At 32.9% G+C, this 69,844-nt stretch overlaps 2 protein-coding genes and 1 pseudogene across 2 annotated transcripts; 2 read left to right on the top strand and 1 right to left on the bottom strand.

Annotated features, from left to right (window-relative positions):
* Positions 1-10,694: 10,694 nt before the first annotated feature.
* On the bottom strand, positions 10,695-16,410 carry LOC133186492 (uncharacterized). The gene is made up of 10 exons (XM_061321730.1): positions 16,356-16,410; positions 16,048-16,110; positions 14,986-15,153; positions 14,432-14,584; positions 14,238-14,339; positions 13,705-13,799; positions 12,818-13,012; positions 12,617-12,688; positions 12,063-12,162; positions 10,695-10,807 (listed from the first exon to the last, which is right to left on the bottom strand). The coding sequence occupies exons 1-10, from the start codon at positions 16,399-16,401 to the stop codon at positions 10,695-10,697; spliced, it is 1,107 nt and encodes a 368-aa protein (XP_061177714.1). The 5' UTR covers positions 16,402-16,410.
* Positions 16,411-16,803: 393 nt separating this feature from the next.
* Positions 16,804-53,447, top strand: LOC133186493 (uncharacterized). The gene is made up of 46 exons (XM_061321731.1): positions 16,804-16,844; positions 18,601-18,667; positions 18,794-18,879; positions 19,077-19,203; positions 19,494-19,655; positions 20,301-20,438; positions 20,515-20,625; positions 20,737-20,788; positions 27,114-27,290; positions 27,588-27,695; positions 28,849-28,972; positions 30,955-31,052; positions 32,405-32,492; positions 32,727-32,839; positions 33,795-33,938; positions 38,719-39,183; positions 39,617-40,108; positions 41,244-41,471; positions 41,638-41,700; positions 41,836-42,003; positions 42,184-42,336; positions 42,424-42,525; positions 42,633-42,727; positions 42,960-43,154; positions 44,084-44,155; positions 44,276-44,375; positions 45,739-45,834; positions 46,036-46,105; positions 46,521-46,626; positions 46,936-46,982; positions 47,106-47,226; positions 47,474-47,574; positions 48,630-48,732; positions 49,012-49,189; positions 49,277-49,346; positions 50,282-50,348; positions 50,439-50,524; positions 50,700-50,826; positions 51,236-51,277; positions 51,385-51,546; positions 51,777-51,899; positions 52,004-52,126; positions 52,623-52,748; positions 52,864-52,959; positions 53,060-53,197; positions 53,286-53,447. The coding sequence occupies exons 1-46, from the start codon at positions 16,804-16,806 to the stop codon at positions 53,445-53,447; spliced, it is 5,913 nt and encodes a 1,970-aa protein (XP_061177715.1).
* A 6,378-nt stretch (positions 53,448-59,825) lies between these two features.
* LOC133186495 (uncharacterized) lies at positions 59,826-64,606 on the top strand (annotated as a pseudogene).
* Positions 64,607-69,844: the final 5,238 nt, after the last annotated feature.

The following is a 69,844-nucleotide window of genomic DNA, read 5'->3' on the forward strand; positions in this document are numbered from 1 at the left end:
AAAAAAGAGCTAGGTTCATTTTAAATATAAAACGGTTCCGCCCATATACGAATTGACTGACAAAACCCTGTGCCCCATTTCAAACGTCAATATAAAATAGAGACATTGTCAACTAAAAGTGAGCAATTCTGATTTTTCAGAAATTCACAGGGCCAAAAATGCCCTAAGTGAACCTTGCTCTTTGTAAATAATCTGCCAAAATCAGTACAACTCTAATTAACCATGTTAATACATGCAAGCATCATCAGGCAGTGCAGATTTAGGTTTGTTCAAATCATAGCCTCCGTTAGTAGGACGAAGACAGAATAGGGGAACAAAGTTTTACATGAGAATATAAGCAAAAAGGAAAAATATATAAATGAAATATGAAGACAACGAACAGTAATCAAGCTCAAAAGTTCATTGAAACAGTACAAATTGGGAGCAGGGCAAACACGGACTCTAAAATCATCAGAGTTGGGATCAGGTGCCATGGAGGAGTGAGTATCCTCAATAGTAAATGATAAGTCAAAATAAAATGCAAATATCTTCAGAAAGTTTGTTAAAATCATGCCCTCAAGGTAGGGTGGGGCCACAATTAAGGATCAAAGTTTTAATTGACATATGGAGATAACGAACAGTAATCAAGCTCAAAAGTTCATTGAAACAATACAAATTTGGAGAAAGGCAAACACGGACTCTAAAATCATCAGAGTTGGGATCAGGTGCCATGGAGGTGTAAGCATCCCTAATAGTAAATGATAAATTAAAATAAAATGCAAATCTCTTCAGATAGTTTGTTCAAATCATGCCCCAAGGTGGGGTGGGGCCAAGATTGAGGATCAAAGTTTTACATGATATATGGAAATAACGAACAGTAATCAAGTTCAAAAGTCCATTGAAACGAAACAAATCTGGCCTCTAAAAACATCAGAGATGGCATCAGGTGCCATGGAAAAGTAATCATCCCCTGTCGATCGGTCAAGCCTGCCTTGTGCTCATTATCATGATCGAACAAAAGGAAAAATCCGTTGACAATTCAATGTGAAAATAATGGTCTAACAATTAGCATGAAAAACGTCATTCACCATTCGACTTAATGATAAATTTTATTTGTTGACAAGGTCATTGTACCGACCACAGAACTTGCAAAATGATGACTTTAAACGAAACTGTTGGTATTTTTGCTTCATCAACTTGTTTGTCAATAGCTTGCTTCGTTTTAGAAATTGTTAGTACGTAGAGCATGCTCTTTCGTTACAAATCAATTGGGAGACTGCGTATTGGAAAATCTCTAAAAATTTTCTCAAGAACTGCAACACCATGCTTAGTCTGTATGTTTAATTCTCATGTAGTGCAGATTCAAGTCTGCTCAAATTGTGATCCGAAGGACAGAGTAGGACCAAAACAGGGGAACAAATAGTTGTTTGAGAAAATATTAGAAATAAAAAGAAATAATCTTTTCAAGAATAGCAGGGCAACATTTAATCACACTTATATCCAATCATTATGGATTCAATGTTTTAAACTAATAAACTCTGTTGATGAGTTTGGGCTGAAATCGGGGATCAAATTTACTGTTATACATGTCTACAGGAAAGAAAATCTTTTTGAAGTCTTCTCCAGAACAGCATATCGTGTTAGTTCAGACTGGTATCGAAGCTTCCAAATGTTATCTCAATTCAAGTTTGATTATTTCGTGACCCTTTTGGCTTACGACAGGCCAAAATATCCGGCTAAAATTTTTCTTGACAATAAAGAGGAAAAAAAGTATTTTGAAGTACAGCAGGTCAAATGTGACCTAGATGAGCGTGGAAACCCTGGACCTGTTGTTTCTATAATTATGTCACTTTTGTGTAAATTTTAGAAATTTAACCTGTGTTTGGAAAATTTTACCACCAAGTGGATACAAGATTGTCATAGATTTTGATATATTATGTAACGACGATTTGAGGGCATTTCCAGGTAAGCATTGAAATAAAATAAATTTTTTACATCTCTCACAATTTTGAGGAATTATATAAGATACGTTCTACAACCGAGTCAATAATTTTGATTTATACATGTAGTATTATAATTCTTGATATCAGGCTTAAAATTTAGAGCATTGTTGTTTATGACATTTATATCTTTTAGCCTAAGACTGACTGTAGTTCTTTCGTTCTTAAGAATACCGGCATCTAAGTATCTTTATGCATGTGAATATAAAATTTACTTCAAATTGTGTCACCACATTTTGAATGGAATGTAATGAACACAACATGTTGGTGCTTTCAAAATAAGTTTGACACATCCTTGTTCTCTTCTTTTTTTCTTTTGTTCTCACCAGTTTAATACAAAATTTAATACAAGTTTAATACAAAATATGGTGTATAAATTTATACGTGTAATAGGTATACTTAAAAATGTTTTCCCCTTATCAATTTTAGGAGAAACCCCATTGGAAAATATTTCCTGCCAAGTGAATTCTGGAAATTATGTAGTAGAAACTTTGGAACTAAATGTGTTATTTACGACGAATTCCATCACTAAGCTTGGGAGCGAACAGGGATTTCAATTAAGACTTTTCGCAACCGAATTGAAAGGTAGATAATGACTTAAACATTCTGTAAGGCATAGTGAGATACCAATGTCCCACTACAAAGGTATACTGCTATATGTTTGATTTGTTTTTTCCTTAAAAAGGAGTGACAGTGTTCTTAATATGTATTTCATTCATAAACGTGTTTTACAAATGGAAAAAGTAATATATAATCAACAAATAGTCCAAACGTCTGTTAGAAACATACAGATATGCCCTTAAAGGTGAAAAAATTATAAATTTTCATATGGCATCTTAGGATGCTTGTTTCCTCTGTTGTCTAAATAAAACAATATTTGATTGCATCATTTTAGTCAATATTTTTCAATCTAAAACAGTCGCCCGCGCGGCGCAGTGGTTAAAGTCCTTGCTCTAGAGTCACAGAGTAAGGAGTTGATTCTAATGCACGGGTACGAAATCAAACTGCAGGACGTGGAGACTGGTCCTTCGGATAAGACCGTATAAACCGAGGTCCCGTACCGCAGTAGGTTTTGGCACGAAAAAGATCCCTCACAGCTCAAAGGCCGTAAGTGTCGAGTACAGGTCTAAATTTGCAGCCCTCTACCCACAAGTAGTGGAATATCAATATGGGTGAAAAATTCTCGAGCGGGACGTTAAACAAAGAAACAAACATTCTAAAGCACGATCAGTCTTAATATACATTTTATTTATTTTAATCTGTAACTTTCAAAATGTGATAATATAAAGGAATATTTTTGTACCTTTCTTGTATCTTTTTTTACTTTTGCAGTAGAAAGTGTCTGTGATCCAGAAGGAGTTCCATTAAAGGCTTCATCTCAAAAGCAAACCTTAACATCCCCAGACTTTCCGCTTCAGAAGTAAGCATTAAATTAATTTTAAATCTAAGCAATTCCTATGCATATGGTAATCTCTTAGGTTTTACATTTTCTTATCAATTATTCTGTCACTCTCTTAGGATTTTGTTTGCGATCAACGTTGTATTTAATTGTGTATATGGCTAGGTTTGTTATAAAAATTTTTATATATTGCAGTTGTAATCCGATTTGCTGGAGTGTTCTTGTTTACTATTATGTAATATAATTTTCCATGCAGAGCATCATCGTGTGTATGGACTATAGTTGCCCCAATAAAGACATCTAATATATATGTACAGTTAAGATACCTCAACATCAGCAATGGTGGAGAACTTCAAATCTGGAACTTTGGTAACGTTTGCAGACATTATTAATATATATACAGAATGCTTCAGTCCAAATTATATAAAATCTTGGCTCTTCAGACAGTTATGAAAACTTTTCATAACTGTCTGAAGAGCCGACATGGCTGAAAGCGCTAACAGTAAAGATTTTATATAATTTGGACTGTAGCATTCTGTTTTTATTTATTTAAGTATTTTTACTGTACCAAGAATTTAACTTATCAACGTCTATATATATATATATATATATATATATATATATATATATATATATATATATATATATATATATATATATATATATATAAAGCACTAAAAACCAACAACACTGTATATCCTAAGTGTCGGATCTACTAAGTAGATACGAGGTCACGGATGGAAATTTATATAAAGCACTAAAAATGACCAACGACACGAACAATAATAATTGACAATTATTATTATTCGTGTCGTTGGTCATTTTTAGTGCTTTATATATATATATATATATATATATATATATATATATATATATATATATATATATATATATATATATATATATATATATATATTAAAAGCTCAGTAATTTTTTTCTTCATTTCTTCAAACGGGCACTGGGTTAAGAATGTATCTAAGTAAGGCTGCATCGTGTTGTGAATTTGCTGTCAAAGCAATAACTAACCTTCTAGTTTTGAAAAGCTACGGATGGAAGTTGGGGATGGATTGATTGATTGAATGTTGTTTTACGTCCCATTCGAGAATTTTTCACTCATATAGAGACGTCACCATATACCAGTGAAGGGCTTCAAATTTTAACCTTCACTCGGCACTCAGGGCCATTGAGCAGTGAGGGATCTTTATCGTGCCAACGCCTGCCGTGACACTGGACCTCGGTTTTTAAGGTCTCATCCGTAGGACCCGCAACTTTCACTTCAAAGTGCCGACCGCATGGCGAAGGAACAGTTGCTACCCATTTTTTATCGACTTGGGTCAGTCGCGGCCGAGATTCGAACTCACGACCTCCCGATCACGAAGCGAGCGCTCTACCGACTGAGCTACCGTGAACGGTAGGAAGCTGGCGAAAGTTATAATGGCGGGAAAATGTATTATCATTACTATGAGTAGTGACTTTGAATATTCTTGTATTGTTTTATCTAAACGATCTTTACACCTTTGGCCCTCGTTTTCTAAATATTTTTCAAACTTTTTGAAATGCAAATATTTATTCGCATTTACATTAATGGTCACATATAAACTCTACGTGTGACAAGTTGTTTCATATCCCTTTTCAATATCACGAATCTAAAGTGAAAATAATCTGTAATGAAGAAAGCCATCATTCAGTAATTTAATGTGAAATATTACAAATCTTGTTTCACAAATTTAGGTAGCACCATTGCCACCTTTTTTCTTTCTAAGTTTTATCACAAATTCTTTTCATCTTTGTTTGATAAATTAAAATTTATGGGGAAAAAGTAACAGGAATAAAAGCGAATTAACATATGGATATACACATGAATATCAAACCTTTTCACTTTTTTCAGATCGGATGTTTTCAGTGTTTACAAGTTCATCTGTATTAGACGATTCAAAGACTTTGGTGTACCCCGGAGAGAAGATTATTGTGAATTACACCAGTCTAGTCTCATACGCTGGACACCATGGCTTCTCACTGGTCTATTTTACGGGTATTATACTTAGGATCTCTAATGATTTTTATGCCAGCTGAGTTCATTCAGGTGATATACTAATATTTTTTTTCGTTGTGAGTGATCCCTAAACTTCCCACTTTTTTTCTTAGAACCAGATGTGCTATAAAACATTCCTAGGTTATGGGAAATTAGATTAATTCAAACATACATTCTAAGAGTATTGCAATACTATTCCCCAATCAGCACATGCAATTTGGTTCCCTATCAAAATTATAAAGGGCATAAATCTATCAACAATCATTGAAGCAAAACAAAATGCAAACTTTATAAGTCATTAAGGTAGACTCACATACCAAAAAACAGCACAATCTCTGGAAGAGTTTAGGGAAAAAGTGCGGAAAACGAGAGGGAAATCTGGTTTCCTATACTATTTGAAAAGGTGGTAATTCCGTCAAAAATCACCGAAACGGATGGAAATGCAAACTTATTCTGTAACTCATCAAGGTACGCTCACATGGCAAAAACCTGCTTAATATCTGTAAGTGTTAAGAAAAAAGTTTGGAAAACTGAGTTGGGCAGACTGACAGACAGTCAGAGGGACAGACAGACAGACAGACAGACAGACGGACAGACGAGAAGGAAACCAGTAGGTTTCGTCGGTAGGGGACAAATAAAGGATATGTTTTCAAGGGGAAATAGTTATGGAATAGTGCGTTTTTCGTTGATTTGTTTGTTGTTAACGAGGTTCGCTCCTGAGCTTTTGAGCAGATTTTTATCTTAACCTATATTTCAAAAATTCTCCATAATGTTTTAATTCTTACAATAAATTTGGATTATACAATGCCAATTTAACTATATTCAGTTAAAACTCCATGATTGAATTCCATACCAAAAGCATTAAGTGAGGAACTATATTTTGTGGCGGAAGGATTTTTAGAAGAAAATGATCATTTTTTCTCTTTCGAAGTATCTAAAGTATGTTAAGTTTGGATTCCTATTTTTACATGCAGCCTGCACACATAGTTATTTTTTTGCAGTGGACTGTTTTATACTGGTCCTAAATTATCTATCAAATAAACTGTCATGAATTCTATCATCATATTTGGTAAATATAGCAAATAAATTGTGAAAATAAAGAAAAAAAATAGCCCTAATTTAAGCTTAAAATTAGCACTATTTTAGTAATATCTAAAAATTAACATCACAGACTCCCACTTTTAATTTTCTTTTCTGAATATATACGATACTTTTTACCATTCTTCTTAAATTCAGTAAAATGTCATTACTTTCAAATGATTTTTTTGCTTGTTAAATTTTTAATGCCAGAAAAATGAAAATGTTTGAGTGCAAAAAGGTCAAATAATTGAACATGCGGAGTAATTTGAAAATTTCTTCGTTGTCACAAATTTTAATGTGTCTATTTAAGATAAAATAAGACTGTTTTTGTTCCCATAATTTATTTGAACAAAAAATATTGAAGGAAAAACTTAAAAATTGATTTATGTGTAAGATGTATTTTCAGTGCAAAAAGGTCAAACTAAATGCTCTGTAGCGCCAAAAGAAGCGCATTGACCCCCATTTTTTTGTTTTGAATTTTAATAAAGCTATGTGTATAAATTCTAAAAATATACTTGATAAAAAATTCTCATTACTTTTGATGACAGGATCCAACCTCCTTAACGTCCCTCTCGAGAATTTTTCACTCATATGGAGAGGCCACCACTTGCCAGTGTAGGACTACAAATTGAGACCTATATTCGGCACTCAGGGCCATTGAACAGTGAAGGATCTTTTTCCTGCCAACATCTACTGCGACACGGGACCTCGATTTATACTGTTTCATCCGAAAGATCTCCAGGTCCCGAAGTGGGATTCGAACCCGCGACGTGAGGATCAACTCCTTACTCCGCGACTCTAGTGCAAATGCTCTAACCACTGGGCCACGCGGATGACGTCATTTTCGGTACAACTACTAAGTGAATTATTTGAAAGGTTTTTCATATGTAGTGCCGATCCAAAATTATGTCCAGACCATTGGACCGGAATGGGGCCATATAAAGGATTCTACAGTTTTACATTGAATTATATAGGAAAATGTCTTTTAAAGTCTTGTCAGGCTACAAATTGTGGAATGTGTCTGTGGGTATCTTCTCAGTAGCTTCATTTGTTCACTTCATGATACGGGACATATAACAAATCGGTACAAAAATTAACGCAGAACTTTTAGGCAAAAAAATTCCTTAAAATCTTTTTTCAGAACAAGACTTACATTTCAAATTTATGTGCAAGAATCCTCATGTAGTTGAAATCAATATTTGTTTAAATCGAGACCCATGAATATATGTTGTGAAATCTTTCGGATCCTTTCAAGAGCAACAAAGCTACAAATTGTCCAAAACTTGTATGCATTTATTCATAGATGAATCAAATTTGATGAAAGTGTTGCTTTGAGACAGGGATGGACCTGGGTCAAATGAAAAAGGTGATGATAATGAACAGTGAATACAACGAGGAATACAAACTTTTTCTTTGAAATAGATGCGGTAAATCATGAAAAACTTTTCTTTATAAGAACTACAGGGCAACATATTATCTAACTGATATCAAAGTATTTTCATGTCGTAAAATCAAATTTGTCTCACCTTTGAACTCCGGATAGTATTGAGACTTTAAAGGGATCTAGAATTTTACATTGAAATGTATGGAAGTCGTGCCTTAAACTTCTGTTCAGTTCATAGTAGGGATGGTGTAATAAGAAGGGTTCAAATCCAGAACATAGAAATTTATAGAACTCTTCTAGTTAAACACTATGAGACTTTACAAAAGTAGTCAAATGTTAATACAAGCATTCTCATTTAGGTATTGATTCAAGATTCTTAAAGAGTCTCAAATTTATATACATGTATACGAGAAAATTAATGTATGGTCCAAGTTTTTACAAAGAAATATGAAGAGAACATTTGAAAATATATATACACGTAAACTTCGGTATCTCGACATCGGATATGTCGACAACCTGGGATATGTCGACGTCCGTCCGCGGTCCCGGCAGTATTTACTATATAAATGATTTGCAAAAACTCTGATATGTCGACCTCGGTAATCTCGACAACCCTGGTTATATCGACGTATATTCACAGTCCCAAGAGCAAAATTTACCTGGTATATGTCGACATCGGCAATTTTCTGCTCCACTGAACCTAACTGTTTGTCAGATATGGTCGCTCGTCACGCACGGACGGCTCCGGGTATCTCGACGTCGTCAAAAATTCACACCTTTCACACCCATGTTTTGACTGCACGCTGCTTAATTAATTCTATAGACTGTGTTTGTAGGTGAATCCAAAGCCCCCTCGGCGTCTTTGAGACGTAAATTGCTTAATGTTCAGCTTGGGTAATATCACTGATAAATCTACACGATTCTGCTTAAATTTACAGGTGTTTATTTATGTCAAAACCTAATATAAATTTTGAAATTGAAAAAGATAGCTAAATTATTAAGAATAATAAACATATTGAATAAATTCAAACTAAAGAATTAAACGATGTTCTAATATTTTGTAGTTAAAATGCATTGAACAGGAAATAATCCGATTAACGACACGATTAACCGAATCATCCGTAATTCATGCATCTGCACGTTTTCAATTTCGATGATGTCCGTGACAAACTCTACTAACTAGACAGTGATTCCTTATAGTTGCATTTAATTGTGAAATAAAATTGAAAATTTAGATTTTAAAAATATAAACTAATAGATTTAAATTACACGAGGCCTTAAATGTCAATTTCAATAGTCCCCGCCCACTGACGTCAAACACAGACAGCCGCACGAGAATTACATGCTTATTAGGCCTCCTTAGCTCCTGACCTTTCGCTCGGTGAAATTTACATTCCGGTAGAATGATCAAGAAATCAACTCAACTAACTTTCAAAGAGTTATCAGAGAGAAAACAAATAGAAATGGAAATATACGATGATTAAAAACGATTATCTCAACAAGAATATTTTGATGTACAAAAATTTTTTTCTTTGTATTCATGAAACATGAAGATAAGGAAGATAAGAAATCAAGTTCAAAGTCCATTAAAATAATACAAATTTGGAGCAGAGCAAAAATGGACCTCTAAAATCATCAGAGGTGGGATCGGTACCACGGAGAAGTAAACATCCCTTGTCGAACGGTCACGCCAGCCGTGTGCTCCTTGACATGATCGAGCAAACGGAAAAATCCGTAGACAATTCGGTGTGAAATAAAATATGGAGATAACGAACAGCATTCAAGCTCAAAGTCCATTAAAACAATACAATTCGGGAGCAGAGCAAACAGAGACCTCCAAAAAATTCAGAGGTGGGATCAGGTGCCATGGAGGAGTGAGTATCCCCTGCCGACCGATCACACACGCCGTTTTCTCCTTGTCATGATCGGGAAAAACGGAAAATCCGTAGACAAGGCAGTGTGTTAATAATGGCTTAACGATTTGTATGAAAAACGTCAGTCAACATTCGACTTAGTGATATATTGTATTTGCTGATAATGTCATTGTATCGACAATAGAATTTGCGAAATGTTGACTTTAAACAAGACTGTTAATATTCTTGTTTCATCAATGCAACTTATTTGTCAAAAGCTTGTCTTGTTTAAGAAATTGTTCGAAGTTAGAGCATGCTCTTGCATATCATGTGTAGAAATCTTAATACTTATCGATGCCTCATTCATTCTATCCCTTGAAAAATTATTCTACCTAAAAATAATGAACATTTATTTTACTCCAAATACGAATATTTTGAAATCTTTAACTCATGTTTTTTTCTATATAAAAGTGGGATCCCCTGTTATACAATCAGAAATCTGCCTCTCATAGGGATAATTGTAAAATATTACAAGATGTAGCAGGTTTGGGAAATATCTCGAGCTTTTTTTCCTTAACATTCCTAAGAACTTTGGATACCATATTTGGTCTAATCCATGCTTCATGTGCCATGATTTAAGCCAGATGAAACATGTGAAATATCCACCAAATTAAGATGCTATTATTTTTTTTAATATATATCTTTGAAATTTTATACCCTTGTGTTTAATCGAAGAGTAAACTGTTAGTGCAATTTGTACTCTGTTTCATTTAGGGGTAAAACTTTCACAAAATGGACAAGAATTTTCGAGATAAGTTTGCTAAAATTAAAGCGTAAGCTCTGGAGTTGAAGTAAAAAAAAATCAAACTAGACACTTTTTTATCGACAAACACCAAACCTCAACTTCCTATGGTGAGCTATCAAGCTCAAGCAATTATTACTATAATAAAATAATCGCATTAGATAATTAAATAGTATTACCTTGTTTTTGCCCCTCTTGCTTTGGAAGCACGATGAAGGATTCATTCTCCAGAAAGCGTAGCTCTGCTTCTTGTAATGATACCTCACTGATGTTGACTACTGTGTAACAAAGAATAACTCCTCGCATTGAATACAGCAGTTCTCAACGAGTAACAATGAAAATAGATGAATTCTGTAACAAAATTTCTTGTTCGTTTTATACATTATTCATACAAAAACAAACCTAATATTAAATTCATTTAATTAAATGTACACAAAGGCTCCTTGTCAAGTCAAAGTTTACACGTTAAAGGTAAGAAGAATATTTCACGTGTGTAGTATAAATTCTCTTTATTTTCCATTGTTCTGTAGAGAACAAGAAACCAACGCATGCAGGAAAAAGAGTATAAAAACATATTTTTACATTTCCAACTGTTTTATCTGTGATATCTCATTGAAAGTTAGACGATGTGTTGATTTCTCGATATTTACAATTGAATGTAAATTTCGCTTATAAAAAAGGTAAAGAAAACAAAAAGTGATCGATCTCAAAAAAATCTATCAACAATACAAATCTGTGAACAGAGCATAAAGCAAAAATTCCAGAGGTGGGATCAGGTGCCTAGGAAGAGTAAGCATCCCCTGTTGACCGGTCAAACTCGCCGTGAGCCCTATGTATTGATCAGGTAGACGGAACACTCCGAAGTCAAATTTAATATAAAAACAAAGGCCTAACAATTGGTATGAACAAAGTAGCCAAAACACGACCCAATGATAAATTATTTTTGTTAACAAAGTCATTATAACAGTCTTAGAAATTATGAAATGCTGACTTGAAATGAGGTTATTGAAATCCCTGTAAGATCAACTCATCTGTCAGTAGCCTGTCTCGGTTTAAAAACTGATCGTACTCATGAGCATGCTCTTGAGTATCGAATAAGTTGGGAGACGTAAACACCATATGCTGCTGGTGATAGCGGAATATTACTACATAAATAAGGAAAAGCTGAAGTCATCTCGTTTGTCATACAATTTAGTTGTTAGTTGGCCAAGTGAGAGGTCAAGTGCCCAATATGCATATCAATCGCAGCTGTCTGTGTGTCTGTTATCAGTTTATTTTTATTTATATTACAATTCTGTTTCACATATAAATGTAAATATAATAAATCACTGTCTAGTTTGTTGGGTATACCAGGGATATCAACGTCAGTTGGAAACGTGGGATAATTTTTGCTCAACGGACGATGTGCTTCGCCTGTTATGCAAATTACACAACGTTTCAAAATATCTTTGATGCCCTGGCATAACACAGCAAACTAAACAGAGATTCCTTAAATATATCGCTTTATAGAGAAATCAGAAATGCCTCACACACCGACATTTTCTCCTCTAAATTCTTCTGATTTCAGCTCCTTCATCAGCAGAGAGTTGGTCCAATCCATTGTCTCCAAAACCGATTCCGGTCCACTGTGTGTCTTAAAAGTATGATGGGCAGTAAGACATTATCATTATAATCATACAATTTGAAATTCCTCACCAGCTAGGTATCGATATATAGAATATGAAATCTTTAAAATATTTATTTAGAATACTTTACAAAATTTAATCTGTAAACAGCAAAGATAAGGTATTTACTTGTCTAACACTTTTTCATATCTTTTTTCAATATTCTCTTGAAACTGAGATGTTGGGGTTGAAAAGCAAACTTATCTGGTAAGGCATAATAAAAACCACTTATAAGAATGATACAATATCTATCTACGGGCATAGAAAAAGAGTCAGTTTAACTCAGTTGAAAGAATGACTGACATAGTTAGAACGTCATGTCCATGTCATTTCCTTGGACTTTCAATATGAAAAGTAAGATTCAATAAAATGGGCAAAATAAGTTCCTATCATTTTGTAGGATTTGAAGAAGCTTAGACATACCTCCTCGTCAACAAGCTTCCAAGATTCTCTATTGTCTGCAGAAGCAACATGGTCCACAATACTGTACACATTCTGTTATTTCAGGAAAAAAGAAATGATTAATTGTGACCGTTCTAGCTCCATTGAATGTTGACATAACATACGTAATTAAATTTTTATTGTCCTGTAGTTTTACATTAGGATTAAAACATGTTTTCTTACTTTTTGAGGAACAGAAGCGTTGCTTTGTGTCGCTACTCTGAGAACTGTGTTTATGATATTAATGGAGGACAGTAGATTTGCTGAGGAGATTTCGGTCTTGGAGGCAGTAAGGTTTTCTGTTTTCTTGAGGGAACTTTCAAAAGTTTGTTCAATATACATTTTATCTAATACTCCGTCATCTTCTAGAACCTGGAGCTGAAAAAAAAGGAAAATGGCCCATTTTTTTTTTCAATTTTACTCCATTTCAACCCGAGACGACAGTGTCAAGTGGCTAATATTGGTGGAAAGTTTACATAGAATGATATTTGGAACATTTGTTTATTGCATACTGGTAATCAGATACACAGTAAAGATAGATTTAAGGAGGCTGGGGGGGTCAACAAATTAACCACCAGATTTAACTTAATTTTTTAGATATGATATCTTAAGCTGTCAACTATCATTTGGCAAAGAAAAATTTCAAAAATTTTAGTTTTAAAATTTGATCATTTTCTATATCTTCATAGGGAGCTCTTCTTCTAAAGGAGATCAATATAGTCTAAAAATGGCCACAACCCCCCAGCCTCTTTAAAAGAGGTTTTTTTTTTCTCTTAAGATCTTCAACATTGATAAATATATTGAAGATCAGTTAAAATTTCTAAAAGATTTAACAAATTCTTAAAATTGGGATAAATTCTATTTTTCAGATAGTAGTATAATGTCATTAAAATTCAAAAAGTTCAGGCAAGGGGCATAATAAAAATGGTAGATGGTGATAGTGATGACATATACGTAAATAAATTTATACCTCAATCTCCGGATCTGAGACAATTGTGTTAAGGTCTTTTTTTTCTTATGGTTTGCACTTTAAAAATTACTAATAATTAAGAGAGAAATAAAAATAAAACCTCATTCAAGGTATTGGAAAACTCTGCATCTACACAGTAAGACACGCTTGTCTTCTTCCAGTTTCCGTTATAATCACAAAATCTGCTGGCATTTCCTACAAAATAACATTATCCGGAAGAATAGACGTAACATCGACACAAATCTTTGAAAGAATATATCTAACATTGAAAGAACTAAAGGTCAATTTTGTATTGTCATGATTTGTTACATTGTTTTTGCATGTTTAATTCAGTGTTTAAAGAATTGGCTAAGTATATTGTAGGGTTTCGATCTCTGGTAGTGTTTATATTTTTTGTCGTGTGATTATGCAGTAAAATACTATTTCTAGATAAATTATATATTTTCAATTTCTAATACCAACATATTAATGAAATATCATATCTTTTTTTTTTTATACTTAACATCTATCATAGTTCTTCTTGATGTATATATCACCTTCTTAAAATAAAACATGAAATGAAATTTTCCTTGTTGTCTTTTTTTCATTGGCTCTCTGTATACATAGATACCATGCCAGTATTCCTACACGTACCTTGTTGTCCCTCAGGACAATCAGAATGAGTGAGGGATCCGGGAATTACTGTTGGCCATAAAATTCCATAAATATCTTTTGATGAGGGACACACGGTTGCACCTGGAAGTAAATACAATTAAATTAACCAGCACCCAGTCCTTTAATGAGTGACTAAAGATTTTTTTTAATTCGTTTACAAATATCCTCTTTACCTTTGTTATAAATGTCCACTGTTGTGTTTATTACCCTCGATACCCGATATATTTCATGGTTACAGGAATAGGTGCCCTGGTCGTTGGGATCCACGGACAGAATCCGAAGGAGACTGGAGGACCGGCTCGTCGTCATGGTAAGTTTTGCTATTTCTATTTAAAAATTCGTAAAATTGAATGCGTAATGGAAGTGATTAACGAAAGGCTTACAAATAGTCAAATTCTACTAAATTTTCTCTAAAGAAATTGTAATTACACATAGAAACGTTGTTTGAAAGTACATTTGTTTTCCAGACTCATTTTTTAATAAACAAGATTGTTAAAAACAGCATTTGATTTATGGCCATGGAGTAGATAAATGTGATCAATAAATAATATAGATAAGTGCTGAGTGGGGGACTGGGGGGGGGGGGGAGGAGAGAGTGCAGCAAATCTTTTCATGGGGCACTAAATATTTATCCAATTTATTATGGAATATGCAAAGTTTATAATATACAAAGTGAGTTAATTATAAAATTTTACAATTACAAATTAACCAGTGCCCCGAGTTTTACCTTGTATTAATCTAACGCCGTTCTTGTACCAGGTCAATAGAGAAATGTCTATCGGCAGTCCCTCTAGATCTTGTAAATTTGTTATGTTACAAACTAGTTCCAGTGTACTTCCTCTTTGAACAGCCATTCTGTAATGTGGAGAGATTTCTAGATTTATTCCTGGTTTGACTGTAAAGAAAAAAAGGGTTATTATGGATCACTAAAAAAAAATGTTCAATCTGTTAAAGGTGCTTGGACACAGATTTGAAGTTAATATTTTCTCAAATTTTCTGTATAATTTCATGACTTATATGTTGCTATAGCATTTCATGCTAAAATATAATAAAAATCTTATTTCATCTCGAAGTTATTAAAACTTCGAATTTCTGGACGCGTTGGATTGACACATCCTTGCGCTATCACATATTTTAATTTTATTCTTAATACTTAAGAAAAGTGGCAATTTTGTTGTGTATTAATGAAAAATATTAAAACTATGACCCAGAAAATTCAGAGTAGAAATGTTCGAAAGCAAAATCACTTACTGTATTGTAAGTCCTTGCTCAGTGGTGTGTGCAGAGTTTAACAATTGAACACACCCGGTGAATCATAAACATTAACAAAAACAGAGCTCGTGCCCTGTTTACAAAAACAGTTTACGTTTCATGGGTGTGTTCAATTTGTTAAACTCTGCACACATCACTGAGCACGGACTGACAATACTGGTGAGTTGGTTTTTGCTTTCGAACATTTCTACTCTGAATTTTCTGGATTATAGATGTAATATTTTTCATTAATACATAACAAAATCGCTTATTTTCTTAAATATTAAGGATAAAGTTAACAATTGTGTAAGTGCAAAGATGTGTTAATCAAACGCTTCCCGGAATTCGTAGTTCTAATAATTTCCAGATAAAATAAGTTTTTATTTATATTTTCGTGTGAAATTCTATTGCAATATATAAGCCATGATGTTATACAGAAAATTTGAGAAAATATTAAGTTCAAATCTGTGTCTAAGCACCTTTAATGCTTCTTTGAAAAGGTAAGACACAAATGTTTTCTATAGCAGCTCATGCCTACCCTTTATATCAAAACTCGCCGTGGCTTCTGAATGTTGATTTGAGACTATCACGGTCCAATTTGCTGGAAAACAATAAAACGTCAAAAACATTTTTCCTAGCATGTATCACATTGAACAGTCTTTGTGGCCATTTTTTGAGAAATTCTTAAATCATAAAACAATTTTAGCTTATAGTATGTGTTCATTTTACAAAGCATAGATTTGCCTAAATCTATTATGTGTTTAAGATATATTTTTTTTATTCAGCAGAAAAAGATGTCAATAAAACATCTAGACATTTTATGACAATGAATAATTCAATTACTACCTTCATCCCGAAGTTTAAGTTCGACGATTGTGAGTGAACATTTCATCACTTCTAAAAGCGTTTGGCGGATTGACAAAGAAATGTGCAATATAGGGTTATGCAATAACTCTATTGAAGACAAGTACATTTTTGATTATTCTGTAGATAATTTAATTACGTGTAATTGATGGAAAGTCGTATTCACGAAATATTTGTTAAATTGAATATCATTTTAAATTTACTTACTAGGAAATAGGAACTTTATACTGTGTAAGAATTTTCATTGTTGTAGGTGAGAGTATTGGAAGGAGAAGCCGATTGTGTATACTGGGATTACACATTATTGTACGTCAGTATAACCTCTTCTATACGTCTATGATTTCTTAGACTGACACAGAGAGCACTTGTCAAACGTTAAATACTTTGTTGTCTTGATAATAAGTATTATTTATAGTAACAATGCCGGAGGATGGTCAACAGAAGGGTGTTCTATGAATTCCACAGAGAATGGTGTGACGGTCTGTCTGTGTAACCACACTACAAACTTCGCTGTTCTAATGAGACCTTATACACCGGTAAATGCATTCATCTTATTATTTTTTGTATTTGTTCCAATATTTATGAACAATAGCTATGCAAATGAGTGGTAAGATAGTGTAGTTATAACACCTCATAACACGAATAAATCTTCTCACTTAGGAACCGTCCTAGAAGCTCAAATTAACATATAACTCCGACATATATGTATTTCTTTTTTTCCCCTTAAATTGCCAACTTGTACAAAATATTCTTACATAATTTCAGGAAAAAGAAGATTCTGTCCTTGTCATAATATCCATTGTTGGTTGTGTTATATCCATGTTGTTTGGTGTACTGACGATAACTGTATACGCTATTCTCTGGAAGTAAGATAGCATATAAACTACATTTAATTAAGTCAGAAAATGAAAATAAACTTAATTCAAAGAATTAATCTTTAATGTTGTGTGTTTAAGGTCTTACCTGTCATACAGTTAATCTTTTTTTTTTGAAAGGTTAAAATAATAATTGAGTTATAAATGTAGACGTTTAATTTTTGCTTATTATATATGAGGGAGTTTGAAATTCAGTAATGCCAGCAGGAGGGAAAAGCTCTTTGAAAATTCAAGTTCGTTAAAGATTTCAAAGAGCACATTAATAACTTCAAATGTGAGTGTCAAACTTCCTGGAAATCTATGAATCGTTTTTCAAATGTATGATTATCGAACATTTACAGCAGAATAGTGTTTATTTTGTAAGCATGTATGTGAGTAAGGGTCTCAGGGGTGCCGCAGGTTAAAAAAAATATCGTTTTTTTTCAGGCAAATAAAAAGTGACCAGAATGTTCTTATAATATGTTTGTGTGTCTCTCTCTTCCTTGCATACCTGATACTGCTTGCAGGAGTTGATAATGCTCAAAATGAGGTACTTCCATTTATGGAATCATGAGAGATAAAAAACATGTTTATAATAATGTAGAAATAGATTTAGCGAAATGTTTGATTATAAGGATTTAACATTGAACCATCTAATAACCCAATATGCATGCTATTCCTATTAAACCAAACCGAAACCATATAATGGATATTGCACCCAAATTCTGTTTTTTCCGATATTACAATTTACACCCTTGTGTCCTTTTCCAGTTGGGGAATGCTTTGTTTTATTATTTTGTAGGCAGCATGTGTGGTAGTTACGCTTTTCCTACACTTTTTCCTTCTACTAACCTTCTTTTTGATGTTCGGAGTCGGAATGTTCTTTTTCATGAACGTCACTGTGTTATTTTATGCAATGGGCATCGCCAACAAATTTAACTCAAGATCTAGGCTAAAGTGGATTCTTGGTCTAGCCACGTGTAAGAAATAATTAGTTTTGTGATTTTCAACCATCTTTGACCAGCAGTTATGTTTTCACTTTTCTTATAAATATTCCAGGTATTCCATTGGTTATCGTTCTTATCACACTTGGAAGCTGTTGGGACACACAGTACCACGCAGAAGCATTGTAAATATTTTCTCACAAAATTGAAGCCAATGCATTTTCCCTGAATTTTCACAAAGATCTAACGTTAGACAAAACAACCCTCTACAATATTGTTATGTTACAACTTGAGATATTGAGATATGTCTTTTCTTAGTTATATACAACCTAAGCAAATTAAGATGTTCAGAAATTTAAACATGAAGACTAAATCTCTTACTTGAATTCTTTTGGAGAAGATCACATGCCATCTTTTTGATATTTACAGCTGTTGGTTGTCTGTGTCCTCGGGAGCTATCTATGCCTTCATTGTCCCTGTTATTCTTATATTCTTGGTATGTTTAAACGATCTATATTCCGTATTAATTTTATTTCTAAGTCTATTATGCACAAGTGATTTTGTAAAGAAGGACGTGCCTTATTTTCTGTACTGATTAGATATCTTTTCAACTCTATTCCAGCTAAATGTTTGTATAATTGTGTCATTGTTACGGGTTATGTTTTTGACAACAAAAATGAAGAAAGCTGAGATTAAGGAAAAGGCCAGGTACTTCATTATACCGGTAGTCATAATAATTTTCGGCGAGCTCATTAGCACTATAACATTTGAATTCCTGATTTTTTTTTATTCAAAGTTTCTGTAAGGTCAAATTTAATAAATCTCGTGAATTTCTTGGAAGAAACTGTCCCATCTGTATGAAAACAGAAACGGTTTTAAATGAGTCTCATTCTTTTATTTCAAAGAAAGGCCCTAAGGAGTGTATGTACTCTTGTTCCTGTTCTCGGAATCACGTGGATTTTTGGAATCTTTGCCATTAATGAGGATCTTGTAGCATTTCAGTATATATTTACCATTGCAAACTCAATACAGGTAACTATTACCGAATAAAGTAGGACTTAAAATAAGTCACACGTTCAACGTTTGTACATCAAATCCAGCTCATTCTTTGCCTTTTTCCATCATTACTGTTGAAACTTTTGCAGATATTACAATTTTAAAGCATGTTAAATACCAAGTAGCATATTTAATCATGACTACATTCTTGTCTTTTAAGGGTCTGTTAATATTCATATATAAATTGTAGCATGATCGACTGTTAAGAGAATCTGTGTACAATTTTTTGTTCAGTATTAAATATGGAGTAAAAAATGTTTTCGTAGATTAGAAAAGCGTTACAGGCAAAGTATCCATTCTTGAAACGAAAACGAGACAAGTCAGCTTACAAAGAGAAAGATCACAGAGTGGTATCCTCCACAGCCTCTGAGAATTCCACTTCAAACACACAGACAATGGCATTGGTTCCTGCTGGTTATACGGAATGTGTAAGTTATCACACTATACACAAAGAAAAAAAAAGATTTTAGAGGAGTTCCCTCAATTTTAGTGCAATATACCTGGAATTAAATTAAACCTTTAAATAAAATATTTTCCATTTTTTTAATGAATGAATTTGTTTGCTAAGTTTTACAGAATGCTTAGAAGATTTAAGATTTAACTTTGTAACCATTTTTAAAAATACACAGCCAAAAACAAAATAATTTAGATAACTTTTATATGACAAAGGTAAGTTTTAAATTTTGAAAAATTCATTAAAGTATTATATTATTTAAAAAAATATTATCATTAACTTACATTTTTTGCAAGCTTGTATCTGTGAATTATGATTGTGATCATGGGTTTCCTTAAAAGCTTTTATATTTGATAACTCCCTTAATATAGAAAAATCCTGACATAGTTGCGGAAAATGACATACAAATCGAAACAAAGGAAACGCATTCAAAGACATTCAATGAAAATAAAGTCTTCGAAAATCATTTCTACGTCAGCTCACTGGAAACAAGGGTAATGCAAAGTGAATTGTAGAGAGTATTCATGTACTTCAAACAGTGATATATATAACAAAGTGGATTGTAGAGAGTGCTCGTGTACTTCAAACAGTGATATGACTATATTGTTTTTTCATGCAGATTGAAGGAGGTAAAATTCTCACTCAGACAGAGACCAAAAAACACTCTCAAACTGAACAAAAAGTCAAAATGTTTGAATCGAAGTTCTCGTCGAGTAATGGTTTAACTGAAAAGAGCAGACAAGAGGAAATTAAATGGGTAAGAAACTTGCATAACAACCATGTAAATTTATCAGAACATGAAAGAATATGTTTAATGACTTGCTTTATTGTAGGGCGGTGGAGCAGTTTCTATACAATCTCAGGCCCACTCCGAGGGATACGAGGAAGTAAGACTTAGCAGGGAGGTTAGGGTGAGGCAGACTAAGATGACTCAGTTGACGGTAGTAAGTAACTGTGGTGTTTCTAAGGAGAAAAAAATAATCGTTAATAATGATCTTTCTTTATGTTGCACACATTTCAACATCAATATGTGTTTTATTTTTAATATATTACAGGGAAACAGCACGCTGCAGAATAAAATTCATTTTATAAAAAAGGATGACGGAGGTAGGAAACTGTTGACTTTATCTGTATAGTCTAGAATAATCAAGTTTTATTTAAAACAGAGCGACTTACTCCACAGAAATATTATTAATATTAAAAATAATAAAACCCTCTTAAAATATTTACAAAAAAATATAAGACAGGAAAAAGAAAAAAAAATTGTGGACAGCATTCTTTCCTTCCAAAGTCTGTGGCTAGTTTGTTTTTGATTTAATTAATATAGATTCTACAATTTTAGAAAAATATTTCATTTCAGAATATGATGCTTAGCAAGACAGTTGGTCTGGACCCTTAAGGAAAATTCAGAGTGATTTTTACGGTGCCAATAAATGGCGTGTTCTACTAAAACAGAACAACCGATTAAAAAGAAGAACCGGAGAAAGTTAACAACGTTCTATATGATTTTGAATAATACTCGTCACTACACAAATAAAATGTGCCTGAAGGTGTTTTCACTTCCTTTTAGCCTAAGAATGTATATTTAAGATGAGTAAGACCAGACTCCGATCACCTTAACAATGCTTATATACAAATATTGTACTTGTTTGTATCTCTGAAAAGGATTCTGGTCCTTACTAAAGTTTAACCATTTCTTTTTTGAATAAGCATTTTTATGATGTTTATTATGATGAAGTTGTAAGGATTGTATTGTAACTAAATATGTATAAATATATTTATAGAGTTGCTGGCAACAATAAAAACTGTTTCATTTTTTCAGAAAATTTTATTTGACACTATATAAAGTAAACCCTATTGAGGGATGGTAACTTTTGTTCATTGTTTTGATACTTATCCATTCCTTTCATACTTAAGTTTACACTGCATAGGATGTTTGTGTGCCATTTCAATGTTTTAAATAGGTATAGATAATTTGCATTCATCTAAAATGTCTTGGCTTTTACCTAGATAAGGAGGGTTCTGTCATATTGGAATCAAGTTTCCGAATCTATCTGGAAAAGGTGAAGATAAATAACAGTGATGGATTATAAAAATAAATCCACAACCAGTACAAATCTGTGAACAAGACAAAACACAGATCCCCGGAAATTCTAGAGGTGGCGTCAGGTGCCTAGAAGGAGTAAGCATCCCTATTCAATCACAACCGCCGTGAGCACAATGTATTGATCAGGTAGACGAAATATTCCGTAGTGAAATTAAGTTAAAAACAAAGCCCTAGAACAATTGCTACGAAATATGTCAGTCAAAGTACGACCCAAAGATAGGTCGACAGGGAATGCTTACTCCACGTAGACACCCGATTCCACCTCTGAAATATTCGGGAGTCCGGGTTTTATGCCCTGTTCACAGATTTGTATTGTGAGTAGATTTTTTATGAGATCGATCACTGTTAGTTATCTTCACCTTTTTCATTATATTTGCTAATAAGGTCAAGTCGCCGCGTAGTGCAGTGGTTAGAGCGTTTGTTCTAGAGTAGCGGGTTCAAACCCACTGCGCGACGTGGAAACTGGTCCTTTGGATAAGACCTATTAACCGAGGTCCGGTGTCGCAGTAGGTTCTGGCACGAAAAAGATGGCCCTGAGTGCCGAGTACAGGTCTAAATTTTCAGCCCCTCCACCAAGCAGGTGGTGGCATCTCCATATGAGTGAAATATTTTTGAGGGGGCGTTAAACAACAAACAAACTAACTAATAAGGTCATTTTAACGACCATAGAATTGCGAAATGCTGATTTTAAACGAGATTGTTGAAATCCCTATAACATCAACTCATCTGTCAGTAGCATGCTTCGGTTTGAAAATCGATCGTACTTAAAACCTGCTCTTGTATATATGCAATGAATGTTACATTAACCAGTAGTATTTTATTATATTATTTTTTTAATGTGTGTTGTTATTAAAAATAATTATTTTCTCTGTGTTCCATTTACTGCGTTCAGTTTATTTTTTGTACTATTTTACAAGTGTTAAGTTGATTTCTTTCTGAATGAGTATTTTTTACAATTAAGCAAAAACAAAGAAAACTGCATTATGATTAGAAAAGCACTAAATAAATATATTTATTCCTACATAAGAATTCAAGTTAAATTTAAATGATAAAAAATATTGTGTTGTAAGTTTTAAGTCACAAATAAGAATGCATTTAAAATTTTTCGTTAAGTTATGGTGAGTTATCAATGATTCCACTGTATGCTATATAACTCTGAAAGGCGTATATGTAGAAAGTCATCCATATGTATTACTAGTAGTTACCTCGTCAAGCTGATAAAATCAGAACAAAGTGTCTGCAAGATCTAACGCACTGTATAACACACAGTGTTGTAGCTTATGTTCGTCCAATTTGGTTTTGAAAATAAATTCCTCCAATTCGCAATAATGCTGTGAAATAAAGAAACTACATGTTTAGTATAAAAGAAGTTAACTGTGTAACTTTGTTTTACAGAACCAGCGCTGAGAATTGTAAGAAAACGATCTATGAATAATTCTAATTTCGGTTTTATTATTACTTACTTTTTTTAAATAAAGTTTAAAGGCGCCGGTTCAGACGTTTTCTTGGTAAGTCAAATATCAAAAATCGTGAAAAAGGCTTGGTATATACATTTATTATATACCCAACTGTTTGTCACTCAGTTTTACTGTTGAATTTACGCAGTCACGAGACGATGTGATCCGACGTTCCGGATCACCACACTGTGGTTTTCTGAATCCATATCACCCCTCTCTGAAACTGATGACGTAGTACACAGATTAATGACGTTTTTAATCTCGCGCATCAAAAAATTCCTTGACAAAATGGTTTGTTTAATGGATAAAAGTTATGAAATTGATCCAAGAAGTTTTTTTTTAATCATATTTTGTTAGTTGTTAAGGGGTATATAATAAATTTATCATTATAACAGTAACTTGATCCGAAGAGCCGTATCACGTCTCGTTGACAGGCGCGGATCATCAGATCAAACTCGACGCTTCGCGTCTCGTTTGATCTGATGATCCGCGCCTGTCAACTTGACGTGATACGGCTCTTCGGATCAAGTTACTGTTATAATAATATATATATATCATTATCGGTTTCTGAGGTTGAATGTCTCTTATGACGTCAAGAGGGGAAGTAACTCTATCAATGAACGTTAATTTTAGCGATTTTTAAAGAGGTAAGCAAAAAACAAAACAAAACACAAAGGTTTAAAATTTTACGAATTTTGTGGTTCCCTCTTTTTAACTATTATTTACAACATACAACATTAAGAAGTGTATCTATTTCCTTTGGGTTTGACTTAAGGAAATTGACCTTTTCAGTTTACAGAATGATTAACATAATACTCATGTAAATGGTATTTGTATGTCATCGGAGCGCAGATACCAAGATGTTGTATCTTTTGGGATTTAATACATTTTAAATATGTTGTGGTCGACATTATTTAATTGTATAAAGAAACTTTATACCGAGAAGTCGGTTTGAAGGTTTGAGTTTCTTCTTATTTAGCATAAGCATCCTCTATTATGAAATATGAGTCGCATTAGAGCTTCGACATTGTTGAAATTCTAGGGTATTATATATCTTAGATGCATTTATTTAGATACAAGAAGTGTTTCAAGTTAAATGCTTTCTGACACAGTTCATAATGTATTTCTTAGAGACACAAAATCAACACAGATGAAATAAACGTTGATATTTAAGCTATTCTGTCCATTCTTACTTGGATGAACTCAAATGATGGATCTTTTTGTAGCATTAGGTTTCGTTCTTGTTGTTCAAGGTAAGCACATTATGTTACCTAGATTTAATTAGTTGTGTACTTAAATGATCAAAAATGAATTTGTTTTGATTGATTAATTGCATGTTCTCGTTCGAGAATTTTTCACTCATATAGAGACGTCACGGTATGCCGGTGAAGGGCTTCAAATTTAGACCTATACTGGGCACTGCGGGCCATTGAGCAGTGAGGGTTCTATATCGTGCCAACGCCTACCGAGACACGGGACCTCGGTTTTTAAGGTCTCACCCGAAAGATCCGTGACATGCACATCTAATGCCGGGTGCTTGGCGAAGGAACAGTCACCACCTATGTTTACATCTTAATTTGACGCGGCGGCGAACGAGAATCGAACATGAGCCTCTCGATCCGTAATGAGTATGAAAGAATCGTTAGAAAGTTAACTTTTTCCATCCTAAAAAAAAACTGAGAAAGATGGAAAAATTCTTGTAAATAGTTAACTGGAAACATTCGAATGTTTTTGAATTTTTTGAACTACTATTTCTCAGCATCATTTTTTTACCATATATACAGAAAATTAGTCTCCCATTAGGAATATTTTTAGGCATACAATATTAATTTTTCACTGATGCATAAAATAAATGAATAAATGTTTCAAGAATTGCCATGTTGTTCCTTCATTAAAATAAATAAGAGCCTGTTCTGCGTATGATCAAATTGTTAAACCGAGACAGGCTGCTGACAAATAAATTGAACTTACAGGAATTTCAAAAGTCTTATTTCGCAAATTCTGTGGTCGTCATAATGACCTTGTTTGCAAATACAACCTATCTCTGGGCCGATGTTTCAGAACAATTTCACTGCCATTACTTTAAAACTAATTTTGATTAGGCATTACTCCACTTACCTGATCAATACAGAGGACTTATGGCTGGTGTGACCGGTCGACATGGGTACATTTTGTACTTATAGGCACCAGATCCCATCTCTTGTGTTCCAAATGGTCTGTGTATTTGTCCTGACCTCTATTTGTATTGTTTGTAAGATTTATGAGATTGATCTTTGTTTTTTTCTCATTTTTAACATTTTAGCTCATGGGCGATTACAATGCAAAATTGACTTTGTTATTCATTTATAATTTTTGGATATTTTTGAAATCATTATTAAGGGAAATATAGTTTTTAAAAAATGAACCTTCATGACTATCAAATAAATTAATTCAAGCATGAAAATACTAGAATCCGGACAAACTAATTAATTGAGGCATACATCAGAGAAAATGCCATCAAAAGTTTGCAAAAATTTTCAAACAATTTTACATTATAAGAGCTATTCTGTGTAACCATTTAAACTTTTTTGGCATGCATTCTCACCAAATTTGACGAAACTCTTTTTACAAATTGACACCAGAAACATTTATCAACAAACTTTGGTTGCTATGAGTCTTGGTTGCCATGGTAACAGGTGGGAAAATTTGAAAAATTGAGATTTTCAGCTACTTCCAAACTTTTTTAAGCCTCATTAAAGACTAAGAAAACCAAATATACCACTCTTACAAAAACTTTAACCTTATTGCCAATGATGAAATATATCTCTAAGAAAGAGGTAACCTTTAGAATACATTTTAAATGCTGAAAATTAATGCTGAAAAATGCTCAATATTCACTCTTGATAAGTTTACATGATGAAACTCAATCACCAAAACCAGACAAACAACAAAAATAGTTGACCTTACGTAATAAGGTAATGGCAATATTATTCTAAAAATAACTTTCATGGTTGCCATGGTAACACAGTGTAGCCACACTAAATTTGTTACTAAGTTTTGATTAATGTTGCTATCTTTAAAAAAATTAAGGCTTCCGAATATACATTGTTCGGACCTTAAAACAGCATAAGGAGACAAAGGTGTTTAGGAGGAGTAAGCATCCTCTGTTGACTCCCCTGGTCACACCCGCCGTGAACCTTTTGTATTGATCAGGTATAAGGAGTACTCCGTAGTACGATTTAGTATAAAAGCAATGACCTAACTATATCAAAAGGAATGAATCAAATTATTACTTTTCAATACTTTGTTTCCATAGTAACATATATAATAGGTGGTTTCCCAAATATATTTTTTATCCATTTAAAAAATCAAGTCTTCAACTTTTGGAAACAGTAATTGTCACTTTTCTGCAACCCTATATAATGGGATTCTGAACATTTTCAAAAATGCTACTTTACAATCTTTGTGCAATATTACCATGGATACCATGACACATAACAATTATTGTTTGCCTGATAAGAGTTTATGGTAGCAAATACTTTTATCCTAGCGAGTTTGGAGAAATTCTGTGACTATGCAAGGTTTCTAAATAAGAGTTCAGGTCATTACAGAGAATGACTCTTAAAAAGATGCGAGTACAGTGTTAACAGAACATAGTGAGTGTCACAAAGCCTTGTCTGAGAAAAAAAAAAAACTCATCTAAAAATATTCTACACGAAGTGCTTTTCGTCAAGGATGATTTCTATTCAATTTATATAAAATGAGAATAAGCTTAAACTTCAACTAAAATTAATTGATGAGTAGTAATTAATTAAGTTTGAATTTAGAGGAAAGGATTTCATCTAAATAAATCTTGATCACTTATTTTAAAAGTTCTCGATTTTTACAGTTGTAAATGCAAAATACTATTGTGAAAATACCTGGAAAGCCAACCAGAATAACGGATTCTGTTACAAGTTCGTTCCAGAAGTTCAAAAATGGAAGCAAGCAAGACAGAACTGTACAAATCAGAGTGGATTTCTGGTGTCCGTGACAGACGAAAATGAGCAAAACTTTATTGTGAAAGGTCAGAGTTTTTCTATATTAACTAATGAAATGAGTCTTAAAGTCTTTTTTAAATTTGAACCTTTTAAATGTCCTGTGTTTGTATCAGATATTTTGGAAAATAACTTTAATTGGTCTGTGTGGATTGGCGGCCATTCCTTGTATTTCGATGGATGGACATGGGATAATTATTGGAGGAATTTCAACTTTTCACGGTGGGAACCTGGTGAGTATTTATAAATGAATTACTCTCACCGACAGAATATTTACTATATGTAGAGTCTGATTATAAGCATGTTCATGTTTATTCCATAAATAGGTAAACCGTTCTCTACATCAAGGTGTATAGCGATGATCGGGGCGTCTGGATTTAATTGGTCAGACCAGTCCTGTGAAGACCCCAATCCCTTTATTTGTGAGAAGCCAGGTATGTAATTTTTATTGTAATGTATGACTCTTAATAACATCAAACACCAGATGCAATCTATTTCATCACATTATTAGTATCCTTCTGCAATTCTTTTATTAATTTTATGCAACTTATTGTTGTTTGTATGTTTGTTATTGAAATTTATGATAAGAAATTCAAAACTAATTCTTTAAATACATTTTTATCTGTGTTTCTCAGAATCGACCAAATGACTAAAATGGTATTTAGTAATATGATTATCTTCAGATACCAGATTAAAGTTACTGGATCCTTTCTGTCGGTGTCATCATATTCATAATCACCTCATTTTTTTTTAGCATGGTCATTATTCAAAAGAAGTATCGAATTAAGTTTCGCAAGAAAAAAAATTGGGTTTAACAATTTTTTGTACATATCATTGTTAGTATGAACGCAGATATCTTAGGCAATTTAAAAGGAACATCTAAGTTTACAATGTAACAGACTGTAGAGAAAATAAGTTAACCAAAACACAGTACAAATAAGAAACCCCAAACTGCCAAGTTCATTATACTAAGGAAGAAGGTACGGTTTTTGGCTTAATGCCCCAGACATAAATGTTTTTAAAGGTTTTGAATTTTGCTTAAATATAAGTCGAAAATATGAATTTGATAAATCATGAAAGAATTTGTCATAAAGGAGGACGTTTTTTGAAAAATGATGTCGTTAATTGTTACATCTCTAAGTTTAAAACAGAAAAAGCCTCAAAATGACTCATTTTAGGGGTTAAATAGTGTTCACAGCCGTCGCCCACTTCAATTTTCGGATATGTTGTGTAAAAATCTGAGAGAAATCACATTTCTAAGAAATCTTTGTGAGCGATGCATGTGGTCTATATTGTCTGAGAGAAAATTCCACTAAAATTAATATCTTCAGCAACTTTTTAAGAAAATACGGAAAAGTGTACAAGTTCACGACGTCACAATTGGCATTTAGGATGATATAATAAGAAAAACGATTTTTAGGATCTTATACATGGAGTTTGAACAATTCAGACAATCCATGTCAACAATGTCAACAATCCTTAAATTTACAAAAATAAAATTACAGGGCCAGATTTGTAAATAAACTGTACCTTCTTCTTTCAATAGAGCTAGATTTATGAATGACATACGTTTACTTTATTTTGTAGCAAAACTAATAAATTTTGAAGGCAAACCAAACATCGTCCAACTGGAACCAAACAAACTCACCTTGATCAGTTTTCCCCCATTTTACGACCTACTACAGCCATTCCTATTTCCCCCTTATGAAAAGTGAGTGAAATATCTTGTGATAAAATTCACACATACTGATGTACAAGAAGAAAGCTAGTTGTTTCAGCATTATATTGTATATTCAAGTACAAAACGAAATATCGCGAAGGTTTTGGGAATCCCATCAAGATTGATACCGGTATATGGAAATATAATTGAGTGAACTTATATTACATTTTAAATGAGCCAAAATGTCTTGCCTCAGGCCTCGCCTGAGCCAAAATATCAAGTGAGATTTTCTAATCAAAACTTTATCTGTCGTTGTCATAGTTTTCACATTTTTATTCTCTTCTTCATAACTTATACGCCAGTTTCAATCAAAATTAGAACAAAGTGTCCTTTGGGAACATCGAATTCCACTTACCTTTTCAAGTTGATCGAAATGATCAAAAATAGAAAAAAAAAAAAAACATACGGTGGATCATTTAAAACTATTCTTCCCAAGAACCATATTAGATAAATAAGATTAATCAGATATTAATGTGAAAGCATCCTGATTTATTTTAGTTAGAATATGGCCCACGGGAGAAGGATAGGGCGACAAAAGTGGATCAAAGTTTAACAATGGACTTTATAAGGAAAAAAGAGCTAGGTTCATTTTAAACATAAAATGGTTCCGCCCATATACGAATTGATTGACAAAACCCTGTGCCCCATTTCAAACGTAAATATAAAATAGAGATATTGTCAACTAAAAGTGAGCAATTCTGATTTTTCAGAAATTCACAGGGCCAAAAATTCCCTATGTGAACCTTGCTCTTTGTAAATAATCTGCAAAAAATCAGCACAACCCTAATTAACCATGTTAATACATGCAAGCATCATCATGCAGTGCAGATTTAGGTTTGTTCAAATCTTAGCCTCCTTTAGTAGGCAGAAGACAGAATAGGGGAACAAAGTTTTACATGAGAATATAAGCAAATAAGCAAAGAAGGAAAAATATATAAATGAAATATGAAGACAACGAACAGTAATCAAGCTCAAAAGTCCATTGAAACAGTACAAATTGGGAGCAGAGCAAATACGGACTCTAAAATCATCAGAGTTGGGATTAGGTGCCATGGAGGAGTAAGCATCCCAATAGTAAATGATAAGTGAAAATAAAATGCAAATATCTTCAGAAATTTAAATTCATGCCCTCAAGGTAGGGTGGGGCCACGATTGAGGATTAAAGTTTTAAATGATATATGGAGATAATGAACAGTGATCAAGCTCAAAAGTTCATTGAAACAATACAAATTTGGAGAAAAGCAAACACGGACTCTAAAATCATCAGAGTTGGGATCAGGTGCCATGGAGGTGTAAGCATCCCCAAAAGTAAATGATAAGTCAAAATAAAATGCAAATACCTTTAGATAGTTTGTTCAAATCATGCCCCCAAGGTTGGGTGGGGCCACGATTGAGGATCAAAGTTTTACATGATAAATGGAAATAACGAACAGCAATCGAGCTCAAAATTCCATTGAAACAAAACAAATCTGACCTCTAAAAACATCAGAGGTTGCATCAGGTCCCATGGAAAAGTAATCATCCCTTGTCGATCGGTCAAACCTGCCGTGTGCTCATTATCGTGATCGAACAAACGGAAACATCCGTAGACAATTCAAAGTGTAAATATTGGTCTAACAGTAAGTATGAAAAACGTCATTCATCATTCGACTTAATGATATATTTTACTTGTTGGCAAAGTCATTGTACCGACCACAGAACTTGCAAAATGATGACTTTAAACGTTTTCTCCAGAATGGAATGTCATGTTAGTTCAGACTGGTATCGAAGCATCCAAATGTTATCTCAATTCAAGTTTGTTTATTTCGTGACCCTTTTGGCTTACGATAGGGCAAAATATCCGGTTAAAATTTTTCTTGACAATAAAGAGAACAAAGTATTTTGAAGTACAGCAGGTCAAAGGTGACTTAGGTGAGCGTGGAAACCCTGGACCTATTGTTTCTATAATTATGTCACTTTTGTTTAAATTTTAGAAATTTAACCTGTGCTTGGAAAATTTTACCACCAAGTGGGTACAAGATTGTCATAGATTTTGATTTATTGTGTAACGATGATTTGAGGGCATTTCCAGGTAAGCATTGAAATAAAAAAAATTGAGTTTACATCTCTCACAATTTTCATGAATTATATGAGATACGTTAAACAACAGAGTCAATAATTTTGATTTATACATGTAGTATTATAATGCTTGATATCAGGCCTAAAATTTTGAGCATTGTTGTTTATGACATTTATATCTTTTAGCCTAAGACTGACTGTAGTTCTTTCGTTCTAAAGAATACCGGCACCTAAGTATCTTCATGCATGTGAATATAAAATTTACTTCAAATTGTGTTACCACCTTTTGAATGGAATGTAATTAACAACATGTTGGTGCTTTCAGAATAAGTTTGACACATCCTGATTCTCTTCTTTTTTTCTTTTGTTCTCACGAGTTTTGTTTATAGAGGAACAAAATATGGTGTATAAATGTATACGTGTAATAGGTATACTTAAAAATGTTTTCCCCTTATCAATTTCAGGAGAAACCCCATTGGAAAATATTTCCTGCCAAGTGAATTCTGGAAATTATGTAGTTGAATCTTTGGAACTAAATGTGTTATTTACGACGAATTCCATCACTAAGCTTGGGAGCGAACAGGGATTTCAATTAAGACTTTTCGCAACCGAATTGAAAGGTAGATAATGACTTAAACATTCTCTAATGCATAGTGAGATACCAGCGTCCCACTACAAAGGTATACTGCTATATGTTTAATTTGTGTTTTCCACAAAAAGGAGCGACAGTGTTCTAAATATGTATTTCATTCATAAAAGTGTTTTACAAATGGAAAACGTAATATATAATCAACAAAAGTCCAAACCTCTGTTAGAAATATACAAATATGCCCTTAAAGGTGCAAAATTGTAAATTTTCATATGGCATCTTAGGATGCTTGTTTCCTCTGTTGTCTAAATAAAACAATATTTGATTGAATCATTTTAGTCAATATTTTTCATTCTAAAGCAGTCGCCCGCGCGGCGCAGTGGTTAAAGTCTTTGCTCTAGAGTCACAGAGTAAGGAGTTGATTCTAATGTCACGGGTACGAATCAAACTGCAGGATGTGGAGACTGGTCCTTCGGATAAGACCGTATAAACCGAGGTCCCGTGTCGCAGTAGGTTTTGGCACGAAAAAGATCCCTCACAGCTCAAAGGCCGTAAGTGTCGAGTACAGGTCTAAATTTGCAGCCTTCTACCCACGAGTAGTGGCATCTCAGTATGGGTGAAAAATTCTTGAACGGACGTTAAACAAAGAAACAAACATTCTAAAGCACGATCAGTCTTAATATACATTTTATTTATTTTAATCTGTAACTTTCAAAATGTGATAATATAAAGGAATATTTTTGTACCTTTCTTGTATCTTTTTTTTACTTTTGCAGTAGAAAGTGTCTGTGATCCAGAAGGAGTTCCATTAATGGCTTCATCTCAAAAGCAAACCCTAACATCCCCAGACTTTCCGCTTCAGAAGTAAGCATTAAATTAATCTTAAATCTCTGTAATTCCTATGGTAATCTCTTAAGTTTTACATTCTCTTATCAATTATTCTGTCACTCTCTTAGGTTTTTGTTTGGGATCACCTTTTATTTAATTGTGTATATGGCTAGGTTTGTTATAAAATGTTTAATATATTGCAGCTGTAATCCGATTTGCTGGAGTGTTCTTGTTTGTGTTTACTATTATGTAATATAATTTTCCATGCAGAGCATCATCGTGTGTATGGACTATAGTAGCCACAGCAAAGGAATCTAATATATATGTACAGTTAAGATACCTCAACATCAGCAATGGTGGAGAACTTCAAATCTGGAACTTTGGTAACTTTTGCAGACATTATTAAAGTAAAATTATTTTTTATCACACACATATACACCCTCACACACACACTTAATATATATATATATATATATATATATATATATATATATATATATATATATATATATATATATATATATATATATATATATATATATATATATATATATATATATAAGTTTTCATAACTGTCTGAAGAGCCAGCATGGCTGAAAGCGCTAACAGTAAAGATTTTTTATAATTTTATATATTATTTATATTAGATTTTATATAATTTGGACTGTAGCATTCTGTTTTTATTTATTTAAGTATTTTTTACTGTACCAAGAATAGTATATATATATTAAAAGCCCAGTAATTTTTTTCTTCATTTATTCAAACGGGCACTGGGTTAAAATATATCTAAGTAAGGCTGCATCGTGTTGTGAATTTGCTGTCAAAGCAATAACTAACCTTCTAGTTTTGAAAAGCTACGGATGGAAGCTGGGGAAATTTATAATGGCGGGAAAATGTATTATCATTCCTATGAGTAGTGACTTTGAATATTCTTAAATTGTTTATCTAATATAAACGATCTTTACACCTTTGGCGCTCGTTTTCTAAATATTTTTCAAACTTTTTGAAATGCATGTATTTATTCGCATTTACATTAATGGTCACATATAAACTCTACGTGTGACGAGTTGTTACATATCCCAATATCATGAATCTAAAGTGAAAAGAATCTGTAATGAATAAAGCTATCATTCAATAATTTAATGTGAAATATTACAAATCTTGTTTCACAAATTTAGGTAGCACCATTGCCACCTTTTTTCTTTCTATAAGTTTTATCACAAATCCTTTTCCTCTTTGTTTGATAAATTAAAATTTATGGGGAAAAAAGTAACAGGAATAAAAGCGAATTAACATATGGATATACACATGAATATCAAACCTTTTCACTTTTTTCAGCTCGGATGCTTTCTGTGTTTACAAGTTCATCTGTATTAGACGATTCCAAGACTTTGGTGTACCCCGGAGAAAAGATTACTGTGAATTACACCAATCCAGCCTCACACGCTGGACACCATGGCTTTTCACTGGTCTATTTTACGGGTATTTTACTTAGGCTCTCTAATGATTTTTATGCCAGCTGAGACATTCAGATATTTTTTTTTCATTGTGAGTAATCCCTAAACTTTCCACTTTTTTTCTTAGAACCAGATGTGCTATAAAACATTCGTAGGTTATGGGAAGTTAGATTAATTCAAACATATATTCTAAGAGTATTGCAATACTAGTCCCCAACCAGCACATGTAATTTGGTTCCCCATAAAAATTATGAAGGGCATAAATCTATCAACAATCATTGAAGCAAAACAAATTGCAAACTTTATCTATAACTCATTAAGGTAGACGCACAAACAAACAAGCATTCTGAGAGTATTGCATTAGCAATACTAGTCCCCTACCGGCAAGTGTAATCTGGTTCACGTTAAGAATTGAAAATGCCATAAATCCGTCAAAAATCAATGAAGCGGGACGAAATGCAAACTTGATCTATAACTAATGAAGGTAAAGTCACTTACCAAAAATCAGCTAAATATCTGAAAGCGTTTAGAAGAAAATTGCGGGAAACCCCTAAAAATTGAAAAGGCCGTAATTCCGTCAAAAAATCAATGAAGCGGAACGAAATGTAAAGTTGATCTGTATCTCATCAAGATGCACTCGCATACCAAAAATCAGCTCAATATCTGCAAGCGTTTAGAAGAAAAGTGCGGAAAACCAAGTGGGACAGACTGACAGACAGACAGAGGGACAGACAGACAGACAGACAGACGGACAGACGGACGGACAGACTCAGAGGAAACCTATAGTCCCCTCCGGTTTCACCGGTAGGGGACTAAAAATCAGCTCAATCTCTGGAAGCGTTTAGGGAAAAAGTGCGGAAAACGAGAGGGAAATCTGGTTTCCCTATAGTATTTAAAAAAGGTGGCAATTCCGTCAAAAATCACCGAAACGGATGGAAATGCATACTTATTCTGTAACTCATCAAGGTACATTCACATGGCAAAAATCTGCTCAATAACTGTAAGTGTAAAGAAAACAAATCTGGAAAACTGAGTGGGACAGACTGACAGACAGTCAGAGGGACAGACAGACGGACAGGCGAGAAGGAAACCAGTAGGTTTCGTCAGTAGGGGACAAATAAAGGATATGTTTTCAGGGGGAAATGGTTATGGAATAGTGCGAATAGGGTAGGGTCATTAAAAGTCTTTTTCGTTGATTTGTTTGTTGTTAACGTCCCTCTCGAGAATTTTTCACTCATATGGAGACGCCACCACATGCCAGTGGAGGACTACAAATTGAGACCTATATTCGGCACTCAGGGCCATTGAACAGTGAAGGATCTTTTTCGTGCCAACACCTACTGCGACACGGGACCTCGATTTATACTGTTTCATCCGAAAGACCAGTCTCCAGGTCTCGAAGTGGGATTCGAACCCGCGACGTGAGGATCAAGTCCTTACTCCGCAACTCTAGTGCAAATGCTCTAACCACTGGGCCACGCGGATGACGTCTTTTTCGGTGAAACTACTAAGTGAATTATTTGAAAGGCTTTTCATAGGTAGTGCGGATCCAAAATTATGTCCAGACCGTTGGACCGGAATGGGACCATATAAAGGATGTCTACAGTTTTACATTGATATATATATATAGGAAATGTCTTTTAAAATCTTGTCAGGCTACAAATTGTGGAATGTGTCTGTGGGTATCCCCTTAAAAAGTAGCTTCGTTTGTTCACTTCATGATACGGGACATACAACAAATCGGTACAAAAACTAGAAACTCATTGCGAGCAATGAGAGGTCTTCCGTCCGATTCTGAAAATAAAAACGAAAATTCAAGCTGAAAAAGTGATAAAAGAAATTCAGACACTCTGGAGATTTAACCCTAATCGTCAGCGTGAAAACCCAATGTGCTAACCATTAACCATTCACTTTTTTACATCACTTCCTTTCACGACCGGAAGTAACGGCGATGCAAGATTTTCTCACGATTCAAATAAACTGATGACTGATCAGTCCTGAAGTTTTAGTCCTCAGTCGTTTACTGTTGTCGAACAATATTGTGGGACTAAATTCTAATTTTGAGAACAGGTAAACATACAACCGGAAGTGAATTTTATAAAAATCTCTGACTTTTCTCTAGACATTTGGTATCTGCAACATGCATAAAATCATTTCAGGTACTTTATCGATAAGCGATATTTATGAGAAAGTTAAATACAAGAATAACGTAGTTTATCTCCTAAAACCGGAAGTTGACGTTTTTGTTTCCGGTGGAATCTAACATATTTCAAAACAGCAAAAGAGATGCTATAAAGTCATGTAAGTTTTAATTTAAAAAGAAAAGCTAAAATTTTTGATTTCTTTGATCACTTCCTGTGAGAAGCGGAAGTGACGACTGACGCGTTTCACCCAAATGGTTTCACCTACCCCTCAACGTCCATTACTCTTAAAATTTTGGTGTTTTAATCTTTTACCTGTTTTTGAGATCTCTCTAAGACAACTTCTCATTTTGAGGACAGGAAAACACGCGACCGGAAGTGAATTTTTGAAAAACTATTTAAGGTTACTCTAGACATTTGCACTCTGAATAGCACATTTAAAATTCATTTTAATTTCTTTATCTAAACAGAATATTTACGGGAAATTAAAAAACTCAAATTATTTAGTTTTTCTCTTCTAACCGGAAGTTGTCGTATTTGTTTCCGGTGGGACGAACATCTTTCGAATCTGCGAAAAAGATGCAATAAAGTGATGCAATTTTCAATTAAAAAAAAGAAAAGTTGAAATTTTCGTTTTCTTTGATCACTTCCTGTGACGACCGGAAGTGACGACTGACGCTCTTAACCCAAATGGTTTTGCCTACATCTTAAGGTCTGTTGCTCATAAAAGTTTGGTGTCATAATCTCTTACCGTTTCCGAGATCTTGCTCACACAACTTCTCATTTTGAGGACAGGAAAACACGCGACCGGAAGTGAATTTTACAAAGATTTTCAACGTTACTCTAGACATTTTTAGTCTGAATAACATATTTAAAATTCATTTCAAATACTTTATCTACAAAAGATATTAATGGGAAAGAAAAATACTCAAATTATGTAGTTTTTCTCTTATAACCGGAAGTTGACGTTTTTGTTTCCGGTGGGACCAACATATTTCGAAACTACAAAAGAGATGCAATAATGTGATGTAAGTATTGATTTAAAAAAAGAAACTTGAAATTTTACGATTTCTTTGATCACTTCCGTAGACGACCGGAAGTGCCGACGACGAACAAAAAGTAGCGACCCGGCTAGTACCTATCACGAACTATAATCCCTGAAAGTTTCACATTGATATCTCTTGTCGTTCTTGAGATTATTCGCGGACAAAATGTCATTTTGAAATCAGAAAATGGTCTGTAACTTGGCACCGGAGGTGAATTTCCAAAAAATCTCTCAAATAGATCAAGTTCATGTTACAACACACTTTTCCTGAAAATTTCATGTAAATCCATCGAATAGTCTTCGAGAAATCGCGTGCACAAAATTAGAAAGTCAAAAAAATAATAATAATATTAAGAAACAGTAGAATCACTATAGGTCTTCCGTTGAAAACGGAAGACCTAATTAACACAGAACTTTTAGGCAAAAAAATTCCTAAAATTTTTTTTCAGAACAAGACTTACATTTTAAATTTATATGCAAGAATCCTCATGTAGTTGAAATCAATATTTGAATAAATCGAGACCCATGAATATATATTGTGAAATCTTCCGGATCCTTTCAAGAGCAACAAAGCTACAGATTGTCCAAAACTTGTATGCATTTATTCATAGATAAATCAAATTTGATAAAATTGTTGCTTTGAGACAGGTATGGACCTGGGTCAAATGAAAAAGGTGATGATAATGAACAGTGAACACAACGAGGAATAGAAACTCTTTCTTAAAAATAGATGGGGTAAATCATGAAAAACTTTTCTTTATAAGAACTACAAGGCAGCATATTATCTAACTTACATCAAAGTATTTTCATGTCGTAAAATCAAATTTGTTTCACCTTTGAACTCCGGATAGTATTGAGACTTTAAACGCATCTAGAGTTTTACATTGAAATGTATGGAAGTCGTGCCTTAAACTTCTGTTCAATTCATAACAGGGATGGTGTAATAAGAAGGGTTCAAATCCAGAACATAGAAATTTATAAAACTCTTCTAGTTAAACACTATGAGACTTTACAAAAGTAGTCAAATGTTAATACAAGCATTCTCATGACAAGAGTCTCAAATTTATATACATGTACATGAGAAAATTAATGTATGGTCCAAGTTTTTACAAAGAAATATGAAGGGAACATTTGTAAAAAAAAATATATTTATTTCAAGGATGCAGAATAGAGCTCATATTATCATATTATATATAATATATATAATGTATATATTATTTAGTGTATATAATCAGGCCAGTGAGAGGGTGTATGTGGGAGGGATTACTTCTTTACATCTTATTGTAAAAGTATTAAAACAAATATCCGGAAAACAAAGCATTTAATAATCGAATAATTATGAAAATGTTCTATACACTGAAACATAAAGTCATATTGTTTAGTTCTAAATCGGAATCATCGTTCATTGGTCCAAGAGGTAATAAACCAAGGTTCTCAAGTTTACGAAGGAGAAAGCAAGAAAAAAAACCCCCAAATGTTGCACAGACAAAAATATAGCATAGTGACACTCAGCTGACCGTTAAGGCCAATGAGCTTCTTGTTGAATTTATCAGACGATTCTTATTTTCCCCTTTCGTTTGCATACACACACTAAATATTAATTAACGTTATTGTTGTAGATAAAGAAAGCGTTGAGATTTGCAGTCAATCTTTAATTTCAAAGGACCTGTCTGAATATGGAATTATCAACCCCGAAGAAAAATTCTTGATTTTTTCAGTGAAAGCCTCAAATTATATTTCATTAGAATTGCATAATTTAGTTATGATTGAACTGCTGTCGACATCTGGACAAGGTTTTTTCATTACATTTTATTCAAATTACTTTTCCCCTCATTCTTGCATAAGAAAGACAAATGTATCAGAACCATGTTTGGAGAGATACGATGGTATAAATCTAAATAGCGGAAATTTTCAAAGTTTCTGGATTTCTTGGTTTGATGCACTTAAGGTGGGACGCGGAAGAATACAAGGAGAAGACGTCATAATGGATTATCGAATGTACAATCCTATGATTGTTAATTTCTCATCGATTCAAACTGATATTGACAGAAGTTGGAAATTTTTTGGCTATAATTCAAGGACTGGTAGGTTCTTTAATAATGTATTCAATGTAGACGTAATTGCATCTCAATAATTTTTATGATGTAAATTAGTATTCATGTATATTTCGTAAGCGTTTTCGAAAGCCTTATGAATATATAAATAAATCTCAAATATTTTGCTATTTACAATGTATAAATCATTCTTGCCTTTTAAGTACATGTATAATACTAACCATCGGTTTAATATATATATATATATATATATATATATATATATATATATATATATATATATATATATATATATATATATATATATATATATATATATATATATATATATATATATATATATAAAAGAGCACAATTTCCTTACGTTCTCGATGCTACTTCTTGTAAAAATTGTGATTTCTTGGATTTTGATTTTCAATCCAATACATTTGGGGAACTAATAAAACATTGTTTTTATATGAAGATTTCGTGGAGATATGCCTCACTCCAAGGAATTCCTTCGAGGCTTTTCATGGACTGTGGGATCACAATTTACCCGTTCGAGGGTACAACTACTTAACATTCTCTGTCAAGATCTGTGAACGTGCGATTATTTGGTTCAAAACAACGGATGGGGCATTTATGCAGATTGGGATAGACAACCCTATAACAGAGGGAATTTTATATATCTCCTGCATCAGGTTTGACATGAATTTAGGTAACATCTCCGACTGTATTTCTGATGTATATAACGGCAAACTTTTAAATTGTACCGAATTCAGTGAATTTTGGATTTCCTGGGGAAGAAATACAAGCCTGCAAATAGGACAGGGTAAAATCGTTGGAAATAATACCATCATCAGCGATTTCACTAATTTAACTCCGGTTGAAAATTCGTTCCTGATTGGAATTGATTTCCGTTTTGGAATCCCTACCTCATCTTTATGGCGATTTGATCGACCAAATCCATTGCCAGGTAAAGTTTTTTTTATTCTGCAATACACTTAAGAATATGTAATGAAAAGGTTAAGAAAACGAACAGTGATCGATCTAAAAATGACCCTCATAAACAATACAAGTCTATGGTCTATAAACAGGCATTAAGACAGAGGTGGGATTAGGTGCCTAGGAGGAGTAAGCATCCCCTGTCGACTGGTCACACCCGCCATAAGTCCTATGCATTGATCAGGTAGACACAATAATCCTTAATCAAGTTAAGTATAAAAACAAAGGCCTAACAATTTTTTTTTAAATATTTCAGTCGGAATACGACCAAATGATAGATTATATTTGCTAAAAGGTCATTATAACGACCATAGATTTTACGAAATGCTGACTTAAAACGCCCTTGTAACATCACCTTGTCCTTAAGTAGCATACTTTGTATTAAAAATTGATATGCAAGTGATAGTGGAATATAATTACATAAATGAAATATGGAGATAACGAGCAGTATTCAAGCTGGAAGTCCATTAGACAATTCAAATCGAGAGCAGAGCAAACACAGACCTCCAAAACCATCAGTGGTGCCATAAAGGAGTAAGCATCCCCTGCCGACCAGTCACATCCGCTGTGTGCTTCTTGTCATGATCTGGAAAAACGAAAAAATTCATAGACAATTCAGTGTGTAAATAATTGCCTAACAGTTCGTATGAAAAACGTCATTCAGCATTTTACTTAAGGACGGATTGTATTTGATGCCAAAGTCATTGTATCGGTCATATTTTCAACGAAATAGATATAAATTTGTTGCTAAATATATCTCTTAACACATATATTTTTAAATCTGAGACAATTTTCAGACAATTCGAAAACCTATCGAAAAGGCAGGAGGTAGTTATGCACTCAAGATGATGTTTAAATTTTATTTTTTTTAAAATGGAGGATCCTGTTATTTTTATTTCAACGTTTATGTGCAATAAAATATTTTATTCAGCATGAAATAAGGGAAATGCCTTTAAAATTTTGTTTGCATATTCCTTGCGACAACCAAACTGGCTTGATCTTGACCAGGGTCTGAGTGATCTTCGTTTTCTGTTTACATTTAGCTTTTCCTGGTGTAGCAATATTCCTTTATCCTTTGTAATCCTGTTTCTTATTCATATTAACAGAAATCATCAATATATCCAAAAGGGAAGTGATTCCTTCCACACATGAAGTTGAAGGCACTGCACTTACCATGTCAGTGGACATTAATGTCATCTTTGAATTTGAAGTGAAATGGTTCAGAAACGGAACTTACGTCACACAGTCCTCTGGTAGATACTTGATCCGCCAATCGTTTATAAATGTGATGAAGTGCTCACTTACAATCTTAGAGTTAAATCTTCAAGATGAAGGTAACGATGAAATGAAAGAATCTTTCTTTTGACTGAAATTTTGTATACATTTCATGCCAATATGTTAACAGTATGAATTCAACAGAAGAACGATAACTATTATGTACACGAGAAGTTGATTGAATATTCAACATTCTAGACAACTTTGATTTTGATTGCTTTGCAGCCAGCTGGACCGTCAGAGTCTCAAACAATAATTCGGAAGCTACCACCAACTTTGATATAAAGGGCAAGTATTATATGTAAGGAACTAAAATGTAAAATTTATTGCACTAACTTTCTACATATTCAAGAACATATGTACATAATACATGTTTTGAAATATTGTTTTTGTATCATTTTCTATATATTATTTTCTTCACAGTGAAGCCAGGAATTCACCTAGAGATTTTACCGCACTACCGAGTAGCAATTCAAACAGGAAGTTCTCTAGATCTTACTTGTAATATAACAAATCTGGAAGCTTTTGAGGGGTTTCCAATAAACGTTTCTCTGTTGAAGTGGTACAAAGACGGCATTAGACTAAGAGAAGGTAAAACGCAAGGCACTGATAGGTTCAATGTTATTTTAAATCATCATATCTAGAAAAAGTATTATCTAATTAGAATTTCATAAAAGAAAATCTTGCAAAATGGCAAAGTGCTTTTTACATTAAATAGCAATTTCAGTTTGCACAATTATAATGTAATAAGTGTTCCCAATATTTTAATAGGAAACTCTCTGATTACTGTCATGACACATCGTTCCTCTAGAATACTTCAGATCCATTCGGTTCAGAAAAGTGACCAAGGCACCTATACCTGTAACCATGACAGATATCGGGTTTCCGGAGTGATGAATGTAATGGTGGACGTTTATAACCAGGGTGAGAATATTTCGGGAAACCTTTTTTTGTTGATGAGATGGAGGTAGTCGATTTACCTATTTTATTTATAATACTACTTCATTTCAGGGCAAACTGTTTGTACTTCCTCAAAGGATATCTACGGAATTCTATGGCCAACATCATTTCCTGGAACGTTGATACATTCCGAGTGCCAAGATGGTCAACAAGGTACATGTTAGACTTTCTTTGCACAAAAAACTGTAATAATGAATAACATGGAGATAACTTTTGTACCTTTTATTGAAAATTAAGATAATGTATTTCTTCTTCAATAGGAAATGCTAGTAGATATTGTGATTATAATGGCACTTGGAAGAAAACAAGTGTATTGAACTGTGTGGATGTAGGACTTTTCAATGCCTTCAAAGAGGTTTGATTAATTTAACCATATGACAAATTGAGATTTAACAAAAAGAGCCCTGATTATGTTTTTCTGTTAATTTGTTAATCTTTGGTGTATATAAATACACACCCTCACCTCACCCCCATATATATATATATATATATATATATATATATATATATATATATATATATATATATATATATATATATATATATATATATATATATATATATATATATATATATATATATTTCAGCTTCAGATCCTTGAAAACGAAGGAATTGTTGATAAAAAGTATATTGAAGAAATATTTGAAAGTTCCTTAGGCACAACAGAAAATTTAACTGCTTCTAAGACTGGTATCTCTTCAGGAAATCTACTGGTCTCTATAAATATCCTTAATACCGTTCTCAATATAGCGTCAGGAAGCAACGCTTCTTTACCAGAGAAAGTAAGTAAACTAAATAATATGTATGTGAAACTATAATAAATTCATAAAACTGTATATATAATGATAATTTGGCATGTTATGAAAGTAAGGAGGGATTCTTGTCTTGTTTCTAACTAGATGGAATAATCAAAGTATATTTGCTTATATTCCTGATATATTTAGATGTAAGAGATTTAAAAGATAATACTTTTCTTTCCTCATCATAATTGTACAACTTTAAATAGAAATGGTAAACAGAGTTTGAAATCTAGCAGGGACTATATTTTTGGCGGAATGAAAATTTCTCCCTTTCGGCTTCTCAATATTACAAGAGAATGCTGAATTAAGCATTTAAACATTCAAAAGTTTAAAGAAATTTTCAAATGTAATTGAAATTAATTATAATGCATTGAAGTTTTAAAATATCAAATTAATATGATTTTCCAAACAAACTAAAATTTTGTTAGCTTTTAAAACTTTCCAATCTAAGTACAGATCTCGTAGTAAATTGTCAAAACTTTTTGTTTTTGTATCAATTTGTATCTTTATATGACTGTTTTACCATATGTGAAAATCAGAAAAGTTTGAATAAACGACGCATTTAAAAAATAACTAATATATATCTTAAACATTTAAGAAAAATAGAGGGAACATTTGGATAAGCCAATATCTTTTTTAGTTAAATTATTTATATCAATTTGGTAGTATCATCTGATAGACTCTATATTGTTACACCTTTTTATGCAAAAAGAAAAAAAAACATTTAATCTTGAAATATATCAAGGAAAAAGACAATGATCTTGACCTGACCTTGCTTCAAAAATAAAACAGTCAAGTTTAATTTTATTGATATCATCACTTAATGATAGTGTCTTCTACGACAATTTGATTAATTTTTAAATACAAAAAATATGAGAAGAATCCATCCTAATGAGTTATTATGATTCAAGGTTGTGTATAACATTCTGGACAATATTGCAGTGACGAACAATAAGGAATCATGGAAGCTTGTTGAAGAAGAGGTATGTCTCAGAATTTCATAGATTTGAGTTGTTAATGTTTTGAAAATAAAATTAATAGATAATAAGAAATGAATTATGCAATATAGTACCTCAACACATTTCTAATAAATGTTACTTCAGACACAGCGTGGACCAATTTCGGTTTTAGAAACAATGGATCGGATGAATTTACTACTTTTAAATGAGTCAAAATCTGTGGAATTCAGAGGAGAAAACATCAGTAGGTGATTTTATTTTTGATTTTAAAGTAAAATTACTTGTCTATATTTTGATTATATATCTATTCACTCTCACATTGCGTAAATCATTTTTTTATACTACAAATTGCACATGGAGATAACGAACAGAATCAAGCTCAGAACTCCATTGAAACAATAAAAAATCGGGAGCAGAGCAAGGGCGGACCTCTTAAAATATGAATGGGAAACAAAGTGTTAAGAAAGGTTTTTAAACCTTGGATATTGTTTAATAGTGGTCAGTTATTCATTGGTCGCTTAACTCTTAACATAGGGCATCGTAATTAAAACATTTAGTTTGCAATTGATATCATTAATCAGATATTTCTCACACACAAAATATCACATATATGAACATGATTTAGTAATGCTTTGCTAACCGAATAAAACGCCGTGGAATATTTTGAAAATGAAACCTCTGAAATTTTAAAAAGTTGTAATTAAAGAAACGAATTCAAGCTATATCTTGAAATTTTGTATGTGGTACATGACGATAAAATTTCACCGAATGCAGTTTGAAGACTAATCTTGCCACAAGATCCTTAATTAAAGCTGATGACGATTCTTCAAAGGAAGAGAGTTATCTTTGTTCGCCTTATTAGTCTCCTCAAAACCGTCATTCTCCAGTCCGTATGTAAGCCTCAGCTTTGTTCAGAGTTCAATGTATTTTGCTTCACGGACTCCACCTGAGAGGATGTCTCCTTCATTGTCATTGTGACATATTTGGGCGAGACAAAAATGACTTCGGTATGCCGCTGCCATGTCAGAAAAAAGTTACCAATATGTTCGATATCAATTGCTGAGGTCAATGTTACAAAGTGAAATAAACACAAATGCACGTTCAGTAAAATTAAACGTAATCAAAAGGGACAATGTAAGATATATCTGTACTACACGCAGCATCGACAAGTTAAAAGCAATCAGGTACGAATGGGAAGGGGTTATATACCCCAGTGCTGATTGGATATAGGACTAATAATATGGTGTATGTCTATTCAAGAGTTGTTTTCAGCTCTAATGGAATTTTGAATTCTAAAATACTTTGACCATTGTCATCTTGTTGATATTCAATGTGTCTCCTCATTCCCTGTTCCGAAATTTGTATTGTTTGTAGGTTTTTTAAATCACTGTTCGTTATCTTCAACTATTTCATTTTCATGCTATTCCTAAAATGCATATTTACTCATCCGAATGAAATGATTTCTGTACGAAAATGGAACATTTTATAAAATTTATAATCAGGATAAGGGTTTAAAACCAACTTCTGCAGAGAAAACTATTTTATAAGAAGGAAATATATCATAATGTCAGACAAATTTATTAGATTTATTACATCTTGTTTTACAGTTGTCAATATCAACAATGTTACATTGAAGGAATCAGGACTAAGATTTTTGGAAAATGGTTCATTTTTCGTTCTTCCAAAACAAGGACATTTTCAAGGTATTTGAGAAAGTATTTCTTTTTTATTTTTCCTAAAATTAAAATTTCCTATCAAATATACAAAAGCTATTATACCAACCACTACACTAAAACGACTCAAAGGTTTACATTTCTGAGGAAAATGTTTTCCTTCATTTTATTTAAAATTAATAAAGTTTGGACTTTTAATACATACACTGTACATGTAATGTATATTTTCAGGCACCGATTATGCTGCTGTTCTATACAAGACGATGTCTCAATTTTTACCATCTAGAACCAGCGCCTTTGGGTATGTTATTAACAGGCCTACAAGATGTGCTTTCGTCATGATATATAACATTAACAAAGAACTCTGTGTTTTGTGTTATTTGAGTTATTTTCTACACATGACACAAATCTGTGTATTTCATAAAACTTCCGCTTAAGATAAATAAGAAATGCCACTGCAATTAATTAGTGCTGGATAGTTTCCATAAAGAAAATAAAGCTTCATTACCAATTTTTGTCAATTAAATGTTACTACATACAATGTATGTATAAGAATGAAAATAAAAATCTACACATACTTGGATGCTTACATGAACTGGAATTTATTGTCAAAATCCACAGTTTGCAACGATGTTTCTTATAAAATTTAATTGATGCCAGTTACGTTATCAGTAATGGACCATTTTCATTCAATGATATATTTTGTTTGTAAATAGCCCAGAAAATGATCTGGTTATCAACTCGGTGATTTTGGCATTAACGCTGGAGAAGCCCTTCTTTCCTTTTTCACCTCCTCTAACGCTGACGTTTGAACACAAGAAAGTAAGTACCAGTAATGAATTTCACAATAACAAAAGCTGTCACATGTCTTTCTATTTAAACAGTTATTATAAATTACTCAATGGAAAAGATTGACTCTGAGCACAATTTATTGAAACATATGTGTACACATTTGTAAACAATGTCTTAGAATTTCTAATAGTTCCTTTAAAAATCAATGAGGTAAAGAAATACCTACTTGAAAAAAAAAATTCCTTGTATTTTATTACGCATCATTAATATCTATTTAATATCGTTGATCTCATTTTGGGACATAGTAGGTGTAATAACATTGCTCATTTCTATTTTTAGGAAAGATTAAGAGAAGCAAAATGTGTTTTCTGGGATTACACCTTATTGTACGTGAATCTGACTTTAGAAGAATTTATTTGTTTCAATAAACAAATTTGTAAGAAATTAGAATGCTTTCATTTTATTGTTTCTTTTGTAATTTGATTTACTTTTAAAAAAATACTTTATAGTAACAATGCCGGAGGATGGTCAACAGAAGGATGTTCTATGAATTCCACAGAGAATGGTGTGACGGTCTGTCTGTGTAACCACACTACAAACTTTGCTGTTCTAATGAGACCTTATACACCGGTAAATTCATCTGTATCTTCTTTGGTTCCTTTAGTAGTTTTACATTCCTCTTTTTTCACATGTATTACTTGTTTGATTTGTCTGCATACTTTGAACTTCCTGAACAGGAAGACTCAACTTAGTGCAGCATTTTTCATGCAAAATTTTTTGACAGCTAATTTGTATCATACCTTACTGATAAATTAATTTCATTACATTTTGATACTCCAGCATATCAAATCCCCTAATCTAATATTATTTTCAACAGGAAAAAGAAGACTCTGCCCTGGTGGTTATATCCATTGTCGGTTGTGTTATGTCTATGCTGTTTGGTCTACTTACTGTAGCTGTCTTCATTATTAGTTGGAAGTAAGAAAACATTCAGGATATGGACATAAGTACAAATAAAATGTACATAAATATCACCCTGTCTTTAAGGAAATCTATCTCAAACAAAAATTAAACATGAAAACCCATCATTATACGTCTGTCAATTATCCAGTTACCTAACTGAAACATTTGCCTTGAAAATCTTGAAAATAGTCTTTCCAAACATAATAGTGCTCAAATCACATGAATTTCAATTATTAAATAATGCTTCTGATAAAAAGTGCACTAATTCATAATCAATTGATTTTTCTTTGAAGTCGCCATGTACACAAATTTTAATCTTTAATCTTGTAATGTTCCAAGAAAATTGATTCGTTAAATATAATCTTCTTCTTTATAACTACTTTATTGGTATTGATATTAAGTGATGCTTTTATATATCAAATACCTTATACCCCAGCTTACGTTTGCACTCATTTTGTCTACGTGATTGCAAAGCAAACGTATACGGACAGATTGTGATACTACACATTGAATCAAAATATTTTTCGATGATGAATTAAAATTTAATAATGTTAAATGCAGAAATAAAGTTTTAATGAATAAGTTACGTGCTTTGAAACATTTTCACACCGCTGTTTAAGATATTTTAGTAAGAATTGCTCTGTTTAAGCAATATTTTTGATAAACCCTAGATATATGAGTCAAAAATAGGGTCAGCATGTATTTTATACCATTTTGCCATTTTTCAAGATTTACTTAGATTTACATCCATCATTTGAAAGGTTTATGATTGTCTACACATGTACATGTAGATCAGTGACACAACTTTTTAGTTTTTAACCTTCTCTGAATATTATCGCTAGTATCATTAAATCTTTTGGACAGTAAATATGATAATCGCAATTTCGGTTGTTATACCAAGTTTGTTGAACATGTACAACGTTGACAAAGAAATGGGCGTCTAGATTTATGATACTTAATAAAATGGGGGAAAGGGTTTGCAATAATCTGGACGTACTATTCATTTATAAAGTTTTCATTGTGTAGTTATTATTGAGCTAGTGAGTCATTAATATCTTTTTTAATTTTAGACACATCAAAAGTGAAAAGAATGTGTTGATAGTCTGTCTGTGTTTATCTCTCTTCCTTGCATACCTCATACTACTGGTTGGAGTTGATAAAGCACAAGATAAGGTAAAATGTCCTTCATGATTATAATAAATGTATTATCGACTTTTGCTTTGATATTAACCCAAATGAAATGTAGATTGATTGATTGTTTGTTGTTTAACGTCCCTCTCGAGATTTTTTCACTCAAATGAAATGTAGAAGTGAAAAAGATATCTCATTAACACACCCATGTTCATAATCCTTAGGCATCTATGTTTACAACTAATCCTAAAAGTCCCATAAATCAAACATATCCTTTCCATAAATTTAACGCTCATCATTTGTTAATGTTTAATATTACAGGCTACATGTGTTGCAGTTACCTTTTTCCTTCACCTTTTCCTTCTGCTTACCTTCTTTTTGATGTTAGGAGTAGGATTATACTTCTTTATGAACGTCACTGTGTTATTTTATGCCATGGCCATCACCAACAGATTTAACTCACGATCGAGGCTTAAATTGGTTCTTGGGACAACTACTTGTAAGTATTGATATGTTAAGGTGAAATATTTGATTACTTTTTTTTCTAAGAAATTGGGTCAATAAACAAGAAGTCCCAATTTTCCAGGTATTCCTTTGGTTATCGTACTTACTACTCTGGGAAGCTGTTGGGAGACACAGTACCACGCCGAGAAATTGTATGTATTTTTAATACGTTATGTGCCGACGCCTACATGAACAAGAAAGTTTAATGATATTTAAATTCTTAGTACAATATAAACAGAAATGGCCAGGCACATATGTAAAAAAAATATCAATTGCGCCCCGTTGTTAGCAGACCTATTTTTGTATTACTATGAAGCAGAATTAATTCAAAATCTTATACACGAGAAAAAGAAATCTCTTGTTATGGCCTCGACATTTAGATATATCGACGACGTTGGATAAATTAACAATAGTTATTTCAATTCACGATATATCCCAGTGAGTTTGAAAAGATACCACATATTCTGACAGATCTGTTTCATATTTGGATATTTTACTAGAAAAAGACGTTAATGGTAATCTAGCAACAAAGCTTTATGATAAACGTGATGACTTTAACTTTCCAATCGTACACTTCCCTTATTTATGCAGCAATATACCCTTATCACCTGCAAATGGGGTGTAATTCTCTTAGTTGATTCGATACGCAAGAGCATGCTCTACGTACGAACAATTTCTAAAACGAGGTAAGTTATTAACAGGTTGATGGAACAAGAATATCGACAGTCTCGTTTAAAGTCATCATTTCGTAAGTTCTATGGTCGATACAATGACCTTGTCAGCAAATACAATCTATCATTAAGTCAAATGCTGACTGACACTTTTCAAACTAATTACTAGGTCATTATTTACACACTGAATTGTCTACAGATTTTTCTGTTATATCCCGATCATGACAAGGAGCACACGGCGGGTGTGACCGGTCGGCAGGGGATGCTCACTCCTCCATGGCACCTGATCCCACCTCTGATGTTTTTGAAGGTCCGTGTTTGCTCTGCTCCCGATTTGTATTGTTTTAATGGACTTTGAGCTTGAATACTGTACGTTATCTCCATATTTCATCAGAAGCTTGTTTTGATATTTACAGCTGCTGGTTGTCAGTGTCCTCGGGAGCTATCTATGCCTTCATTGTTCCTGTTATTCTTATATTCCTGGTGTGTTTCAAATGGTATCAGAGATATTGTCTATATATTTGACATCTAACTGATGAAGTTGTTTTCCTATTTTTTCTACGTTATTTACAGCTTAACGTTTGTATAATTGGCTCATTGCTTCGAGTGATGTTTCTGACGACTAAAATGAGGAAAGCTGAATTTAAAGAAAAAGTCAGGTAGGGCCTACTCGGTTACGAATTTCTTAGAATAAGCAGAGTCAAATATATCAAGTCATTCTTTCATTTCTAAGTTTTAAGGAACATTAACCAACTTCACAGAACACTGTTTTGGAGTACATGTATATTTCTATATACAAAAGTATGTTCATTTTCTTATTTTCCTATTTTAAAGAAATGCCTTAAAGAGCGTATGTACTCTTGTTCCTGTTCTCGGAATCACGTGGATTTTCGGAATTTTTGCCATTAATGAAGATGTTGTAGTGTTTCAGTATATATTTACTATTGCAAACTCAATACAGGTAAACTCGATAATTAAAATAAAATCAGCCACATGTCTTTTTTATATTAACAGATTTACAAACACATACTTGTCTTACCATTGATATTTTCTTTGATGTGTTTTCACATAATACAAAATGGCGGCCTTCATTATACTATTGCAGAAAATAAACAAAACTGAATCTAGTGAACAAAATAAATCGTTCAAATTTAATAAAATTAATGTGGCAATTCTGTTTCAATATTGTATCAAAATTGTTATATGAAATTTATGTCATTAATTTTCTACGCCCTAATTATTATGTTTTTATTGATATTTATAAGTTTTGTCAGTCAAATTATGAACTCAGTTTCTATTGTATAATGTGTTAAAACTGCCTGCAGTAAGGCGAAAAAACGTTCTTCTTTAATAACTTTTTGTATTTCAAGGGATTGTTGATATTCGTCACGCAAGTCTTGCTGAATAAAAAGGTCTGTAAAATGTCTGTAAGCTGACCTCAAATGTGATATTGACAAACACTGCGTTTGCAAAAGATTACTTACTTTAAATATCATAAACAAATGAAAAATATTTCTAGATAAGGGATGCGTTACAAGAAAAATACCCATTTTTAAAGAGAGAAAGAGACAAATCCACTGACAAGGAGAAAGATCAAAGAATAGTATCAACAACAGGGTCAGAAAATACTATCTCAAACACGCAGAGAACAGGGCTTATTAATTCTAGTTATGTGGATTTTGTAAGTCATTAAAGTATCAACAGAGAGAGAGAGAGAGAGAGAGAGAGAGAGAGAGAGAGAGAGAGAGAGAGAGTAATCGAAGTGAAAAGCCCTGTCGAGGGTTTTAACTTATCTAATTTCACATTAACAGGTGGAAAATATCACATATTGAATATTTGAAGACCAAAATGAAATAATTTTGGAATGACCATAGCTAACTTTGTGAATCTGTTCATTTATTGTTATATCAGAAGGACCCCGAGGAGGAGTTGGGGAGTAATGTACAGCTCCATACAGAACAGACTGGATCATGGACAGCTATTCGACATACAGATGCGGAAACTCACCTCCAAGAAGCTTCATTGGAAACACAAGTAATGTTACAGTAACTAATCAAGATTAAGATCAAAATTTACTGATCAGTATTCATTTAGGTAATGAATGTTTACCTATTTTTTCATCAATAATGTAATTACAGACGGAGCCCGGAAAAATGTGGGGAAATAACACATATCTTAAAGCAGATGAGAAAACACAAATGACAGTTAATGGAAGTGGGGTTATCGACAATCAACTTTACTCGACCTCAGTGGAATCACAAGTAATGAAAAATATGTCGTAAAGATTTTAAAATTAGGATAATATAGTTGATAGTTACTATATATATATATATATATATATATATATATATATATATATATATATATATATATATATATATATATATATATATGCAAATAGAAATATAGATCTCCATATTCACCAGATTTTTGAAGTCAAATATATCAGACCATACAAGGCAATTTTGCTTTCATAAACAAGGAAGAAGTGTTGCAATGGCTGGAAGCACAAAAAACAGTTAAAACGTTTTGCAGGCATATTGAATGAATCGATGAAAAATGATGTATTAAACTCCTGAAACATTTCAAGTCCATTTGTGAAAAAAGTTCGTTCATAAAAATTTGTCGTTATTCTGCCAACATTTTTGATTTCATTGTTCGTTTGATGTTGACCAAAATTTTGTGGAAAACATTGAATTGTTTTAACCACCTCATTAGTGTATTATTATATAAAAAATATGAAACTGTTTTTATAAGGTCCTCAACGAACTGACAGAAAATGAAATACAACTTCAAACAGGAACAGAGAATTTAAACCTGAGGACGATAAATAAACATTCAGATGATGAAGACCATCTTAACATGACCACAACGGAAACGCGAGTAATGCAAAATAAGTTGTCAAAACCAATAAAATGTTTGGCGATTATTTATTGATATATATCAATAAAAAGTATTTTGTATACTGGAATAGAATTAGATAGTAACGTATTTTCAGGAAAATGATGTACAAATCAATACAGAAGATAATTTGAGGACAGTTAAAGAATGTACAGTTACCGAGAATCCTTTCTTGACCTCAGTGAAAACTCAGGTAATATGAAATTTAAGTTGTAGAATGTTTTAGGTTTATGCCTTTTTTTAAATGAAAGTAGAGAATCTAAGTTTCACTGTTTCTTTTTTCGGTCATGAAGGCTAGGGAAAATAGGATTCTGAGTCGGACAGACATAACAAACCAATCTCAACCTGAACAAAGAACTATAAAGTTCGGATCGACATTCTCCTCGACAGATAGTCTAACTAAAAGAAGTAAACAAGCGGATATGAAATGGGTATGATACTTATACTGAATCCAGTCAGTCACATTTAAAGTTGCAATTGCATATTTAAATTGCATTTTCATTAACTTAATTACTTCAGGGCGGTGGGGAAATTAAAAGTAAATCACAAATCCAGCCAGGGAGACGACAGGGATTGGAAATTAGACTGTCCAACTCAGTAAGAGCGAGACAGAGAAAAATGACACAGTTTTCGATCGTAAGAAAAAGTTTTGTAACAAAAGAGATCATTCTAAAGAACTAACATTATTATCATTAACATTATTACTATATTTAACATTATACATGTTTTTGACCTGTTCACGATACCTTTTATTTTGGGATTTATTAGAATGATCACTATTTGTTATCTTCATCTTTTCTTACATGAAGGAATTTAATTACCTTTTTATATTCATCATAGGAAAAGAATTCAAAGAAATAACTAGAAATAACTTTGTTTTTGACAACTTTAAAAGCTGTGGAGGTAGGAAACTATTTACATTATTAGCCAAATCCTGTATAGTTTGTCGTAATATTTTTATTACTTAGAAAACAATTACAATATATTCAAGAAAATGTAGATTTTTTAAAGAAATCGATCAGCCTTCCAAACAACGTAATTATTTTGAAGTGAGTCATATTTAATTAGCCATAAGTAAAATATTCAATTTTGGAAAGAAATAAAACTAATAAGATCTAAGGATACCATACTTCCTCTCTTGAAATACAATTAATTGTATTATTTTTAATGAATTTTTCTTTTCAGACTTTGATGTTTACTGAACAATTAGTGCTGCCTACAGACTCCTAAGAAAACAGAGGTTATCAATGTTCCGTTAACTGTGTTCAGAATGTAAATAGTTGATTTTAGCCGAGAGTCCATCGAATACTAGTATACAAATGGTATCCATGTATAAAAAAGGAGTATTCCTAAATATTTTGTCTTGTTTCGTTTATGGCTTTCTTCACATATATAATTCATATGACACAATTAAGGAATTATATGGCGTGATCTGGACTCTGTCATCTGCTAGAATTTGGACATTACATTGTCACCATGAAGATCACTCTAAGCACGCCTACACAGAATCATACGTTATACATTTGAATAATTCAGTGGTGTCCCCAATATTTATCCTGGAATTTACTGACCCGAGATGCGTCCACTTTTCTTATAACTCTTCCAAGATCGGGTATAAGTGATAACTGTTTCATTATTATTCTAATTTATTACATGGCACATTGAAACACAATGTGTTGGCACCTCACGAATGCCTTCTCCCGTCCGCAACTACAATGTCTAAAATTGTAATTTTATCAAAGATATGTTAGAATTGTAACAATGCAAATTCATAGTAATCAAAATATTTTTTCCTTTTTACCTTTTTGCAATTACAAACTAATTCACTGTAATTACGTAACAAATCAGGAATTTAAATGTACATCCCCCGGTAGTACTGTCAGTAAAGCTTTTTGTTGATTCTTCCTATTCCCTCCAGTTTTGTGTCTCTTGTAAAATTAAAAACAAATAACTACTCTTTGTAGGAGTCGGTCATCATTTTATGTCAATCATCTTTTTCCCCACTATCACTATCTGTTATGTATTAGTTTCCCTCTCACGAAAACTTTGGGAAAAGTTATATTGCACGCAAAATATTTTTAGAGAGTCTAATATGGTTACTGAAATTGCAAAATGTCAGCCAAAGAAAATGATTTATTATAGAGCTTTGTCCTTCCTGTTGAATCACATATTTTCTGTTTTTACATGTTTTAAATACTTTTAAATTTGTAAAAAAAAAAATCTTAATGTTCTGTTTAGAATGAATTGCGTTCATATACCTTGTTTTTATGGTACATAACACATTTTCTTCTCAAATGCAAAATGGTAAGGGAATAGGGGTATTAGTGTATATGGTATGAAATAGAGGGCAGATATAGTAACATGGCCTCATTAATAATGATTTGATATTTCTTTCGAAAAATCGGGCATATAACCAAGAAAACTAATTTAAAAAATGTACACTTGCTATATTGTTTAATTTGAATTTATTGTGTTGCAGTAAATACAAAATTTTCAGAAGAGTTTATAATAACTGCCACCCAGTAAATTAAAGATTTACAGTGTACAGAGGCAATGTTGGTCAACTAGATCTTTATTAGATTATTATTATATATGACTGGCAATCTGGCATACGAATTTTTGTCCCAAATGTTGATCTATTTTTTTCTTGACAGAGAAACATTTGATAATCAGAAGTGTCGTAATTATAAACATGAGTCATGTGATTTGCATTTATTTTTTAATTTAAGGCATGAAATGTAAAAAAAAAAAAATGGGGGACAGTAATCATAGTCAAAAGATATTTAAAAATACAAATCAAAGCCAGAGCAAACACGGACCTCTCAAAACTATCAAAGATGGGATGAGGTACCACGAAGAAGTAAGCATACCCTGTCGACCGTACACCCGTCGTGAGCCCTTTATCTAGATCGAGTAATCCGTAGATGAGTCAGTTTAAAAATAATGGACTGACAATTTGCATTTAATATCTCAGTCATTGGACCAAACGGCAGGTTGTTTTTGTAAGCAAGATCACTCTACCAACAAAAGATTTTCAGAAATGTTGACGTTAACGAAAGAGTCGATAAACTTATAAAGTTAGCTTATTTATCAGTAACCGGCCTTGGTTTCGATATTGTTCATACGCAGAACATGCCTAGACTATCAATTCATCTGGGAGACAGAACTCTATGTGTAGATGATAATGGTATATTGCTTCATAAATAAGCGAAGCTGACAAAAGAAAAAGGTTAATTGATCACGTTTATCGTGAAGTTTAATAGATATTTTTTTCAGTCATAACATTGCACCAGAGAGAGAGAGAGAGAGAGAGAGAGAGAGAGAGAGCGACAGAGACAGGGAGATAACTACTATTATGTTTTATTGTTAAATGATATCGCTTTGTAGTAATTATTCTCACCAAAATAAGTAATGTAATCAATAATAAGGCTTTCATACAGGTTTGTATGCTCTCATTAACACATTTTTAAGTAAAATAAGTTTTAAAAGTTAAGTCTGAAAATAATCAATTGGAAGGAAAGGCTTATAAAAATTAAAATTAGACGGAAAAATAAGCATAAATAGAAAAGTCTACAATATCTTTAACGCCTGGAGTAGAGAAGGAAAAATTGCGGAAGACGGTCGAAAGAAAATAAAGATAAAATGTTTGAGAGGGAAATAAATAGAACATACTAGATAATTCTCTAATTTTCGATGTCCGTACCAGCAAGGAAGAAAAGCAAAATAAATTAAGGAAATCAGCTAAGGAAGAGAGGGTCGAACGAAAATTAAGAAAGAGAAAAGATATTTAAACGAAGAGAAAAAATATTATTTATATATTTTAAAAAAAAAAAGGAAAGAAAATCAACGACCTATCAAATTCACAGAAAAATATGGAATTTTTGGCTAGAAAGAAGTGTACAGAAAATACACTGAAAGAAAAAAGATTATCTGTCCAAGGGCTTTACATGTATAAATGCCAATATTTATTTTGAATATTTGCAATTCATTAGGGTAAATTAACATCTATTAAATGGCTACGATGTATTCCATAATTTTAATATTTTGTTTGTTTGTTGTTTAACGTCCCTCTCGAGAATTTTTCACTCATATGGAGACGCCACCACTTGCCGGTGGAGAGCTGCAAATTTTGTCCTATACTCGGCACTTACGGCCATTGAGCAGTGATCTTTTTCGAACCAGCACCTACTGCGACACGGGACCTCGGTTTATACGGTCTCATCCGAAGGACCGGTCTCCACGTCCCACAGTGGGATTCGAACCCGCGACGTAAGGATCAACTCCTTGCTCCGCGACTCTAGAGCAGACGCTCTAACCACTGCGCCACGCGGGCGACTTTAATATTTTGAGTTGGATGATTAGTAATGTTGCTCTCTTTTTTATTGGAAGACAACTTTGTTAAGAAAATATATAATTACAACTTCATTCTTTAATATGTCGTGAATAGTGAATTTTACAAAAGTAAATTTCAAGTTCATAAAATCTTATCATCTGACAGAAGCATAAATATTTATTGTATTTGTAAAATATTTCACATCCTTATTTCAGGAGTAATGTAGAAGATATCGAAGCAGATAGAAATATAGTGGACATAATGCTTGATTTCAATATCAAATAGCTTATTTGGTGTGTTATGCACTTCAATACTGTTCCTTATCTCCGAATTTAATTAAAGTTAACATTTCGCGAATTATATGGTCGATACAATGGCCTTGTTAGCAAATACAAATGTTGACTGACGTTTTTTATTCAAATCTTTGGGCCAATATTTTCACACTGAAATGTCTACGGATGTTTTCGTTCGCCCGATCATGACAAGGAACACATAATGGATGTGACCGGTTGACAGGGGATGCTTACTCCTCCATGGCACTTGTTCTTTCCTCTGATGATTTTAGAGGTCCGTGTTTGCTCTGTTCCCAATATGCATTAATCCAGTGTACTTAGATCTTGATATCTATTCGTTATCTTCAAATTTCATGAATGTAAATTTCAATTTTCTTTTAGATAATACAAGTAAATAATTTATATAAACATCTTCATTTCTTTAGGTATCCATATATGACTTCGTTTAGTACATGATTCACTACTATGTCTTGTTAACCCATGAAGCCTTTAAGGACTTTCATTTCAAATAAATATCTACCAATTCTATTCCCCCATCTTCTTGTTTGCCTTTCTCTTAATTCTGTCACATTTATCCCATATGAAATCAAAAATACTATTCGTCAACTTTTTCATTATCTTTGACCTTGACATTGATCTATTGCAACATTCAAATTTGCTTAGCATACAGTATACATTATGAATTATGACAAACCATGTATTATGATTCTAAATATTCAGCATATATATTGCAAACCTCCATGCATTCATGTTTATCCTCTCCACCTCCATCACACATATTACTTAGTGCTATATGGATCTTGCAGTAGTTTTAGATCGTATTAGTAATGCTACTGGTCTGACGTTAATATTTTGATATTACTTTAATTTTTTAATAACCATCTCTCTCTCTCTCTCTCTCTCTCTCTCTCTCTCTCTCTCTCTGTAAATTGTTTTTACATGAATAAAAAGTATTAATTTCTTAATATTAAATATTTTCTATATAAAATTTCAGAGCCTCTAAAAATGCCATTAATTTGCGTTACATGACCTGCATTTAAAAGTAAGAAAACTGGAAGGAAAATCCTCCATGGCACCTGATCCCACCTCTAAATTTTGAAGTCTGTGTTTGCTCTGCTCCAAATTTTTATCGTTTCAATGGACTTTTGAGATTGAATACTGTTCATTATCTTCATATTTCATATTAAAGAAAACTATACGGAATAAAGCTGAAAAAAAAAACAAATAATAAATAGAGGATATGCAATGCTTCGCAATCGTGAAAATATAAAAAAAATCCTGTCCCACAAGTGAAATAAATTCCATATTCATCTACAAAACATAAAATTTTCTGTTTATTACATTTTCTTTGATTTTCCCTTTGACTCTGTCTTTTCTCAGTGTCATAGGCTGTGACGTCATAATAGAGCGGTTGAGAGGTCATAGCTAAGCGATTGCGAGATTGATTGATTGATTGTATGTTGTTTTACGTCCCATTCGAGAATTTTTCACTCATATAGAGACGTCACCATATACAAGTGAAGGGCTTCAGATTTTGACTTTACGCGGCACTCAGGGCAATTGAGCAATGAGGGATCTTTATCGTGCCAACGCGTGACACGGGGCCTCGGTTGTTAAGGTCTCCTACGAAGGACCCGCAACTTTCACTTCAAAGTGCCGAGCGCATGGCGAAGGAACAGTTGCTACCCAAATTTTTATCGACTTAGGTCAGTCGCGGCCGACATTCGAACTCACGATCTCCCGATCACGGAGCGAGCGCTCTACCGACTGAGCTACCGTGAACAATTTGCGAGATTAAAAAACGTTGTAAAATGGATTGTTTTTGATGTTTTAGAATCTGTCAGGATGGTTCATTTACTCTATCTTATAACAGGCCAGGGAGTTTTTTTAAAACACTCTTCGTGATGGGAAGGAAAATCGAGAGTTTTGCCGCACTTCTGATATTCTCACACTGTGAGATTACCATTTTGATACTATTTCACACTGTGTCAGAATATCACTTTTATTCAATAAATAAATTACAGTACTTCACTGTTGAAAATGTAATAAATACGATTATTTAATTTTGCATAAAGAAAACTACAAACTATAAAAGCTAAGAATATAATTTGTTGTTCCACCCTAATTAGAAGTGTTTATTTTCTATTCTCTCCGAAATACTTTTGTCATTGATAAAGTTTAAACCTGATATAAAACCTGAAGCTTTTTAAAAATTTATATCGTGAATGTTTTATAATTGTTTTCAATATCTTTTCAGGATGTGACATCACGATCCAGTATATAAGACATGACATTAATTTTAGCACAATTACTTGGTGCTTCCAATATCAGAAGGTTAATGACTATACACATCCATCCCACCCTCACCCCCAGATATAAAAAATGAAACATAAATACCTTATTTCTTTTATTTGTACATTGATATTTTTAACAATGATTGAACTGCTTACAAAATTCTTTGTAGAACGTCTTGCATTCTGTGATAAGTTGCCTCCTGTATGTTATGAACTGGAATTTGTTTTAGAGAAGTTTGATACGACAAAAGAGCCCCCTGGTGGTCCCCACATATCTGTTGACAAATACCAAGAATTTGCCATGAAATGTCTCTTAATGGTTTAGTTATATAGCATCCGTTATCATGGTGAAGGAGGATATAAAGTTCATTCAGGGCATCTTGTTGTTGATGTGGATAATCACGATAACAAAACACTAATAGCATGAGTGTCATGACATATGGAGGTACAACAAGCAATGGACGTTTCGACACTCTGTATTCCAACTCTAATTCTTTTATTATAAACATATTTAATCGAGTATTCCTAGCTACAGTTTTTCTCATTTTTTCACTCACTGTCATTCCTCCCACTTCCTGAAGATATCTCTCCCCATCTATAATAGGACCATACATGATATAAGGCTGCACAATACTTGTCTTTATCATCCTCAAATATTTTATTGCCTCCACACGTTTACCGATTGAGTACAGGAGTAGAACCAAATAAATCCTATCAGAAATAAATCCCATTTCCGCACTTATTTTTAAGATATTCAAACAAGCATACACAATTCTTAATCTGCGTTTGTTACTCAAGTTCATGGATATATTATGTAAATGATAAGCAGTAGATATTAAAAGTGATGATATGAATTTCTTTAGAGCAGCGCGTTGCCATGAACTGATACGTGGGGCGTGTAAGTGCCTAATTGCACACTGTAGAATTGTTTCAATAGAAAACGTCCCAAAGGTGCTTAAGTTATCAATTTCATTGAAAAGAGTACGATCGATGCTTAACTCAGGTACTATCTCTGACTCGGCAGTGCTTAATACATATTGCCTGTTGCAAATTGCTAGGATTAGGTAATGTCTGATCGACTGGCAATGTAATAAGCATGCAATTCCTTGATTGTACATAACAAAAAGTCTTTCTAACAATACCTGCCTTGAATGTCCAAATACTTTACACATGAATATGTTGTTTTCAGTGATAAAAAAGTTTTGAAGTCGCCCATGATGCACACATGACAATAAAAACTTGAAACACAACCAAAATCCTGACAAAAGAGTAGATGGATTCCATTCTTTTACAAAATTATTTTGAATAACCCAGAATAAAACTGTTTTCATAAAATAGGAACACAGGAGAGGCTGTCCATTTGCATCTTCTACTCTCAGTGCCCATTTTAGAAATAATTTCAGCAATCCATAACACAAGAACTGTGTGTGATTCATACAGTATACAAGTTTCTGCTCAGCTACAGAGAATGAAATTCTCCATTCAGAATTTTCCTGTGGTGATCCTTTAAAGCCTCTAGGTACAACATGACAACCTGAGTTGATGATTTCGCTTAAAACATGATTCGGTGGCCACCCTTTAGACCGACATCTCAAAGTAAAAGAATTGGCAATGGATGGCCAGAATTTACTAGCAAAACAAATTGCACAGTCATAATCAAGATCAACTTTCCTTCCACTTGCACAAGGTCCATGTTGCGTACAATCTTTTCCTACCAAAGGGACTGTATTTTCTTTGATACAAAGTATGGAACACTGTATATATAGCTCATGTGAATAGAAATTATTGCACGGTTCTTCCTGTTCGTTGAAAATCCACAACTCACTCTGAAATACGCCATGGAGATTAAACCCACAACTCACTCTGAAATACGACATAGAAATTAAACGAACAACTCACTCTAAAATACCGCCATGGAAATTAAACCAACAATTCACTCTGAAATTCACCATGGAAATTAAACCCACAACTCACTCTGATATACGCCATGGAAATTAATCCCACAACTCACTATGAAATACGCCATGGAAATCAAACCCACAACTCACTCTAAAGTACCGCCATGGACATTAATTAAGCACGTAAAAGATACATCCTTAACTTAACAAATCAGAAATGTTCTTGTTTTCAATCAGAAATTAGCAAAAATAAAACATTCTAAATATTCTGCATTCGAGATTTACACAGATGGTTCAAAGACAAAAATAAAGTTGTTGCTGCTGTATAAGTAAAAAGTTTTCTATTCATGGCTTCCAAACAACAAACAACAATTTTAAAGTCAAACTAAAAGCCATCGAATATATGAAAACTTGTAGTGACAAATTTTTACAATATTTTCAGACTTGCTCTCCTGCTAACAATTCATACACAATATGAACTCTGATCAGCCATACATAATCAAGCTTAATCACTCAACTAGGTAAAGTAGCTTTCTTTTGCAGGATTCCAAATCATATTGTTATCCCTGGCGACACAAAGCCTGATAGTGCTGCGAAAATTACACTTCATTATGAAGTTGTACCCTTCGAATTCCTACCACTGCCTACAAATATTTCATAAAACTACATAAATTCTCTTTGGCAAGTATTTTTAAAGGGGGGGGGGGGGGGGGAGGTGGTTCCTGATAGAAATAAAGTACAAAGTTCAAAAATTATCTGACTTAGGCTTTAATCGTCAGGACTACCTTAACATTTCAAAAATACATATCGGCCATTCAAAATTATCTCATTCAAGACTACTTTGCGGAGAACTTCAGCCGAAATGCACATCTTGTAACTATATATTTACTGTATATCATATTCTTTTAGAATGTCAAAAAATGTTAATGAGCTCTTTGTACGTACATATGATCCTGAAACGATAATTTATTACCTTTGTATTTATATCTATCGGGAACCACCCCCCCCCCCCCCCCGAAAAAAAAATTGCCATAGAGAATATATGTAGTTTGACGAAATATTTTTAAAGCAGTGTCAAGAATTTGAAAGGTACAACTTCATACTGAAATGCAATTTTTGCAGCACCGTCAGCCTTAGTTTCGCTAGAGATATAATAATATGATTGGGAAATCCAGCAAAAGAAAGCTATTTTACCTTGCTGAGTGAATGATGAAGCTGGATTATGTTTGGCTGATCAGAGTTCATATTGTGTATGAATTGTTAGCAGGAGAGCGAGTCTGAAAATATTGTAAAAGTTTTTCACTACAAGTTTTCATATATTCAAATGCAAGTTATACGGCTTTTATTTTGATTTTAAAATTTTGTTTGTTGTTTGGAAGCCGTGCAGATAAAATCTTTTTTTTTTTTACCAATACAGCAAAACTTAATTTTTGCCTTTGAACCATCTGTATAAATCTCGATTGCAGAATATTTAGAATAATACGTTTTTCCCAATTGAGAGCCTCGGTCTCAAATGAGATGAAGTTCGAGGTCACGTAATCATAGAAGTTTGTGTCTTTTCATAGTTCAGACGCGAGTTATGTTAGGTCTTTCTTTTCGGATTTTATCAATTAAATTTTTCACTGGTTTTGTAATCGGTGGAATTTAGCAATATTGCTATTAAGAACAGATGTTCTGTTGCGCTTTTTCCCATGTGGGAATATTATATCGTTGCACATTTTGTTCAACACGTGTTCATCACAATGTGCAGTACTTGTTTCAGTGACGTCACTCATGCAGTGACTGTTAACGCCTTGCGCCATTTGCTTTTAAATGCCATGTGGTGTGGAGTTAGCATTTAAAAGAATCAGATTTTTTTGTTTTTCGTCATGGCTAATGAGCCGTAGGACTTCGTAGATCAAGTTGACGAGGATGCTGCTCGTAATGAACACAAGATGCAATCGAAGTCGAATTCTTCGACACCAGTTGCCATGCAGAGTAATATTTCTATGAATGGTGTGTTTGACATGTTTATGGGTAACTTTTCAGATATGTCAAAGACTATGTCATCAGTTCAAAAAGAACTTACTGCTTTGAAATCTGATCAGTGGATACAAATCCGGACTTTTCGAGGAAACGCGGACTGAACAAGAGTAGTTCGCCACCTCCTCGCAAGAAAACAGAACTGTCTAAAGTTTGTAATCGTCCTTCTCACGAACTTAGCGATGATGAATCTGATGAAGAGAATTCAGATAAATCGGATGCCGATGAAGCACTCAAATCCATTATTGAGGGAGACGATAGTATTCATGGTTCATCAGATGATGATGAAGTCTCTGCTCTTAATGAACTGTCAGAATTTTTCGGTGATGAAGACAAGACAAGCAAGCCGTTAAGTTCTGAACTGGCAAAGATAATGGAGAGAATGTTCATGACAAAAACTAACTCGGAGAAAATTAAATAAATCTCCAACAAGTATGATAGGCCAAAAAACATTAACAATGTTTCTGCACCAAAAGTCAACAAAGTCATATGGGAAAACATGTTATCCAAAAACAGAGAAAGTGACATTAAATTACAGACTACCTAGAATCTTATAGGAAAAGCCATAATTCCGACATTGAGACTGTTTGATATGCTCATTAATTGCAACTTGAAAAAAGGGTTGGTTGATGTGAAGAAGGCAAAACAGCTGTGTAGTGACATCTTGAAGTTTCAGAAATGTGTTTTCCATAACTTATCTTACAAGAGGCGGGAACAAATTATCCAGCCTGAGAAAAACAAACAGTTTGTTAGTTTATGTTCCGCAGAGAGCTCATCAGAAAATTTCTTTGGAGACGACTTGGACAGTCAAGTGAAGAATGTCCTAGAGGCAAAGAAACTTGCGCAAAAGATATCGAACAAAGATTATGGTGGGAAATACAGAATCCCCAAACTCTCCCAAAGCTACGGGAAGAAGCCAATGCATGGGACCGGAAAGAGCAATTTTTTGGCCAAACAGTTCAGTTTCAACAAGAAAAAGAAGGGGGAGTCAAATCAGTAGTAACACATGATGTTAATATGTCTAACATTTGTACAAATGTAAATCAATTTGTATTGAAGAACACACCTGAAAATTTTACTGCAGGCAAAATCATTTTTTTTTACATACATGTAGTTGGTGTAGATTGACTCATTATAGTTGGATTCTTGGTGTTGTTAAAGGTTACAGGATAGAATTCAAATATGAATCTTTTCAATTTCACGATCTGACTTGGAGAAAAAATTCAAACATTTGTTTGGGACTTATTTAGGATGTTAATAATGGCTTTTGTGATGTATTTATTATTGGGTCATCAACTCTGAAGTCTCATTTGAGACTGAGATTGAGTCTCTCAATGGGGAAAAATTATGAAGTTAAACGAGACTTACCTGAAAGGTGAAGTTTGACTGTAATTTTTCCTCCATTGAGAGACGTAGGGATCAAATGCCCAGCCCTAAAAAATTTTCTTCCAAGCCCCACCCTATTATTGTGTTAACTAGTGCCCCAATATTTATTAATACTCCTCCGAATTATGATAACGTGACTTTGAACTTCATCTCATTTGACCTCTACGTCTCTCAATGGAGGAAAAATTACAGTCAAAGTTCCTATTTTATGAAAACAGTTTTATTCTTGGTTATTCAAAATAATTTTGTAAAAGAATGGAATCCATCTACTCTTTTTTCAGGATTTTGCTTGTGTTTCAAGCTTTTATTGTCATGTCTGCATCATGGTCAACTTCAAAACTTTTTTATCACTGAAAACAACATATTCATGTGTAAAATATTTGGACATCCAAGACAGGTATTGCTAGAACGTCTTTTCGTTATGTACATTCAAGGGATCGCATACTTATTACATTATCAGTCGATCAGACATTACCTAATCCTAGCAATTTGCAACAGGCAATATGTATTAAGCACTGCCGAATCAGAGATAGTAGCTGATTTAAGCATCCATCGTACTCTTTTCAATGAAATTGATAACTTATGCACCTTTGGGATGTTTTCTTTTCATATCATTCTGCAGTGTGCAATCAGGCACTTATACACATATATAAGTCCATGGCAACGCGCTGCTGCTCAACATCAAGGAGTCCTAAATGAACTTTATATTCTCCTTCACTATGACAATGAACGTTATATAACTAAACCATTAAGAGACATTTCATGGCAAATTCTTGGTATTTGTCAACAGATATGTGGGGACCACCAGGGGGCTCTTTTGTCGTATCAAACTTCTCTAATACAAATTCCAGTTCATAACATACAGGAGGCAACTTATCACAGAATACAAGACGTACTAGACAGAATTTTGTAAGAAAGCAAATCATTGTTGAAAATGTTAATGTACAAGTACAAGACGTCCTTGTGTTTCATTTTTAATTGGGGGTGGGGTGGGGGTTATACTAAACTAGTATGTTTGTTTGTTTTAATCATTAACCTCCAGATATTGGAAGCAGCAAGTAATTGTGCTAAAAATATGTCAATGTCTTATATACTGGATCGTGATGTTACATCCTATTTTACCCTTTACATTATCAAAATATTTTGACAATTTTAAAACATTCACGATATAGATTTTTAAAAAGCTGCAGATTTTATATAAGGTTTAAAGTATATCAATGACAAAAATATTTCTGAGAGATTTTGAACACTTCTTATTAGAGTAGAACAACAGATTATATTTTTAGCTTTTACAGTTTGTATTTATCTTAATGCGAAATTGAATAATCTATTTAGTTGTATTTTTTTTTTCAGTTTTATTCCGTGTAGTTTTCTTAATTATTAGTGCCGTATTTTTTCTTCAAGTTTTCTTACTTTTAAATGAAGGTCATGTAACGCAAAATTATGGCATTTTTAAAAACTTTGAAATTTTCAAATATATTAAGAAATTATTAAGAAGATGGACGCATTTACACAGGAAAAATGTCCACATGTGTTAAACATATGTTTGGTTTCACATGTGTTCAACACATGTTTTATACATGTAATACACGTGTGTAAATATACACATGTAAAATATGTGTTTCATTTATATGTAAAACATATATAATATACATGTGTAATACACCTGTGAGAAAATATATATGTTGAACACATGTTCTTCACCACATATGTATAACATATATTTTATATATGTTATACATGTGTGCAAAAATACAGATGAATTATACATGTTTGATTATATGAAATATATGTGTATTCATGTACACATGTAATACACATGTTAAGTTATATCCATGTTTAATATATGTTGAATATTCCAGGTATATTAAGCAATTGATTTCTTTCTCTTTTTTTTTTTGGTTGTAATTTCTAAATAATTAAGATATTAATGCAAATTTCAAATGAACATATTCCAATGAAAAATAGAATACCAGTACTACTTTTTCTTTCTTTGAATGATTCTCCTTTTACATTATGAAAAGAAAACGAAAACACTTGTCAAAGTATATATACTTATATTTGACTTTCAATGTTATATAATTATATGCTCCAGTGTTCATAAAGAATAAATTCAAAAAGTAATCAAGAATATAGCCTTTACAAATATGATTCACATATATACTTTGAAACATCAAAACATTCAAATAAGAATAGGAAACATGATAGAAGCATGTCAAGACCCCAAAGGGAACAATCAGATCAAACACTCGGACTTAAATTTCTATTCACTCATTTGATACAATCACTCCATATGAATAATTACCAGAATTCATATGGATTCTACTAATTCTGCTTTGTTATAAATATCAAAAGATAAGTTTCTCACAGAGATTCCAAAATATTATATGGAGTAATCACTATCCTTAAAATTACTGTCAAGACGTTTAATTGTTGAAAATCAATAAACTTTCTTTAATGGTGGTAGACAAATTGCATCACTCCAAGGGTGACATATTCCTAAGAGAGTGGACTTTTTACACTTATATTTCACATTCAAAAATCCACTATTTCAAATATTAAGCTATATAAGTAAAAGACCAGGAAGAATATAAAACTTTCAAATAACGTTAAGTAATATTTTGTAAAATAGATTTTTAAACATCTCGTTTAATCACAATTTGTGTTGTTTCAATGGACCTTTGAGTTTGATTACTGTTTGTTGCATTGATTTTACACAATATTGACAATCATTACAAAACTACAAAACCCATCTATTGTCTTATCCCCCCCCCCCCCCCCAAAACTGAAATTTTGTAATTCCAACTTTGGGGTCACTTTAATACTTTACATGGAAAACCAAGCAAAGAGTTTCACAACCTGAATCTATTCAAAATGTAAAAGTTGAACTCTCTGTGTTTTACAAACATAGTGTTACTGATGTTGTCTTTTTTTTTACAGGACACTGAACATCTTTGCAGTTGTGAAAAACCTCTTCCAACTGAATAATTTTACAGGGGTGCTTAAAAATATGTCCGTCCTTTAGCCGTAAAAGTGGACACCCTGTTTCTTCTGAACAGCCAACTTTCTCCAAAATCTGTATCTTAACAGCATATATTACTTCTGCACTTCTCTTCTTCTTCACAACTAGTGCTTCTTTAAAAATTCCAACCATGGACTGTAAACATAAAAAAGAACTTACGTGGGTACTATTAGATTAGTCAAGTTAAGGAATATAGAATTTGAACTTTCTGGTTATTAATAGTAGTATATCGTTGGAGTTCTTAAATTCTTAAAATCTGTCTATTTGAACCTTTTTTTATGTTCTTACATATAAAAATTTATTTTATTCTGGTTATAACACACCATTTAATTGGACAAAAAAATATTCGCTCATATCATATAACCTGTGTTGCCTATGTCACAATGATTTACGTCAAAAACGTATCATTTCATCCACTTGAACTTACATTTTAAATTTCAACATTTGAAGGCAAAGCATTTTTTAATGGAAAGTGGGTTATATTTTACATTTAATGACAGAAAATTACATTTAATAGAAGCAAATTTAAAAGCCACCACAGTTATCCTAGCATAACCTGGGTTGAAATAGTTTACATGTTTTTAAAAACTGCTTAATGGATTAATTGTAAAGCATGAATTATCATAACCCAGGTTATACAATATAACTTGCATAACTATTAAATTTATTCCTTAAATAAACAACAAGTTCAATTGAATATATATGTATTTAGTTGTCTTATCACTTTCAACCACAAAGTGAATTACCTCACTTTCTGCTGAATGAAACTTTACAGCATCACCAATATTGGCCAACTCATTCCTCTGTGTTTTAATGGCACTGCCAGTGTATATGCAGGCTTCCTCTGGAGAAATGTAGGGCACATCCAACTCTGTACAAAGCTGAAGAAGAATAGATTCTTCAAGTAAGGTTGGAAGTGCTTTACCATTCTGCTTTCTATGGAGTTTCCTAACAACCAATGCACCTTCCTAAACTGCTGGACCTCGCGTTGTAGACCTAAATCTTTTGCTCCATCTCCAGAACACATCCTAAATAAACAACATTTTTCTCAACTCTATGACATTCAATAATGCACTATATTTAATTTTTCAAACATAAATGTCACAAATCTGCTAAGATCTCTGACAAGAGATATTTGTGAAGGTCAACCTCCCTTAAAGACAGATAATACAAACAAAAATATGGATGCCTGGACTGATGGATATTTTTTGACCTATATTGGTTGTAAATGATGTGACTAATAAATTTCTAAAATATTTTAGAATGTGTAAACTTTTTATGATGTTCAAAATTCAACCTTTCTGCAACCATTCTTTTCAATCTATACAATTTTTTGTCATATTAAATCGAATTATTGTGATACTTTGAATGGAAAATTAAAATTTGTGCAGTTAAACTTATTCATTTTATTCCTATAAATATATAATTTAATTCTGTTTGTATTCTAGTCTCTGATTGGTTAGTATCCAAAAAGGAACACAAACTTTTTCTGTATAACCTGGTTTGGTATGGGGACACACATGCATCCCTGACAACCACTGAATCATCTGTATCTATGCAATCCTCTCATTTCCAGTCCTCGGGATTCATGGAAAATTCCACATTAAATAAATGTACCATTAACTTCAAACAGTAACTTGATATTACCGCATGTAAACAAACAACACAGCTGCTAGGCCTATGTATCAGTTTCTAGATCCCCTCACTTCCCATCATTTCCGTTACTACGGTTGTATTATTGAGTGGCATATTTGAACTAATAACAGAGGCCCATGGGCCACATCGCTCACCTGAGCACACTGGCTTGGCAAAAGCACAAATAAGTTCAGT

The sequence above is a fragment of the Saccostrea echinata genome, unplaced genomic scaffold (assembly GCF_033153115.1).
Source record: "Saccostrea echinata isolate AGI-Se365-2 ecotype Australia unplaced genomic scaffold, CSIRO_AGI_Sech_v1 ptg000014l, whole genome shotgun sequence".
Lineage (NCBI taxonomy): Eukaryota > Metazoa > Mollusca > Bivalvia > Ostreida > Ostreidae > Saccostrea > Saccostrea echinata.

Excerpts from the sequence above, each read along its gene's own strand:
- LOC133186492 (XM_061321730.1), bottom strand. The coding sequence starts at position 16,401 with ATGAAATGTTCACTCACAATCGTCGAACTTAAACTTCGGGATGAAG. Across the intron at positions 14,340-14,431 it reads AGTGGACATTTATAACAAAG|GTGCAACCGTGTGTCCCTCA; the intron begins GTAAAGAGGATA and ends ATTTACTTCCAG. Across the intron at positions 12,163-12,616 it reads GGAAGCTTGTTGACGAGGAG|ACACACAGTGGACCGGAATC; the intron begins GTATGTCTAAGC and ends CATACTTTTAAG.
- LOC133186493 (XM_061321731.1), top strand. The coding sequence starts at position 16,804 with ATGGTCAACAGAAGGGTGTTCTATGAATTCCACAGAGAATG. Across the intron at positions 42,004-42,183 it reads CGGCATTAGACTAAGAGAAG|GAAACTCTCTGATTACTGTC; the intron begins GTAAAACGCAAG and ends ATATTTTAATAG. Across the intron at positions 50,349-50,438 it reads CTGTTATTCTTATATTCCTG|CTTAACGTTTGTATAATTGG; the intron begins GTGTGTTTCAAA and ends CGTTATTTACAG.